The 64720-nt window shown below is 47.6% G+C and overlaps 1 protein-coding gene and 1 pseudogene across 4 annotated transcripts; one reads left to right on the top strand and one right to left on the bottom strand.

Annotated features, from left to right (window-relative positions):
- The first annotated feature begins 19921 nt into the window (after positions 1-19921).
- On the top strand, positions 19922-36553 carry LOC115658733 (inactive serine/threonine-protein kinase VRK3-like). 4 transcript variants are annotated; one of them, XR_004002372.1, is made up of 14 exons: positions 19922-20016; positions 22283-22425; positions 22898-23041; positions 23466-23612; positions 24666-24718; positions 27070-27136; positions 27970-28054; positions 28816-28918; positions 29534-29626; positions 30025-30157; positions 31097-31217; positions 31576-31634; positions 32277-33036; positions 33741-34127. XR_004002372.1 is itself a non-coding variant. In XM_030578127.1 (14 exons), exons 2-13 carry the CDS (start codon positions 22284-22286, stop codon positions 32423-32425), a joined length of 1296 nt encoding a protein of 431 aa, XP_030433987.1. In that variant the 5' UTR covers positions 19922-20016; position 22283; the 3' UTR covers positions 35779-36553. The 4 variants fall into 4 exon arrangements, 3 of the variants coding, with proteins under 3 accessions (XP_030433987.1, XP_030433985.1, XP_030433986.1); XM_030578127.1 differs by lacking the exon at positions 33741-34127 and adding an exon at positions 35779-36553 and having other exon boundaries at positions 32277-32425; XM_030578125.1 differs by having other exon boundaries at positions 32277-32425.
- Positions 36554-37014: 461 nt separating this feature from the next.
- LOC115659121 lies at positions 37015-52809 on the bottom strand (annotated as a pseudogene).
- Between the last annotated feature and the right edge of the window lie 11911 nt (positions 52810-64720).

The raw sequence follows: 64720 nt of genomic DNA, 5'->3' as shown, positions 1-64720 counted from the left end.
CCCATCAAACTCCCAAGGTCCAGTCCCTGACAGCCAGCATGCACCATGTAAAACCTAGGAAGGCTTAGAAGGATGGGAGAGGGAACTTTTCTTTGCTTGTTCCAGAGTCCTGGTCAGGAATCTGGAAGAGGAATCTGGCATTAGAAGTATAACACCTGATTTCATAAGCAAAGATACTTTAAAGATTCTAGAGCATGTCAGTTAATAGGAAATAACCTTACTCATCAAAGTCAGGGAGCTCCTCCCCTCTGACTCATTTCCCTCCCTGATTAGCATCTGAAATGGAGAGAAGATCAAATGGAGAAGTTAGGTTATACTCTCATCACAGGAGATGGGGGTGGTGGGATGGGAGTATTTCTAAGTAGGTTTTATATCTGGGCTTCTCGTACTGATTTCCTGGCTTTCATACTAACACTCACCCTCCCTTCCCCCCAGTGCTGCAGTTGATCACTGGGAATTGCTTTGTTAGGGGAGGATGGTACTGTGAGGTCAGGCAGCCTCCTTTCATTATGACAATCATTTTAATAAGCTTCCATCCACTTTTTTTCTTAAGAACACAGACATGCGAACACACACACAACATACCAGCTATTCTACACTGCTCTTCCCTCCTACTAGCCTCCTGCAACACCCACTGCTGCCTCTCCTTCTGAAAGAGGAATAGAGGAAACAAGACATTACTTGGGACTGAGGGATTAGCACAAAGCCACTTATCTGTGTCACTTCCCAGGGAACAAGGGATTCAGAGATACACAAACCCAGTGAGGATCAGCACAGGGCATTGCTCTTTGAGTTTCACCACCCAGGAACTAGATAATCAGAGATATACAGACCCAGCTGGGGATTTGCAAGGGACAGCCCCATTCCCCTTGGAGTGTTACCACGCAAGAACAAAGTGATCAGATTGAACAAAGCCAGCAAGGAATCTGCAGGGCACATTCTAAGTTTTGTACTATCTTCTATCAACTGGTGCTGGTGTACTGCTGTAGCACTTATAATAACTGGAGATATACCTATCTCCTAGAACTGGAAGGGACCTTGAAAGGTCATTGAGTCCAGTCCCCTGCCTTCACTAGCAGGACCAAGTACTGATTTTTGTCCCAGATCCCTGGGTGGCCCCTCAAGGATTGAGCTCACAACTCTGGGTTTAGCAGGCCAATGCTCAAACCACTGAGCTATTCCTCCCCCTATCTTGGTGAAGATGCTCCTGTCACATAGGTACTCCACTTCCCTGAGAGGCGGCAGCTATATCAATGGGAGAAGCCCCAGGGGTTGGGTCAGTATAACTACGTTGCACAGAGGTGTGGTTTTATGTAGTTATACTGACATAAGTTGGTAGTTCCACCCAAGCCTTGGGCCTGCTCTATACTACAGAGTTGGGTCAATGCAAGGCAGCGCACATCGGCCTTTGTAAGAGTCTAAACAAAAATTTCACTTCTGCTGCTGTAACTGCCTTGCTACACCAACTTAATAATTCCACCTCCATGAGAGTCAATGTTGATGTAGTTAGGTTGATGCAGTGTCAGTGTAGACACTGCTTTGTTTACGTCGACTGTTACTGGCTTTCAGAAGATGTCCCACAATACCACACACTGACAGTACAATCTGTACAAGTGTTCCTGGCAAGGATGTGCACTGCTGACACAAGGAGCAAAGTGTAGACACGCACAAGCTATATAATTACTGCAGCGGCTGTATGCTAACATAAGTTAGGTCGACTTAATTTTGTAGTGTAGATATGCCCTTAGTTAGATAGGAGCATTATCTCCCAGGACACAAGATCCAGAGACACACAGAGTCAGCAGAGATCTGCAAAGGACATTTCTGTTTCCTTAGAACATGGGCGCAAGCAAAAAGTGGTAGGGAGTAACTATCTCTTTGGATTCACCTTAAGGAGGATGGGTCTCCAATTTCCATCTCTGCTCTGGAACCACTTCTGGAAACTATTATAAAGTCAGGGCTTCTATCTCAGAACAACCTCTCTACTAATTACTAGACGAATGCTGGTATTACTTGCTTCTAGTTTAAAAGAGGGAAAATGGCATCTGTGTGTGCCTTAAAATGGGAAAGAAGTTGTACTGTTGGAGATGTGTGTTTGCAAGAGTGTCATACTCACAAGTGACTGCCAGCTGAATTGCTGAGTCTTAGGAGAAAGCAGCACACATTAGAATATGCCACCTGTGCTTTGAGTATCACAGACATGACTTCAGGCTCTGAGGTGCAAGTGAAGGAGGGAATATTTTTCATGCACCTTTTGGCTTGTGGATGGAGGAATTAGGTTTTTTTAAGGTAGGGTGCAGGAGAGACTCTAGATTACTCATATCTCTGTACAGCCTGCTCTCATGTGCACTGTCTCCTGCAAGGTGGCATATCTTCCGACCTTCTTGCTTTCAGCAGGATTGTTCTGCATGAGGAAACCTCTCGCCTACTCTTTTTAATTCCCGTATGGCCTTTCCTTCAGCACCTGTCCCCATGCACTTGCTGTTCTCTCTCCCTCAGTCTATAGCAGAGCACTAACCACAGGGATGGGCTAGGTAATGTGACAGATCAGTTCACTTTCAGCTTCTATGATTCCATGACTACAGAATGAAATGTATTTGACTTTCATAAGTTTCACCCTGCAGCTGTGTGCGGCATAGCCCACAGCCCTTGAGAAGATGCAGACCCCAGAGGAGGGCTCTCCAGAGCACCCATAATGAACCTGCTCCAGGAGCAGATAATGGTTAGCAGAGCACTCACTATGTGTGTGAAAGTGATATCCTCTCTGGGCAGTGAACAGGGTAAGCAGCTTCTCTTCTTAGTGGGAGGGGGTGAGGTTTGTTCCTCTCTCATATTAGGAAGTTTCTGGGGCTTGGGCACTCCAAGGACCTGGGAAACCCCTAATACTGCCCTGCAGTGCCCACGCTGCATGTGAGCCCAGCTCCTGGGGTGGACGTTTCCAGCCCAGAATTAAACATGCTAACAAGTCAGCTACACAACAGTGCAACATTTAAAGGGATCACTAATATAAGGGGCAAACTAATATAGTTCAGTCACCCCTGGCTGCAGGCAAAGGGGCTTGCTCTGCACAGCTCTGAGCTCTGACCTCTACCTTAGCGGAGTGGAGCCTGCTGTCCAGTGAATGCTTGCTGCAAGTGTGGAAAAGGGATTGGGTGATCCCATTTGATTTCATCCTAAGGAGAGAAGCGCCTTGCTGAGCAAGACATTTACATTACCTCCTGGATGAAGGGGGCAGCTCCCAGTTCGTCCATCTTCTCTTCTCCATTATCATCGGAAATGGAGAGCAGATACAATGGTTAAGGGCAGGCATTACTATGCAGTGTCATCACAAGAGATAATTGCACTGGGGTTGGGAGGCGTTTTTGGAAGTGCTCCATTCCTCATTTCTTTTCGGCACTCTCTGCTTACATCCTAGTTGTCTACTCTTCTGAGCTTGTAGGGACAGCCTGGATTTTGCATCTCCAGTGACTGAGTGGGACTGAGCACTGGGCACTGATTTTAAATACCTTTAACTATAATGATCATTGCAGTAAATATTAATTTGCTTTATTTATATTCAGCTATTCTGCGCAGGTTCTCTCTCCTCCTGCTCTCCTCTTGAAGCTCCCATTGCAGCTTGTCAGCCTCATGCTGCCTCGCTGTCTAAGAAACAAACACAAATTCATCCAAATATAAGAAAATATAACTGTGAAGTCAGCCATGATCACATAGAGCATCTTGCTTCCCCCAGGTGATCGGAGAGGTACAATCCCAGCAGGCAATGTTTGTCTTCCATAAGAACTCCCCCTTGATCCCAGAGCCGCAGTGGTTAACATCTCTCTGGTGACTCTAATCCTGTTTCACTAGGGAATCTCACCTTGCAGCAGGGGATCTCCTGGAAAATTTACTGAAAGTATTTGTGGGAAGGGACTAAAGGGGCCTGACCTGTGACTTCCAGTTCCACTGCCATTTCTAGAAGCTGGCACTTCTTATAAGAAAGACCTGGGGAAATACCAGGAGGTGAGGGGCAGAAACCCCTGCAATGGCCCCCCTTGTGGAGAATCATCCCATTGGGGTGGAGAAGTAGGGTTTCCAGCAGTTCAGCCTCCAAAGTCCAGGGTCCCTTAAGATCTCAGCAGTTCCTGGAGCATCTGCAGAATGCCAGGGTCCCCAGCAGCTCTCCCTGACCAGCCCCCAGGGCTTCCCCATATGCGGCTCCCCCTGAGAACCTCTTTAAAGCAGAAATTCCCCAGCATGGGGCTATATAAGAAGTAATGGAGCCTCAGGTCATATTAACCTTCTGCTGGGTTTTCCATGAGGCTTGGGGGTGGGGAGGGTGTAATGTTACATTCCATATTCTTCATAGAAATGTTATTATATGAATATGGTATAATTAATATGTGTTTTATGCAAGAAGGGTCTTGTGAGATATCATCATTGCAAAGGTTATGATTTGCTGAATATGAATATCCTATTTGTAGGCATGTATCATTTCTGTTTCTATGTACAGAGAGACTTTGGCAAACCAGTAAAGTGCCTGCAACCACTATGGCTTATTGTTAAAGGCAGTCTAGTCAGCAAGCTGTAAATTGGCCATTCAGCAGTCTGGAGGAGCTAAGAAAGGCAGAGAGCTATGTTGACGAGGCTTTCCGGGACACTGTAGAATTGTCCCACCTCCGCTCAGACAGCCCCTGCGCTGTTGAGGAGGAAGAAAGGCCCAGGGAAGCAGAGCAGTCAATGGGAGAAGAGGGAAACCTTCCCTTAGTTGGGACCCTCCTTCCAGATGGTGCTGGGGTTGCCTCTCGCACTGAGGTTACCTCTCCAGGGGAGGGAACTCCAGTTTCTAGGAAAAGGCAGGTGTTAGTAATGGGAGATTCGATCATTAGAAACATAGATAGCTGGGTTTGTGATGACCAGGAGAACCGTATGGTGACTTGCCTGCCTGGTGCGAAGGTTGTGGATCTCTTGAGGCATCTAGACAGACTTATGTGTAGTGCTGGGAAAGAGCCGGCGGTTGTGGTACATGTAGGTACCAATGACATAGGGAAGAGTAGGAAAGATGTCCTGGAAGCCAAATTTACGCTGCTAGGGAAGAGACTGAAATCCAGGACCTCTATGGTGGCATTCTCAGAAATGCTCCCAGTTCCACGCACAGGGCCAGGTAGGCAGACAGAACTTCAGAGTCTCAATGCGTGGATGAGACGATGGTGTAGAGAGGAGGGGTTTACATTCATTAGGAACTGGGGAAACTTCTGGGATGGGGGGAGCCTATACAGGAGAGATGGGCTCCACCTAAACCAAAGTGGAACCAGACTGCTGGCACTAAACATTAAAAAGGTTGTAGAGCAGTTTTTAAAGTAGGAGATGGGGGAAAGTCGACTGCTGCAGAGGAGCATGTGGATAGGACACAGACTTCTCTTAGGGAAGAGTCTGATGATAGAGAATCTCCAGGTTACAGTCAGGAGCAGAGGACAGAAGAGGATAATGTAAGGGCCAGATCAGATGATAAACAGTCACATAAAAAAGAATCTGGCACATCAGAAAAGGGCAGACAAATAAACAGGGACAAGTTTTTAAAGTGCTTGTACACAAATGCTAGAAGTCTAAATAATAAGATGGGTGAACTAGAGTGCCTTGTGATAAAGGAGGATAGTGATATAATAGGCATCACAGAAACCTGGTGGACTGAGGGCAATCAATGGGACACAATCATTCCAGGGTACAAAATATATTGGAAGGACAGAACAGGTCATGCAGGGGGAGGAGTGGCACTATATGTGAAAGAAAATGTAGATTCAAATGAAGTAAAAATCTTAAGCGAATCCACATGTTCCATAGAATCTCTATGGATAGGAATGTTATGCTCTAATAAAAATATAACATTAGGAATATATTATCGATCACCTGACCAGGACAGTAATAGTGATGATGAAATGCTAAGGGAAATTAGAGAGGCTATCAAAATTAAGAACCCAATAATAACGGGGGATATCAATTATCCCCATATTGACTGGGAACATTTCACTTCAGGACGAAATGCAGAGATAAAATTTCTCTATACTTTAAATGACTGCTTCATGGAGCAGCTGGTACAGGAACCCACAAGGGGAGAGGCAACTCTAGATTTAATCCTGAGTGGAGCACAGGTGCTGGTCTAAGAGGTAACTGTAGCAGGACCGCTTGGAAATAGTGACCATAATACAATAGCATTCAACATCCCTGTGGTGGGAAGAACACCTCAACAGCCCAACATTGTGGCATTTAATTTCAAAAGGGAGAACTATACAAAAATGAGGGGGTTAGTTAAACAAAAGTTAAAAGGTACAGTGACCAAAGTTAAATCCCTGCAAGTTGCATGGGCCCTTTTTAAAGACACCATAATAGAGGCCCAACTTCAATGTATACCCTAAATTAAGAAGCACAGTAAAAGAACTAAAAAAGAGCCACCGTGGCTTAACAACCATGTAAAAGAAGCAGTGAGAGAGAAAAAGACTTCCTTTAAAAAGTGGAAGTCAAATCCTAGTGAGGCAAATAGAAAGGAGCACAAACACTGCCAACTTAAGTGCAAGAGTGTAATAAGAAAAGCCAAAGAGGAGTTTGAAGAACGGCTAGCCAAAAACTCCAAAGGTAATAACAAAATGTTTTTTAAGTACATCAGAAGCAGGAAGCCTGCTAAACAACCAGTGGGGCCCCTTGATGATCGAGATACAAAAGGAGCACTTAAAGACGATAAAGTAATTGCGGAGAAACTAAATGGATTCTTTGCTTCAGTCTTCACGGCTGAGGATGTTAGGGAGATTCCCAAACCTGAGCTGGCTTTTGTAGGTGACAAATCTGAGGAACTGTCACAGATTGAAGTGTCACTAGAGGAGGTTTTGGAATTAATTGATAAACTCAACATTAACAAGTCACCGGGACCAGATGGCATTCACCCAAGAGTTCTGAAAGAACTCAGATGTGAAGTTGCGGAACTATTAACTAAGGTTTGTAACCTGTCCTTTAAATCAGCTTCGGTACCCAATGACTGAAAGTTAGCTAATGTAACGCCAATATTTAAAAAGGGCTCTAGAGGTGATCCCGGCAATTACAGACCAGTAAGTCTAACGTCGGTACCGGGCAAATTAGTCGAAACAATAGTTAAAAATAAAATTGTCAGACACATAGAAAAACATAAACTGTTGAGCAATAGTCAACATGGTTTCTGTAAAGGGAAATCGTGTCTTACTAATTTATTAGAGTTCTTTGAAGGGGTCAACAAACATGTGGACAAGGGGGATCCAGTGGACATAGTGTACTTAGGTTTCCAGAAAGCCTTTGACAAGGTCCCTCACCAAAGGCTCTTACGTAAATTAAGCTGTCATGGGATAAAAGGGAAGGTCCTTTCATGGACTGAGAACTGGTTAAAAGACAGGGAACAAAGGATAGGAATTAATGGTAAATTCTCAGAATGGAGAGGGATAACTAGTGGTGTTCCCCAAGGGTCAGTGCTAGGACCAATCCTATTCAATTTATTCATAAATGATCTGGAGAAAGGGGTAAACAGTGAGGTGGCAAAGTTTGCAGATGATACTAAACTACTCAAGATAGTTAAGACCAAAGCAGATTGTGAAGAACTTCAAAAAGATCTCACAAAACTAAGTGATTGGGCAACAAAATGGCAAATGAAATTTAATGTGGATAAATGTAAAGTAATGCACACGGGGAAAAAATAACCCCAACTATACATACAATATGATGGGGGCTAATTTAGAAACAACCAGTCAGGAAAAAGATCTTGGAGTCATCATGGATAGTTCTCTGAAGATATCCACGCATTGTGCAGAGGCAGTCAAAAAAGCAAACAGGATGTTAGGAATCATTAAAAAGGGGACAGAGAATAAGACTGAGAATATATTATTGCCCTTTTATAAATCCATGGTACGCCCACATCTCGAATATTGTGTACAGATGTGGCCTCCTCACCTCAAAAAAGATATTCTAGCACTAGAAAAGGTTCAGAAAAGGGCAACTAAAATGATTAGGGGTTTGGAGAGGGTCCCATACGAGGAAAGATTAAAGAGGCTAGGACTCTTCAGCTTGGAAAAGAGGAGACTAAGGGGGGATATGATAGAGATATATAAAATCATGGGTGATGTGGAGAAAGTGGATAAGGAAAAGTTATTTACTTATTCCCATAATAGAAGAACTAGGGGTCACCAAATGAAATTAATAGGCAGCAGGTTTAAAACAAATAAAAGGAAGTTCTTCTTCACGCAGTGCACAGTCAACTTGTGGAACTCCTTATCTGAGGAGGCTGTGAAGGCTAGGACTACAACAATGTTTAAAAGGGAACTGGATAAATTCATGGTGGCTAAGTCCATAAATGGCTATTAGCCAGGATGGGTAAAGAATGGTGTCCCTAGCCTCTGTTCGTCAGAGGATGGAGATGGATGGCAGGAGAGAGATCACTTGATCATTGCCTGTTAGGTTCACTCCCTCTGGGGCACCTGGCATTGGCCACTGTTGGCAGACAGATATTGGGCTAGATGGACCTCTGGTCTGACCCGGTACGGCCGTTCTTATGTTCAGCTTGACCAAGGTGTGGGGGGAGTTTTGGGGTGCCACAGAAAGGGCAGCTTGACCCCGCATCTGTCCTGATAAGAATTGTGTTGAAGTTGCTGATACATGCATTTTAAAAGAGCAGGATATGCCCCAGGAATGTCTATTGGGGTCTCAAGGCTGCAAACTCTGGAAAAACCCACACCAGGTTAATCAAAAGGAGCCTCTTGCTTGCACATTGGAACTGCTTACTTAACAAGGTTTCTTTAAGTAAAGTATAACTTTAAGTGAAAGCACTCTTGTGTTGTCCTGTTTGTGCCAGCCATCTATCGGTCGGACGACCGTGTCTCCCCTGATTTATTTCCTGACACCACCTCACACAGAGTAAAAGTTACCAAGAGCTCTGGGTTAAAGGAACCCTGGGTAACATCTGAAGTTAGGAATATTGACAATGCGTTCGACAAAAACAAAAGCGTTTGCACCTGGGAAATGCCAACCAGACAGAATGCAATCAATCTGGATGAGCCATTAGGGAGAACAATAGGACTTTTGAAGATGCTAATCTCCCACCTTCCTGAGAAGCTTCCTGGGATGCTATAGACAACCTTTGGCTCATGGCTGCTTTGACAGGTCATGTGATTTTCAGGGTCATGTGATTAAGTCACCAGGTGCTGGATTCCATGATAGAATACCAGTATTTTTCCACAGAGGGTGGGGGAGGGAACCACACTGGCAAATGAAGGGCTGGAAAAGGTGTCTGGCCTGTGAAAAAAATGCCTAAAACAACATTTAGGGTGAGAAATTACTACTTGTAGCCAGTTTCTTTAGTGCATTAAGCTTACTTTGCATGTTTGTTTTATTTGCTCAGTAATCTGCTTTGATCTGTTTGCTATCCTTTAGAATCACTTAAAATCTATCCTTTGTAGTTAATGAGTTTGTTTTTGTGTTCTCTAAAACCAGTTGGTGGAATTCATAACTGGGGGGCAAAAAGCTGTGCAGATCTTCCTCTACATCGAAGGAGGAAGCAAATTTCAGTGAGCTTACGCTGTATCTCTGTGCAGCACAAGACGATACAATTTTGGGTTTGCACTCCAGAGGGGGTGGGCACTTGAGTGCTGGGCAATTCCCTAGCTGAGTCTTCCCAGGCAGAGCTGATCTCAGTGTCTGTCTGTCTCTGCAGCTGGGTGTGTCCCTACCTGTGTGTAATAGAGGAGGCTTGAGGGCCTGGCTCAGCAGGGCAGTATAAGGGAGCCCAGACTGGTGGAACAGGCGGGCTCAGTGATACCCGCTACATCAGGTGGCACCCTTGGGCGGGGGGGGGGAACCCATCGGAGAAGGAAATTATGGGCAGCCCCACAATGCAGCCCCTAGCCTGTCCTCCATAACTGCATAACCCCAGCCTCCCAGAGGGGCTGTGTGGAGCCTGGGGCAGGGAGGGTGGTGCTGATCACACGGGTAATAATCCACTATCAGACAGTCTGTCCCAGAGACTGTGGTGCAGATACAGGCAAGAAAAAAAAATAAAAAATCTTGTTTATATTGGGTTACAGAGCTCTGCACCCACAGTGATTCCGATCATCTTACTCTGAGACCCCACACAACTCATTTCACACAGGCCATCAAACCAGCTATGAGATGGTAATGATGTCCAGTCACTACCAGCCTGGTCTGGATTTGAATTGGCAACCCAGTGATAAAAGGCTCCTGAGCCCATTGCTAGTTCCATGATGGTTCCAGTCCCTGTGCCAGTTAGTACCTTAAAAGGAAAGAAATACTCTTCAAGACCAAAGATTTGTGTAAGGGCACAGATTTATTTCATTCATTGCAATTAACATTCTAGCAGCATTAGGAGTTTTTTGGAGATCTGCACTTCCAGATCTTAGCCAGCATCTGAAACTGACAAGTGAGTGTTCATACACTTGTAGGATTGCTGTCATTCTGCAAGGGTAGAGGAGACTGAGGGAGTCGTAACTGTTTGCTAGAAGCTGGGAATGGGCCACAAGGAATGGATCACTTGATGATTACCTGTTCTGTTCATTACCTCTGGGACATCTGGCTTTGGCCACTGTCACAACAGGAGACAGGATACTGGGTTAGATGGACCTTTGGTCTGACCCCATATGGCCAATCTTATGTTCTCTTATGACATTGAGGAGATCCCTGGAGGGCACAGATGAGTCCAGTGTAACTGATCTTTCCATCTGCACTGCCTCTGATTGTGCCTAACAGGCTGGGCCTCAAAACATGATCCCTTCTAAATGACTGAGGTCCAATGCTGCACTCATTGAGGTCAGTGACAAATTCCCCTTTATTTCAATGGGAGCTGGCCCCAGCCTTAAATAAATACTCAGCCAAGTAAGTTCCCCAAGACTTGTTCTGAGATGGTGAAGCAAACCACCTCTTAAAGAGGTCTCTCCCCGGAAAACACCCATCACAGACACACTCCCATGGCTAACCTCAGCAGCAGAGACACAACCTCCTTGAGTTTCCACTTTACCTGCCCGTGCAAAGGAATATTCTCTCTCAGCGACAAACTGAAACCTTTAAAATCATATACAGTACCACAGTCCTCAGATCCCTCAGGGTGAAACAAGTTCCTCCCCAAAGTGAAACAAGATTACAACACAGCAGCTTGTCAATCCTATTCCAAGGTCGCCATTCCCAAGTTACCCACCCAGGAGTCATGAACCCCTCAGTCATTGTTCCTTTAGCCCCTGTTCCAGGGCCCCCTCTCCATGCCCATCTACCTGAGTCTTCTCCTGCTGCCCTAAGTCAACTCTCTTCACATCTTCTCACCCTACCTCTGCTCAGGGGAACCTCCCTCCAGAAACAACTCCTGGCTTCTGGGACAAGCTTACACTGATCAGGAAGAACCAGCAGTTCTTCCTCTCATTCCGTAGGGGCCACTGCAGAAGCCTGTCTGCAATTCAGCAGGGTTCCCCAGCTCTAGCCAGTCCTCCCTATAGCCTTCCTCAGAACTCAGCATCCACAGCTCACAGTAACTACCTCCTTCAGATCTTTCCTTCAGGCAACTCTCTGCTGCTCCCTCTGCCTCTCCCATTCTCAGACAGCTCTGCTCTGCCCCATTCTGCCTCTCACGCCTTTAGGTCTTCCTCTTTCTACAGCCCAACGGCCTTCTCTTAAGTGCTAGTGGGTGGCAGATGACCAGTCACACGTGCACTGGACCCCACTCCCTCTTAAAGGGGCCAGTCACCCTGTGACAGAGCTGTAACAGGAAAGATTAAAAGGGAAAATAGTTTTACTCACCTGCCACATCTGTCTTCTGTGCATCCTGAACAAACACAGGGCCCTGATAAGCACCACAGAAAGAATTCACAAAAAATAGCCTCTTAGTTTCATTTTATCAATTTGAAAAAATGTGATGTAAGCTGACAGCTGCTGGGTTGACACCCTGCAGAGGAAACCCTCTGTTCAGCCACAGAACAAGGACAGCTGCACTGTGCAAGTTTCCTCAATGCTGCCTCACCAACGGACTTCAATTCTGACTGGAAAGATCCCCTCCAAGAGGGGAGGGGTCACTTCAGAGTCCTGCACTTAAGACAGAATAATACCATGGACTGCTACAAACTGGGGACCGACTGGCTAAGCAGCAGTTCTGCAGAAAAGGACCTGGGGATTACAGTGAATGAGAAACTGAATATGAGTCCGCAGTGTGCCTTTGTTGCCAAGAAGGCGAACGGCATATTGGGCTGCATTAGTAGGAGCATTGCCAGCAGATCGAGGGAAGTGATTATTCCCTTCTATTCAGCACTGGTAAGGCCACATCCGGAGTATTGCGTCCAGTTTTGGGCCCCCCACTACAGAAAGGATATGGACAAATTGGAGAGAGTCCAACAAAAGGCAATGAAAATGAGCAGGGGGCTGGGGCACATGACTTACGAGGAGAGGCTGAGGGAACTGGGCTTGTTTACTCTGCAGAAGAGAAGAGTGAGAGGGGATTTGACAGCAGCCTTCAACTACCTGAAGTGGGGTTCCAATGAGGATGGAGCTCGGCTGTTCTCAGTGGTGGCAGATGACAGAACAAGGAGCAATGGTCTCAAGTTGCAGTGCGGGAGGTCTAGGTTGGATATTAGGAAACACTATTTCACTAGGAGGGTGCTGAAGCACTGGAATGGGTTACCTAGGGAGACGATGGAATCTCCATTCTTAGAGGTTTTTAAGGCCCGGCTTGACAAAGTCCTGGCTGGGATGATTTAGTTGGTGCTGGTCCTGCTTTGAGCAGGGGGTTGGACTAGATGACCTCCTGAGGTTTCTTCCAACCCCAATATTCTATGATTCAATTTCCATGGCCCAGTCAGGCCTTGACCTCACTGTTGAGCTGGCCAACAAGGGGGCTGTTTATTGCTCACCATGACAATGGGAAGAGCTATGCAGAGGGGGACATTTATGAATCTCAGGGTTGTGGCAGGCAGGTTGAGGACTTTACCTGGGGGAGCTGAACACTCTCGCAGCGATCTCCATTGCCTTTTTCCTTGTTAAAAGAGGAGATGTGAAACTTGTGTAATAGTAGTAATGTGCATGGTTAGTTTTTGGCACCAGTGTCCGAAGGGCAAAAATAGAGAAATTGCTATGAAACAGGGCAATTCATCCTGGTTAGTCCAATAGCAGGCACCTCGCAGAAACCAAGCATCACCCTTCAACATACTACAGGCAATTGGCAAAATGAGATGCTATGGTTGTCTCTATGCTGCACTCACAGACACCAAGAACTTCACAGTGACAGCTGGGAGAGAATCCAGGTTTTCCTGCTCTGAAAGCACTGGCCTCTCCCACATGTGCTAAAGCAGCCTGGGGTCAGCAATGGGTGCCACTGGCTTTGCTGCAAGTGAGGCAAGGCCAAACCAGAATCAGGACCGGGTCAGCTGCACTTTTTGGAGTGCAGACAAGCTTTGTGAGCCAGTCAGTATCTGGTGGACCTGGTTACAGGTGATGCATCCCATTGATCAATGTGTTTCCATCTCCTGTAAACACCTGTGAGTCTGGATTTCTGTTTGAGAGCTGGGGTGGGGGGAGGCTCTGACAGATACCATCTATTTCACTGACGGTCATGTCTGTGGTGCATTTCCTTCCTTTGTACAGCTGTCTCTGCTCCTTTGCAAAGTGAGAAACAGCACACATAGACCCTGTGGGCAGGAGTCCAGGACCAACAGCATCCAATGAAGGGCAGCAGGGCCTAGGTGTCCCACCCAACCTTGCGACATAGCCAAGAGAAATAGAGGTGTTTCCCAAAGCCAAAATCGGATCTGAATCCTAGGCCTGGAAAACCCAAAGTTGGAGAGAAACGAAGATGATGGCCCTGATCTAGTGAGGTTCTTAAGGACGACTTTTGCCGTCAATGTTCAAGTTAGGCACATGCTTAACACACACATATTCTGGAGTGAGGAAATGCCTCTATTTCTGGTGGACATGTCCCAGGAAGTGGGGGCGGGCACCAGGACCCTGGTTCTCTTCATTTGGGGATTGTTGATCCTGGGCTTCTACCCACAGAATTCTTGGGTTTGACTTTCAAGGGGTAAATGATTTTCCATCTAGGTTTTCAAATAGCTCCCTGGCATCAGTGCTGCATTTTTCTCCTTCCAGCTACCACTGCGGATGAGGTTTGTGCTTCTCTTCCCAGCATGTACACCTGAGAGCTGTTCCTGCTGGTCCTCCTCACTTACCCACTTGTAATGGGGCTAGTAGTGAAAGTTCGGACAATAAGTTGAAGGTTAAAATCTCGCTCAGGTACCACAGTCATGAGTACAGTATATGTGCTTAGGTAAACAGATGTTTGTTATTATTTAGTCAGGACCTTCTGCATTTGTCCCCTTCAATGCCAAGTCTAACAGCTTCTTTAACCTGAAACCTGGTGCTCATTGGACCTTGTCCTTGAATCTCTGGCTGAATGTTCTTTACTCTTCTTACCCTTTGTGATCCCATCCCCTCTGCCACGCGTGCTGGGAACCCCATGCCCTGGTGACTCTTCCCCTTCTTACGGTATTGTGTAAAGACCAAGTGATGCTTTGGCCAACAGCGACTGTGATCGTCCCCTGAACAGGTCCATGACCTTGCTGATTCCCCTACTTCAGCCCACAAGAATCACCTGTGGTGGTTTTGCTGCACAGGCTCATGGTGCATGGAGTGCTCTGCCTAGGATCAGGTCATTCCAGGAATCACTCCTGCGGTCTGAGTGTGTGATACCCACATACGGGTTACTTTGGAAAAGCCAGTCCTGAGATGTTGCTAGGCAACTGTTTCCTGTCCTGATCAGTGACAGTTTTTATCAACTGGCATGGATGAAAGCTGAGATCTGATTGGCAGAGACTGAGCGATCGTGTGATTATTTTACAAGGAAAGCACATAGGCATTATAAAGCAGCTTCACCCACTAGATCCCTACGCTGCAGCCCAACTGGCTGCTAGTGTGCAGTTTTAAATATTCACATTAAGAACATCCCCGTGACTCACCAAGCAGAGCAAAGCGTCTGTTTCAGACATTCCGGTAATGGAGGGAGGGGTAATACCGATCACAGAAACAAGCCCAGATCCCAGGCTGTGTTGCGGACCCTTTACATTGCCAGAAACCAGCCAGATTTTCTCCCAGGGAAATAGCCCTGGTGTAAGAGCCTTTGGGACTAACAGGTGGGCCAGTGCTACCTGCCAACATGCCACCTCTCTGGGCACATCCCGGCACTGGAGGTCATGTGTCAAGGAAGGAGTGAGGTGTGGCCAGTTTGCTCTGCAGGCTGCTGTTTAAGGCTGTTGGATGGTCCCACAAGGCCCATTGTAGCCGGAGAGTGAGTGATGAGAATCTATCTGTGGTAGTGCTGAATGGCACAAGGGTAAAGATCAGGCAGGAAAGAGCCACTTCACAGCAGTGTCTGTTATTGCACAAAACTAATCCAAGAGTCATTTTAGAAAACTGACAGTGCAGCCCAGCCATGTGGTTCTGAAAAGAGACCCCCCAGCTCCTGGAGAAAATACCAGTCAAAGCTAAGTGCCAGGACTAGGTAGGAAATCTAACACTGTTGGTATCAAGAGGCAAAGAGGACAAATTGAGAAGCTCAGTTTAGACTCATTAGGGATTAACTGGGCCACTGACTCAGTAGAGCAGGAATAGTCATTTATTTTTTGTCAAGGTCCAAATTTCTTGGTTACAGTATAGTCAAGATCCAGACTGCAGAGAAAATAATAATGATGGTAAGTAAATAAAAAGATGTCAGGGTCCGTTCAAAAGCATCTGGTAGTCCAGATTTGGCCAGTGGTCCACCTATTGACTACCTCTGTATGTTGAGGAACTCAAATATGCCACTGTTCAAATCAGGGTGGAGTTTGGTTAAAGGGATTGATTAAAACCATGTGGCCAATTCTTCACTGCCCTGCATCTTGTGGACTCATTTCTACCTGTCAAATTATTAATTGTAATTAATTAATGTTAATATATTTATTTGTATTATCATAGCACCTCCGAGTCCTAATCATGGACCAGGCCCCCATTATGCTAAGTGCTGTACAAACACAAAATAAAAAGCTGGTCCCTGCTCCAAGGAGCTTTCAATCTAAGGCATAAGACAAGAGACAGCAGTTGGATACAGACTGGCCCATTGTTCCTTGTGACTTGGGTTGGTCTATGATCAGCTGTGGTCTCTGCACAACAGCAGCCTGTCGTCAAGTTTTGTGCAGGTTTCGGGGCAAAGGAGAGTTCTAAGGAGGGTTTTGATGGAGGATAATGAGTTAGTTTTGCAGATGTTTAGGGGAGTTTTTCCCAAGTGTGAGGCGCAATCTGGGAAAAAGCACAAAGGTGTTTGTCTGCAAATTTAACAAGTAGCAGATGAGATTAACCAGAGATAAGGTGCAGAGGGAGAAGGAGAAGGAAAAGGGACCAACAAAGCCCTGTGGAACCCACATAGAAAGCTGGAGAGGGGATGAGACAGAGCCTCCAAAGAACATGCTGAAGGAACAAGGAGGGGACAGAGCCGTGGAAGACACAGGAGGACAAAATTTCAAGAAGGAAAGCATGGCCATCTGTGTTGAAGGCAGCTGGCAGGTCAAGGAGGATGAGGATGGAATGCTGGTTCTGAGCTTCCACTATGAAGAGGTGTCAGTGGAGCACTGGGGGCAGAGCCAGATTGGAGAAGATCAAGAACAGAACTGGAGGAAAAGGACTTCAGACAGTGGTTATAAAGAGTGCATTCAATAAGCTTAGAGATGAAAGGAAGAAGCAGCGGTAGTTAGAGAGGCAAGTGGAGTTAGGGTTGCCAATTTTGGTTGGCTGTATTCCTGGAGGTTTCATCACATGACATAATCTTTCATTAAAGATTAATCTTTAATTCCTGGAGACTCCAAGACTGCCCTGGAAGGTTGGCAAACCTAAGTGGAGTCCAGGATTTTGTTTGGTTACTTTTAAGATGGGCAAGACTTAAGTAAGCATGCTTGTACTGCAAGAAGAGAGAGCCAGATGAGAGTGAGAGGTTAAGGAGAAAAGTAGAAGGAATGAGTGGGTATGGGAGATCAAGAGATGAGATGAGGTCATTGAGATAAGTGGAGGGTCTAGTGCAGGAAAGCAGATGAGAAACTTCTGTCTATGAGAAGGAGGAGAGAGTTGAAGGAAGGGAAAAGGAAGGCAAGCTGAGTGGTAGGGGAAGGTCATCTAAATGTATTAAGTGTTCTGGGAAGAAATGAATGAGCTTCTGTGCAGAGAGCAGTGCAGGCAGGAGGAGGGGAGGGGAGGGATTGTATGAGCCAAAGTGGAAGTAAGATGGTCCCACTGGTGTAAGTGGAGACTTCTGATTTGGTAGCATTTTACACAGGTGTAAGTGACAACACAAGATGCACGATGGTGGAGAGTCAGGGTGAAGCAAGCCAGTAACTTATGCAGAGGGAGATCGTGTGAATCAGCAACTCAAAGAACCATTACATAAACAGGTGTCTTCCCTTAGTGCACAAAGTGTGACCCTCACCTACTGTGCATATATCTAAAATGGAGAATGAATTTGTGTCTAAGGTGGCAATTAATCTTTGCTTAGACACAGATCAATGCTCCAAGTCTAAAACACAAGATTTATTTTCAGTAAACAGGCAGGAGAAAAGAAGGTCACCAAATTAGCACTGAGACAAAGCTAACCAGCAGGCAGTGCTAGAGAGTAAATCTTTGTCACTAACAGATTATCCTGTGATGTTGCTTGTTCACCTGCAATTTTTCTATGTACCATGGATTAGATATTTTATGGACTCAAATGGGTTCTAAGTTATATGGAGGTCAGTGGCTCTATGAAGACAGTGGGCATGAATCTGCTCTCCGTTTCGGAGGAGTTACATTGGTGTAAATCAGAGAAGAATAAGGCCCCATGTATTTGCAGAATAGCAGTGCTGACGAATAGCGTAGTTGTCTTAAACAGCATTTATCTCTTGATCTGTTGTCTCTTGTTATATACTAAGATTGTAAGATACCTGGGGCAGAGCTTGTCTTCATTACACATGCACCCACCACCCTGAATAATGGCAGCCTGTCTCTTACTGGGGTCTCTAGGAAGTACTACAACACAAGCTATTATTATTGTTTTTTGGAATCTAAAAGGGCACAAAAAAGAACTTGAACAACGTGCAATGTAAAACCTGGACAATAATAAAACTCTTGGCTCAATGAGTTCCTAAAGGACTTTTACAAGCCAATCTAAGAGGACGTAGCATCAAAATTACTGAATGTATAAATAAATTTATAAATAAACTCTAGAATGCTTCCAGATAACATGTATAATGCTACAATACTAACATTAAACCTTGCAGAGACAAACTGAACTGTGGCAATTCATAGATTAATAGAGTGTAAGGCCAGACTGGACCATTAGATCATCTAAATCTGATCTCCTGTGTATCATAGGCTGTTAAATACCAGGCAGTTACCCCTGTATGGAACCCAATAACCTGTGTTTCACTACAGTAGAACTTTCAGGAAGGCAGCCAGGCTTGATTTGAGGACCTCAAAGAATAGACAATCCACCACTTCCCTGGTTGTTTGTTCCAATGGTTAATCCCCCTCACTACTAGACACAAGTGCCTTATATCTAATTTTAAATTGGGCTGGCTTTCGCTTCTAGCCACTGGATCTTGTTGTGCCTTTCTACCTACTATTTTCTTGCTGTGGAGATATTTACATGCCACAATCAAGTCACTTCTCATTTCATCTTCTTTTTGATAAACTAAACAGATTAGGCTCTTTAAAAATCTCACTGCAGGGCAATTTCTTCAGCCCTCCAATAATTTTTGCTTCTTCTTTCTGCACTCTCTCAAATTGATGGTGGGATGGAAATTGTTGAAATCCTGGTGGAATTCCTCAAGGGCTTCTTTTCCATGGGTCCAGATGATGATGTCACCGATGTAGCGCAAGTAGAGTAGGGGACAAGAGCTAAGGAAGCATTGTTCTAAATCAGCCATAAAAATGTTGGCATACTGTAGGGCCATGAGGGTACCCATAGCAGTGTCACTGGCTTTACCCGTGTCTCTGCTTTACCTGTGCATTTTAACTGCATGTGTACATCTACATGAAGAACTCTATTTATTTTTCTACAGGTGTGAGATCTGCAAGTACCTACACATACTGATTTTTTTCTGATGGCTACCCAGTGCATCACATTTGGAAAAAAATTTGGATAAATCTAGCAAGAGCATAAACCAAAGGTCAAATCAATGAGGTGCCAGTGTGAAACAGAAACTGGCCCAAAGTACGTAATGTGATTATTTCCAGACAGAATATTCCTACCTGCCAAACATCCACTTGGAATCTAACGTTGAAGTAGTGTAGATATTTCTAGTTTTTGTCAGTAATTATTTACTCGGCCTCTTCTAACTGTCCAACCATTCTGCAGACAGAACATCAGAGCTAAGTAAAGACACTTCCTGAAATGACGTAGGAGAGGAAGAATAGAGAAGTGACTCTCCTCCGTGGGTTTCCTATGTGTGAAACAAGCTGCAGCACTGCCAGCTCCAAGCCCTACAAACCGGGAAGCAAGTCTCCAAACTCACGAGACTTGCTTACAAATCAGGGCAGTTGGGGTCTTGTCACTTGCCCTCCGGTGCCTGACCCTTGAGGTACACGCGGGTCACGTCCCCCCTTCCCCACGAACAGGAGGCGCAGAAGCTCCAGCTTGCAGGGCAAAGGCGTGAGACCCCCCCGCCCCCGCAGCCAGGCCGCCCGCGCTGGAGCTGAGCCCGGGACGCCGCTGGGGTCAGAGGTGCAGGCAGAGGCGGCGGGTGGGAGCGGGCGGTCCCGGGGGAGGAGGGGCGGGGCGGGGCGGGGCGGGGCAGCGGCGGCCATGGGGAGACGCGGCCGAGGCGGCAGGAGGTTGCCGTTGCTGGCAGAGCGGGCGGGTGCCGGGCGCCGAGCGATCCCCGCGGCCCGCCCCAGCCCGGCTGCAGCGGCCCCGCGCGGTGTGTCCAGGCCGCGGCGGCCCCGGCCCAGGGGACAGACGAGCTGCGCGGCCCAGAAGCGGGCAGCGCACGGGTAGGGCCCCAGACCCGCTCCTAGGCCGCGGGGCCGGGCAGATGCCTGGGGCGGGACGGGGAAGCCTGGGGAATGGGGGGCCAGGCAGCTGTTTGGGGCTGGGGTGGGATGAGGGCACAAAGGGGAATGGGGGGTCTTGGCAGCTGTTTGGGGCTGGGGTGGGATGAGGGCACAAAGGGGAATGGGGGGTCTTGGCAGCTGTTTGGGGCTGGGGTGGGATGAGGGCACAAAGGAGAATGGGGGGCCAGGCAGCTGTTTGGGGCTGGGGTGGGATGAGGGCACAAAGGGGAATGGGGGCCAGGCAGCTGTTTGGGGCTGGGGTGGGATGAGTGCACAAAGGGGGGTGGGGGATCTTGGCAGCTGTTTGGGGCTGGGGTGGGATGAGGGCACAAAGGGGAATGGGGGGCCAGGCAGCTGTTTGGGGCTGGGGTGGGATGAGGGCACAAAGGGGAATGGGGGCCAGGCAGCTGTTTGGGGCTGGGGTGGGATGAGGGCACAAAGGAGAATGGGGGGCCAGGCAGCTGTTTGGGGCTGGGGTGGGATGAGGGCACAAAGGGGAATGGGGGGCCAGGCAGCTGTTTGGGGCTGGGGTGGGATGAGGGCACAAAGGGGAATGGGGGGCCAGGCAGCTGTTTGGGGCTGGGGTGGGATGAGGGCACAAAGGGGAATGGGGGCCAGGCAGCTGTTTGGGGCTGGGGTGGGATGAGTGCACAAAGGGGGATGGGGGGTCTTGGCAGCTGTTTGGGGCTGGGGTGGGATGAGGGCACCAAGGGGAATGGGAGCCAGGCAGCTGTTTGGGGCTGGGGTGGGATGGGGGAACGAGGGGCCAGGCAGCTGTTTGGGGCTGGGTGGGATGAGGGCACCAAGAGGAATGGGGGGTCTGGACAGGTGCTTGGGAATGGGGTGGGATGGGTAGGTGTCTGATGGGGGTGTGGGACAGGCGGCACCCCGGGGTGATGGGAGCTATCCAGGGTTCTGGTATGTCAGGGTCTTGGGGCTACAGAGCTAGGTAGGAGCCCAGGGTGGTGGAAGTGCTGGGCAGCGGCACCAGAGAGCAGTTCAGTGACAGGGACCGGGTAGCAGGTGGCTCTGGGTGACAGGAGATGCAGAGCTAGACCCATGTTGGGTGGGGGCTACAGGGTAATCTGGTGCTGGACAGGGTCTCCAGGGCAGGAGTGCCTCCAGGTGATGGGGGCTGTGGGACTGGGCAGGAACCCGGGGGGGCTGCCTAGGTAATGGGACTGCAGTGTTTATGGCACTGCTTTGGGTTTATCTGTAGACCCAGCCCTGGCAGATGAAAGGCCCAGTGTAAGACTTGGTTTTGCAGCCCTGTTGTCACTTGAGGGTGTTGGCATGGACCTAACCTCTTCACCATCCTCTGCTACTCCCTGCTCCGTGCAAGTGCTGCTGTAATCCTGGCAATTCATCATGGGACCCAGGGTCTAGCTGTGACTTCTCCATAAATACCATACTGGGAGCCCTGCCCGTTCCCAGTGCCCTCCTGTTCCCCAGCATTCACACACACCAAGGGATGTCCCTGCAGTAGGAAAAGAAATATTCAGTTAGCAAATGATCTGCTACCTTTGGGAGCTTTAGTGACCATTTATGCATTGCCCAGATGGACAGGAGAGGGGCAGAAAGGCAGAGTGCATACTAGGTCCTCGCAAACACAGCTGTATTGGGACTCCTGCCCCAGATGGTGCAGAAACTGTCTTACTGTTGAGGTTGATAAAGGCAGATGCTTTCCCACTGCTAGTTTGGAGACTCCACTTGCAGCATTATCTAGGGGCTGGAATGAGAACTCCTGGGTTCATAGACTATCAGAGTTGGAAGAGACCTCAGGTGGTCATCTAGCCCAACCCCCTGCTCAAAGCAGGGCTAATCCCCAGACAGATTTTTGCCCCAGATTTGTCAATGCCCCCCTCAAGGATTGAACTCACAACACTGGGTTTAGCAGGCCAATGCTCAAACCACTGAGCTATACCTCCCTGTCCCACTGATTCACTGTGTGGTCTTTAAATAATTTCATCTCAGTGTGCCTTATTTTCCTGATCTTTGCAGCTTAGTTAATTACACGTTTGCTCTTACAATAATATGCATGCTGAGAGCCTCTGATGGTGGGTGAATGGACGTCTCCTCTTAGTAAACCCCTTTCTCCAGAGACGCAGCCACCAAAACACCAGAAAAAACTTCGAAAAGTTGACTTCTCACTTCAGCTCTGACACCTTTCCCTCTCTACCCTACTTTGCCTTGGTTTGTTTTTCAGAATGATCAACTTTTGCCCCCAATGTGGCCAGAAAGTAGAGACAGCATTTCATTTCTGCCCTGTCTGTGGGAATAAGCTGCCTAAAGAAGATGATGAGGAACCAATGCAACTCACTCCAGATGTATCTTTGTCCTCTCTGAAAGGTAGGTAAGATTGGGTTAACCAGCAGCCTCATTGGATAGAGATTCCAGATTAGCCAAAGCCCCCTGATTACAAGCAGTGGTGGAGCATTGACATATCAAGTACACGTCCATCTGAATAGAACCTCTTATTGCCTGCTTTAGGCAAAATTGTTGCCTTTGATGGCAGTGCTGTAGAGGGGAGTGAATGCAGTCTGACCTGAGGAGTAGAGTCCCAGGACTCCTGGGTTCTGAACCAGCTCTGCCACAGGCTCTGTATGTGACTGTCTCTGTGCCTCAGTTTCTCCATCTGTAAAATGGGGCTAACAGCACCGACCTGGTCTGTGGTGTGGGAGGGGTGTGGGTGTGAGGTGTTTCACCATAAAGGGCTTTGAGCCCTGTGAATGGAAGGTGTTGTAAGTGCAGAGTGTTATGATTGACAGTCATTGGAATAAAGTGGACGCCATTGTGCGGGTTTGTTTCTTTAATCGTTCAGCCCTGAGGCAGAATGAGCCAGTTCCAGAAACAAGAAAGACAGTGGAGTGGATATCTTCTGAGAAAATACCAGCTTCCACTTCGACTGAAGAGGAGGTTTGGAGCCCACAGGCTGCTTCCCCAAGTACCAAGGTGACATCCAAGGGTGAGAGCAGGGATGTTCCTCAGCACTGCTGTGCTCATGTAGGAGTGGGGCAGATAGATACTTCATGACACTTAGGGTATGGCTGGTGCACTACAGAAGTGGCTTGTTCAGCCCTTGTGTCATCCTGCCATCCTGTCCCTTCCCTTCCCTACCTCCTGGCTGAGGTACAGGGTATGGATGGGTTACAAGAGATGTTTGATTGTCCACTGCTGGAAGGAGAATATGTGAAACCCATGGCCTCACTAACGGAGCAGGGTGAAGTGTCTAGGATTGAGAGATGGGGAGCTGTATCAGGCGGGGGTGGTATTATCACAATGTCTCTGGTTGGAATCTGAGCTGCGGTGTGCTGGAGAGCAGCCGGACTCACTCTTTCTATAGTGTCCTGTTATCTGATTAGAGCTCTGCTTTTGTCTCTTCTCCAAAGCAAAGTTCAGTCCCCGATCTCCCCGGCGGCTCAAATCCACCTCCGTGACACCTCTCCCAGAAGGCAAGATTCTGACCGACCAGAATAGCAAGCAGTGGAAACTGGGGAAGCTTCTGAACCAGAGCGTGTGTGGGCTGATGTACGAAGGTGCTGTGCAATCTCATTCTGGGATGCAGTCTGAGGGAGGATGATGATGATGGGGTGTGGGGAGTAGAGGAAGAGTATCCCTCCCTTCCTCTCTTCTTGTGGTATGCTGAAAGCTCAGCCTACTGGGGAGGTTCCCTCGGGGGATGTGGAGAGAAGGGAACTGCTTTTTGAAAGAGATAATTGAAGCCTCTTGCTGACACTTCCCAGTTTGCAGACAGAGCTAATCACAGGTGAATTTGCATATTAGGTAAATAAGGGATTTAACTGCCCTTCTTCATCCTGATCCTGCCTCCTCTGACTCTTTCTGCTTAGCAGACTCCCTGATTGCCATGTACAGTTCAGCAAGAATCCTTTGCTCTGTCTGCAGCAGGTCTTCCAAAGAGATGCCTTCTGCAAAGGATGCTGGAAATGTATCCAAAGTTCTACCCAACATATGTCTGTGGGTTAGACTATTAAATCTTCTCTCCATTTTAGAGCATCCCTCTTCCACCCCATGTCACACACAAGTGGAAACAACAAGTTCTGAGCCTTGGAGGAGGCCATAACTGTTCCATACTCTGCGTATGTGGAAAGGGACAGCACTGAAGGGTTGAAAGCCATTGATCCATCTCCTGTCCATAAGAGAGGATAATATGCACCCTCGGCAGCTCTCTCATTGGCTTGGGATCTTACACAGTTGTCTATATTTGTGTTTTGTCAGAGGCCCATGGCACATCTCTCTCCTGGTACTGATGAATCATTTTATTTACATACCACGTTTAAAGAGCAGAGTCCCTTGATACTACACCCATGCCTAGATGCTCCAGTGCCTGTTGCTTTAGCAATGTCTGGAGAGAGTTGAGACAAAGGTCCTATAACTCTGAAGCAAGGTGGGAATTGTCATGCAGCCACTTGCAAAGAGGCCTCTACAGATGGTATTTTCACAGTCTCAAGGTGAGGGAGGCAGAGGATAACTGAGAATCAAGCCACTCTTGCGCTAGTTTCTGAGCAACTAGCATTGCAAGTACTTCTATCCCATGCACCTGTAACCTCATTTGTTCCATCCTTCCACAGCACAATCAGCGTCTGGAGCCTGCCCTCAAAAGCAAAGATACTTTCTCAAACTTGTGAGTTCTGGTCTGTTCTGTGTATGGGGCCCTTTGGTCTGACCTACCAGCACTGCTGGTATCATGGCAAAAGGAGTGGTAGAATGCAGAAGCTCAGATGATTGTAATGGTTCCTTCTAGTCTTATTCTCCATAAGAGTTCACAGTGTTAATTAGCATCATCGTCTTTGTTGTTGCAGGTGAAGTTAGTCAGAGAAATGTGGAAATAAACCGCATGGGTTAAAGACCCAGTACAACTCCCATGGGCATCTTGCTTAGACTTCAATGGAAGCTGGATCAGGAGGCCCTTAATAAACAGTAGTGAGCAAAGCTATAAGGAAAACAGATCTAAGGATTTAAAGAAGCCACCCCAAAGGGGCTGCACTTTAGATTACAAAGCTAAATTCTACCCTCCGTTACACCTCTGCAGTCCTGTTGATTTCCTGGTTGTAAATGAGGGTAGACTTTGTCCCCTTTGTTTATAAATTTAGTATGTCATAGGATCTTCTTTAAGCCTGTTTTTTAAAGGTTAACAACAACAAAATTCTAGAAAGTGTTATTTAAAACCCTGGTGTGTGTGTGTTTTGTGTTGTTTTTTGTCCCCAGAACTACTGAACACTCTTTAGTTTGGAAAGTGACTGTAGATCTAACATTGCGCTCTTCTGAGCTGTCACCTCTCTTTGATGCCAGAATGAGTTTATAAAGTCAAATGCTGATTGATTTATATTTGTTAACCCTGTGTCAGCTCCCCTGGCATTTGCCAGTCCAGCCAGGCTTTCCAGAACTGGCATCATTCCCAATCATAAATAATCTGCAATTGAAATTTCGCTGACTGTTCTTGACAATGCATGAGCCAGACTGGTATCCAGGTCACTGTCCTGTGTCTGCCTTGGCTCTTCTGCTTAATGAGATTTAGAAATTGTCACTGGCAAAACCCAGGGATGATTTTAGGAAGAATGTGCCCACTTTTATAGTCATTGGAATAGTGTCTCTGGAACTGTGCCAGGGAAGAACCAGTTAAAAGGTGCAGAGGAAAACATTACTGGGGAGCCTTTTCCAACAAAGGATTAACCAGAAATGTTTAACACCACAAAGATTGCCAGGAAATCTTAATCTGTGTGTGCGTTGACAGTACTGTAGAGCAGTCCCATCCCAGGCCAGCACCACCCACCCCATCTGCCCTGACACTGCATTGTTTCTATGGCCCAAATCCCTCCCTTTGCAGTGGCAAAGGATTATGGGATATGGTAGGACACTGTTTTTTTTCATGAACGCAAGGTCTCAGTGGTGGGTGTTGAGGGTTTAGAAAGCGGATAGGTTCTGTACATGTTCCACCAGCCAAAATACTCTAGGTCAGGAAGTACTGAAAGAATTCTGCAGTTTGTTAATCTGCACCACCTGCCAGCTGCCAATTTACAGCACTACTGGCCCCATTGGGTGGGGCTAATGATATCAAACTGGGCCAGTGGATCTGAAATTGTCATCTCTCCCACTCCGTGATGTCTCTCCTAAGCTAGCATGTGGCATTCTGCAGCTTCTGGATAATACATTCAAGCCATTAGGGAACTGCAGTTACAAAAGAGCAATACCAAATGTGTGTGGACAGACACATGCTAGTGTGTAAGAAGGCGTTCTGGGAACCCCAGAGGGTTTGGAGCTCAGTACAGCACCCAGACATTTGGATGCAGCTTCTCAGGGGCAGGAAGTGGCATAAGAACAAGCTTTGTTTCCAGATTTCTGGTACTTCTTGGCAAGCTGAACTACAGAGGGAGTGGCCTTTAGGGGTTCAGTGCAGCCCGTTATTAGAATTCCCATGTTATCTGATATGGCCATGCACCTGCTGTGGACAAATAGTTTCACCTTCAAGGCTGTCACCTGGCTCATTCCACCAGCCCTGAATGGCCTGAGGTAACTCATAAAACCAAACTTCAGTAAGCTCCTCCGTTGGAAGGCTCCTACCCCAGAAAGAGCTGCAGGATCACACAGTTCTGACCAGTTTAGAGGGCTGTCTTCATTCTCTGGGGCACTTAGGTACCTGCACAGAGTACTGAGCAGTAGCACTTGAGCTGTCTGTCCTGAGACCTTCCCGTGCTTGGGTTAGCTGTGCTGTATTGATAGTGGGAGGTGGTGTGGTTCAGTAGATGGGGCAGGAGACCATGTTTTGTTCTTAGCTCTGCCACTGACCTGCTGGGTGACTCCCCCTCTCCTTAGACCCCTCAGTGCAGCAATGTGAGATCCATAGGTGAGAAGGGCTAGGGCAGGATTCTTACGCTCGCATGCTCCCTAGTAAGTGGACATGGTGGTGATACTGATGCAGCACATTACTGAATGTAAAACAGTGCAGCTTCATCTCTTTCTCCTCCCAACCCTCAGGACGCCAAAGATGGCAGGATCTACAATGAGCAGATCTTCCTGCAGCGAGCAGCAAAGAAAATCACAGGTAAGTGCCATTCCTGGATGGTTGGGTTCCCAACCTGCAGGTCCTCCCTGTGCATCTGTTAGGAGACACTCCAAAGTCTAGACTCAGGTGACTCAGATCATTGGCTGACCTATGCCTCAAAGAGTGTTGAGTGCTAACCAGAGTGTTTAGAAATGACTGTCCCAGGAGCAGGAAACCTCAGGGTGTCTGGGAAGCACCTTCTCATTCCCAGCTGCGCTCAGCGGGGTTCCCCTGCTGAAGAGTTGTCTCTGTCACTGACAGCTATTTAACTCTGCACCCTGACCCCTCTGGGGTTGACGAGCCCATCCCATGGCTGTGCCATTAACCCTGGTTGTGCAGACTGCTCTCTGTCCAGCTAGCTAAGCCAGGGCATGAAGTCTGGGGCCTGGGCAGCAGAAGGAGTAGGGATCCAGGTCAAACCTGACCCTTTGTGATTCCAACCACCCTTATATGTGGGACATAGGTCTCCATGCCATTCCCCTTCTCAGAGTACTTTGGGCTGTAGCATCCCACACTCTCCCCTTTCCCTGGCCTGGATCTGGCATCCCCACACCTCTCTCTCCCTCCCCTCATCCAACCCTTCCTGTAACTCTTGCTGCCTGCCACTGATTCCCACAGAGCTTTTAGTATCACATCTGGTTGCCTGCTACGCTGGCTTTTATGGGGGCGGCTCAGGTGACAGGATGAGCCTTGAACTCTCGATTGCCCAGCGCAGAGGGTCTGTATTTGCGGGGGAAGGAAAGGCGCTGGGTGGGTGCCCTCACTGTTTGCAGAGTTCCTTAGCCAGCAGCATGGGAAATCTGTGCCCATCTGTTCTGTTGTCTCCCTCCTAGTGGATAAGTGGAAGAGGATGCACTCGGTGCCCTTGCTGGGGATTCCAAATTGCATTGGCTTTGGACTCCATGAGAGTAACTACAGGTAAGGCAGGTCTGCGAGCTGCCAGATAGGGACAGCTGGGGAGTTCCCTCCTGCCCAGGAATCCACTATTCTCTTTATCTCCTCGCTCCCCACTGCCAGGCTCTTGCTGCAGCCTCTCACTTCTCCCTCACAATACCACCCTTTTCTGTCTCCCCTCAGCTACTGACCCATTGTCTATGCATTGGCCGTCTCTCATCTGATTACTGTAACCCCGGCTTCCTGGGTCTCCTTGTCTCTCCTCCCAGTTAATCTCTCCAGACTGTAGCAGATAAAGTCCTCTTGTCCTCCTGCAGTGCTGACCTGCATCAGAGTGCTACCCTGCTGCTGTCTGCTTCCTGCCATTCTCTCTCCCAGCCTCTTCCTTCATCCCCTTCTTCCACTCTTGCTTTTGGATCTTCTTTCCTGTTGCTCGGAACACTCTCCCGCTCCCTGTGCACATAGTGACTTCTCTCTCTTCCACCTCCTCTTCCCAGGAATCCTCCTTCCTGCTGTCCCTTCTCCCTCGCCTGGCATCTTGACTGTCTTTGCCTGTGGGCTCTGTGTGGAGGGGAACGTGGTAATCTGTCAATAGTACTTCAGAGGGAATGCTGACTTGCCAGCATCTCTCCCTTTCCCCAAGGGAAGCTGTGCCTTTGTTAAACTAGAGAGAAAGGGAAACCAATTCAGGTTAAGACTGGTAGCTGAGCACCCAAATAAGCTTTGAGACCTTCCCATGACAGGTGCTGACCAAGTGCAACGTGCTCTTCTCTCCTCTCTCACAGGTTTCTGGTGTTCCCTGAGTTAGGGCGAACTGTTCAGTCAATCCTGGGCGATGGCACAAACCTACTGACGGAGAAACCGGTTTTCCAGATCGCCATCAGGGTGGTATGTGGCAGGCCAATGCTTCTGGGAGTTGTTCAGAGCTGGATTCTCTCTGGCCTTTGCAAGGATGCTAGTTCCAGTGCAGGCCAGGGTTGGGACCAGTGCGTCATGGGTGATTCATGTGCAGCTGCTGCTTAGTGCATGGCCTGCAGAGGAATGTTAGGGAAACATCATCACTTACTTTCTAAACACATGCACAAAAGTGCTAAGTGAAACTGGTCAAACTTACTAGAGTAACTTCCTGAGGGCCAGACTTTCTGAAGCACTGAGCACCCACAAATCCCACTGAAGTCAATGGGAAAGAGCAACTTTTGCTAAGCACCTTTGAAGATCAGGTACAGCAGCCTGAGCAGGGCTCCAGTCTCTGATCTCTGAATAGTGTAACATTGTACTAGGGCATGGGGCTGGCTGGGGCTGTTGGTGATGAACTTGTGGGTCTGTTAATGTTCTACCCCAAGGAAATTGGGAGACAGAGTGAATGGGGCCCCCCTGAATTTCTCAAGTGCCTCCCAACATGGAAGAGCAGAGTGGAAGAGGCTGTGCAGTTAGCCTGCTCCTTAGTCTCCCAGCTGCCAAGAGGGCTGTGTGAGGGTCTGATATCTCTTGTTCTGCCCCTAGCTAGACTCTCTGGAATACATCCATGGAAACGAGTATGTGCATGGGGACGTCACAGCAGAGAACATCTATGTGAACCCAGACGACCTCGCAGAGGTAGGAAATGAGAACTGCAGGAGCAGAAAGAGTAGCAGGAGAAGTGGGGCAATGCCCTAGCCAGAGCATTCTCTTATGGAGGGGAGGGTTGATTCCTGGCTGCACCCTGTGTCAGTGCAGCCCCATAGCAGGTGCTGTGTGTGGGATTGCAAGGATTACTGTATCCCATGTGTTCACCTCCCAGGGAAAGGATTTTGGGCTCCCTTCAGTCTTTGCATCTTAAGGGGTGGTGTAGGGAGAAGGGGTGGAATCTTGGAGGAGGGAGGATCACAAAACCTGGAAAGGGGACACTGGGAGGTGAGGGGCTCCCTGGTTCTCCCAGAGCAGCAGCGCTCTCCTCCTTCCCCTTGCGCGGTCGCCCAGGAAGATATTTCACAGTCTCTTTCTCTCTCTTCTAGGTCACCCTGGCGGGTTACTGCTTTGCATTCCGATACTGCCCGGGAGGAAAGCACGTGGCTCAGTGTCAAGGCAGCAGGACTCCTCACGAGGGCACCATTGAGTTCATCAGCCTGGATGGGCACAGGGGAGCTGGTGAGACCACAGTCCCTGATGGGTTGACGAGGCTGTGACAGCTCTCCTCCCTGACCATCCCTGCTTGTCCGGGACTCCCTCCGCCTGTCTCCTTCCCCCTCACTATTCTTCCATTAGTTGTTAGTAACAGCTTCCTCTCTGGTCAACCTGCTGCTTCCTCCTCCTTCTACAGTCGCCGCATGACTCAGGCAGGAGCGTGACATTGTGGGAGAATGTTTCCATCCCATGCAAGGTTGTGGTAACCCGGCCATGGAGGGGAGTGGAAATTCAAGACAGTGGGTGCTGGTTTAATGGGTATCTGTAAAGCTTGGTAGAGTGCATTCCTTGCTGATACAGGCCAATGTAGAGGGCGGGGGGGGGGGGGGGGTTTCCCAGTCTGGGTCCAGTTGTGGTCTCATGGCCATCTCCATGAGATGCTTGTGGAGATGAAGTGCTCAACCTGCTCATTAGAGAGGAGGACATTGGAGTTTCTGACCTGGACCACACAGCAGTGAGAAGGAACTGGAGACATGGTTGGCCAGTTCGCCCCACCCTTTAGCACCTCAGGCAGAAGCATAAGGCGAGTCAGGGCGCATGTGTGGACCAACAGACACTACTTCAGATTCTGTGACTCCAGGTGTGTGCTGTGTATGTGTAATACAGTTGGGACCATCACTCAAAGAAGAGCTGAGGCACAAATTGGTGAAGAGGCCCTCTCAAAGTTGCCGTGAATTGGTGGCTGAGCTGGAAAGAGAACCCAGGAATCCTGACAAACTACTAGGCCACTCTACTAGGAAATGTTTCCTGCTGTTCAACCTTATGCTTTCCAGAGCTCAGTTCTATACTGTCCCCCTGGGGGGAGGGACCCCCTTGAACCAGGCCTTTTTGTATATTACTCCCAAACTCTGCTTTTCTCACTGTGTTTCCTGAGCTGCTGGCTTTTTCTCACTCTGCCATCAGGACCATCTCGCCGGAGTGACCTACAGTCTCTGGGCTACTGCATGGTGAAGTGGCTGTGTGGCTTCCTGCCCTGGACTGATGACCTGGCTGATGTGCACAAGGTCATGGAGCAGAAAGAGAGGTGAGCCCTGGGGTTGGGGACCCTGCCTACCATTCTGGGGAGCCCTGGGAGGAAAGCAGTGAGGGAAGGGGATTCAGAACTAATGGGGGACTCAATAGCCTTGGTGCAGATCTTGGAGTGTCTGAAATCTGTGACTGTAAGTGCTGCTTCCCATGGAAGTAGCTGGCCAAACTCCTCTTGACTGCAGTGGGAGTAGGACCCACCCTGAAATCACTGTGTGGGCAAAACGGCCTGGAGGGTGTGAGCTGAGCTGGTCATCTTGAACCGCTTTCACCAGTCCTCATCGCTGGGGGCAGTTTGTTCAGGTGCTCAGTCCCTTTCTTGTTTAATGGCGTTGTGCGTGTGCTAAATGCTGCAGGTACCAAATGGATGTGGTCGGGCTTCTGCGACAGTGCTTCGGCCGAAAACCGATTCCAGGTATGGACTTGTACTGAGTGTGGCTGCGGGATCTAGTGGGTCGCTGTGTGTGAGGGCTGATTGTTCACTGAAGCTAGAAACTGGGCTGTGTCCCTCATGCAGTCTCAGCTGACGGGCTGTGTCTGACCATAGTCATTCTAAACCCTTTGCTGCAGTGCCAGTCTGCTCGTGAACTAGTAGCCTTGACTGTGAGAGCTGTCCAGGGAGCTCCAGAAAGATCCCTGATATCTGTGTGGGGTGACATAGCCAGCTCTCAGGCTCCCCCATGGATCCAGTTTTTCTCCTTGCTCTGCTGGAATGAGGATGACCTGTATGCCCCTGCATCAGCATCCATGCAGCATGAGGTGGTGATTCTGAGCCTTGCTACAGTGGGATGCTGGCTAGGGGTTAAAGCAAGTGAGCGGGAACAGGGAGACCTTGGTTCTAGTCCTGGTTCTGCTGCTGACTCAATGGATGACCTTGGGCAAGGTGCTTCCCTCTCTGGACTTGAGTTCCTCTGTCAGTGCAGAGGAGGGGTCTGGTGGGAAAAGCCCCTGTGGAAGTGTTGTTTAGCATCTGGCTTAGCAATGCAGGGAGTGAGTGCTGGGGCTGCTGCTCTGGAGAACCACAGCCATTCCTGTGAGTGTCTGTACCACTTTGCAGATGCTCTGCACAACTACCTGCAGCAAGCAATGGCCTTGGCCTTTGAAGAGGAGCCAGACTACGAGGCACTGCGAAAGCTCTTGGGGAAACCGCTGGAGATGAAGAGAGCTTCAGCTTATGACTCAGTGGACCTCAAGGTGGTGCCTTAGGTAAGGCGTTTCCTAGGGGGGTAGCAGGTTGGGGGACGCACAGTCATGCCCCCACCGCAGGAATAATGGAATATGGTACTTCAGCTGGCAGTGGTGACCATGGCCTTGTTATCTGATCTTCCCTCCGCACATGAGTCTAACATGGTAAGCAGGGAGGAGGCTTCTCTCTGCGCTGGGTGTGAAGATCTAGAAGGAGGGCTGAAGGGACTCTGACTGCTCCAGTGGGGCTTGTGTTAACCCTTAGAGCACCAAGGATGCTCATTTTCCGTTCCTCAGCCTTCCCTCCCACCTCTTTGTGATCAGTTTCCTTCCCATCTCCAGTTGTGTTGAGAATGGGCGCTGGGTCTTGTGGAGAACATGCATGTGGGTTCAAGGAAAATTTTTGGCAGCAGGGAATAGTGCTTCCTGTCAGGAAGAGTGATGTCCCACCCTGCTTCCTCACAGCTGGGGAGCCTCACATGCTGGCCTCCGGTCTCTCTCCCTAACACTGTTCTCATTTATCGTCATCAGGCAACTCAGCAGTTCTGAAATGGTTAAGATGTCCTGAGGGTCACTTCTCAGTACAAGGGGAGCTGGTTGGCTGGCTTGCTGTTCCCAAAGGCTGGAGCAAGGTCAGAATTTGTGGCACTGTTCTTTGATGCCAAATGTGCCTAACCTGGCCAAATTGGCTTTGCCTCTCTCTGCGTCCCTGCAGCTCGCAGACAGACTGTTGAGTAAGAGCCCTTTCTGGGTAAGGGGCAGGAGGAATGAAGATGTGCACAGCCTTTAGGAGAGAGAGCTGCCCAGCCTCACACCACGCTCGTCCTTCGAAGCAGGCTCCTAGAGCTCCACTTTCTCAGGGACGCTGACTGAGCAGTGAACACTCGCTCTGTTCCCTCCTTGGAGGCGAGGTGTAGCCCTAGTTTTGCTGAGTTCTGACAACTTGCCACCTTCAGGGGCTCCCATGGCTAGTCTAAGCGCATATCAGCAGGCCCAGCCCTGCTTCTGCCCTTAGGTCTCTCTGTGGTGTCCATCACCTTGGGATCTAAGGTGGGTAGAGGATGTGTTCCTGCTAGATCAGGCAGCACACGGCTGGTCAAGTCCACTAAATCTGCTGGCTAAAATGTCTCTCCCATCTTGGAGGCTGTAATATTTGTTGGTAGCCATCAAGGTATTGAACCAAATTCAGCCCTAGCACAATCTAACCAATTCACATAGAGACTGGGCCCTTGTCTCAGCTTAGAGTCAGCCCTAAGTAAATTGGCTCCAGGTGGCACTGCCAACGGCACTGGCACATGCGCCATCCTGATTTATGTTCTTCTTTGTGGCTTTTCAGATCTCAAGAAACTGACAAACTGTGAGAGGTTTAACCTATTGGAAGGGCCCTGCTCTGGGGCAGCCAGCTCCTGCTGTCCTTCATTACACACCTGTTCTAGACTTCCTTGGGAGTTTATAGGGATTGTTTTTAGGGCTTTTACAGTGATTTTTAGAAAGCTGACTTCTGAGCCAGTGCTGTAGCTTAATGAGCTCCAGCTAATGTGAAGACTAAACTCCTGCTTGGCAGATGGCTGCCCCAACCACTGTTTGCAACTACCTAGCAACTGGGAGCGTTGCCATACTGACACGCTGAGCCCGGTGAAGGGAAAAGAAATCAGGGGTTTAAAATGTTTGTATCCTGCCTAATAAACACTGTTTGTTTTGTAATAAACGCTTTGTGGATGGATCCCAAGGCTCTGTTTTCTATGTTGATCCAGGGCATGTAGGCTCTTTATTTAAATAACCCTACTTGGCATGTACAACCTTTTCATCAGACCTCAAGCACTTTACCAGGGATGGCATGCGTCCAGACAAGGAAGTGGAGGCACACAGGTGAAGTAACTTGGCTAAGCTCACAGGCAGTAACTCAGTGGCAGAGCTGGAAAGAGAACTCCTGTCTCCTCATACTCAAACCACTAGACCAGGTTGTCTTCCCTGAAAACTAATTGGAAGGAAATTGTAGTAGCCGGTTATGATACAAAGCACCAAGTGTGTGAGTCATGAAATTTCCCTGCTGTTCAATAAGCTGAGTAAAGATTCCTGCAGCAAGGGCCTGAGGGCCTGCAGCAGAGTGGCCCTGTTAATAAAACCTTCCTCAACCTCTGCTCAAGCCAACATTCCTCCAAGGCTGGATTGCTACTGCCTTGTGGAAGATGGAGCCAGGCACCAGCTGTGACCCAGTAGGGAAGCTTGCTAGGATTGGCCTTTGCTACCTTATTTTTCTAGAGAGATTTAATTTGTTACATTGTTACAGGGGAGCAAACGGTCAGGAGCCACACAAGAGGAAACATGGGCAAGTAAGAAAGAGCAGAGGCCTGAAAAGTTTCTGGATTTGCCTGACTAGCTGTGTGACCTTGAACAAATCAGTTAGCCTTGCTAGGGTTCATCTACACCCCTTCGAGATGATCTGGAAGCTATGTTTTTCATGCAGTTTGAGATTTATCTTTAAGCTGTTACCCTTACTCAGAAACAACGCAGGCTGGCTCTCCATGAGGTCAGATATATGCCATTTTCATGTGAGAGTCACTGACATAATGCTCCTTTGAGCCATAAACTGCAAATTATTTTGTATAATTCTAGTCTGTATTTTCCCTGCTAGGAATTCCTTATGTGAACTCACTACCAACTGATGCAGCTATAAGCCCTACAAGCATGAGCCAGGGTCATTGTCTCCAGTGAATGCTACTTTCAAAAGCAGTCCCCTGCCCTGAAGACTTAAGTAGAACTAATACATATAGTGTAGTGCTACTGCCTCCATGAGATCTGGGGTCAAAAGCTTTTCCTCACTCCCTAGAGAGGAAGGAGCCAAAGGCATTTAACAGGGCCACAAGAAAGCCACCGGTGTAGAAGTGTGTGCAGGTCACATCTCCCACCATCCCTTAAGCTATCAGTAAAAAAAACAAAGTTGTGGCCTTTCTGCTTGTAAGTGTAACTCAGGGGTTCTCAAACTGGGGGTAAGGAACCCTCAGGGGGTCACAAGCTGTCAGCCTCTATACCAAACCATGCTTTGTCTCCAGCATTTATAATGGCGTTAAATATATTGAAAAGTGTTTTTATAAGGGGGATTGCACTCAGTGGCTTGCAATGTGAAAGGGGTCAGCGGTACAGAAGTTTGAGAACCACTGGTGTAACTGCTGCAAGGCTGGGTGCAGCTGGACACAACAAATGCCCTTAAAAGGCCATCCTAGTTTAGTACCTGTCAGAATCCCCACTTCTGGCTTCAGTTGATTCACTGCTTCCCATTATGATCAGAATTGCTAACACAAAGTGCCTAGGCTTTGATGTTCTGCAGGGATAGAGCCACATGCTAAAATCTACTTGTTTTCCCATTTGTCTAGGTGGTTGGAAGAGCCTTAGAACACCTGGCTACTGACTTTTGGCCCAGATCCATAAAAGTATTTAAACATGTGACTGCCATGGAGGTGGTGGGCTTCTGGGGGGGTGTAAAGCTAGGTTTTTACATCCTGAGTCAGTGTAATCACCTGCTTTGTCAACCTGTGCCAGATCAATAATTTCCAACGCGTAGCATTTTTTTTCTTTAGTGGGTTACTATAGAGGAAGTATAAGAGTCAGGAGTTGTAGCAGATGTTCATGGGGCTTATAGATGACTAGCTGTTACACAAGGAGAGTGCTGTTATTTACAGTTGCAGACTAGAAACTGAACCAGTTCCACTGCACCTTGACAGATAAGGGAAAGTACCTTAGGAACCCTGCTTCTCTGTGGTCCAGCTTTATGATCCACCTGCCAAACAATCAGGCTAGTTCTAGGAGAGCAGCTCAAGCTCTGGAAGAAGCCAGGCTTTGTAAGTTATGAGCCTCCTGCAGATGCAGTATTCTCAAATCCAGCTTGTGAAAGTGATGACAGCATCCTGCTTGATAAGCTGCTGCTTTTCAACCTGTAAATGCTCAAGCTGGTAGCTATAACCAACAGCCTTATCTAGTAACTTGGAACAGGTGACAAGACTTGAGGCTCCTGCCAGTGACATTGTAACACCCTGAGTAAGTCACTCACCTTTCTGTGGCTTAAGGCATGTCACTGTTCAACAACTTTCTCCCTTCACAACCCCTTTACAATCAGCTCCTTTATCAGACACAAGCACTGCCTGTTTTTTTTAAAAACAGAGACAAGCATAAAAAAAGATTGTTTTTATACAAAAGTTGCTACACTGTATGTGAACAGTCATTGTCTCTGCTCCAATTTCTAAACAAAGGGAAGTAAACAGCACAGTTCCAGTGTTATCAGATTCTGAGCATGACAAACAGCTGCCAAAAAGTCTTGTACATGGTATATTCTCACCACCTGTTCAAGAGGGTCAGCCCCTCTTGTAACAACCTAAGTCAATGGGTAAAGTAGCCTCTAGTCCCTCAGCTTCTTAGGGTTTTTGCTTTCTTGTACAGCTTCCACACACTACATAAAGGAATCCTTTATTCAGTATTGTGGGAAAGACACCAGCTCTTCCTTGCTGACTGGGATGCCGTGGAGAGGTGTCTAAGATAATAGCAAATAGGGCTTCATGGAGAAGGGTTGTTACATTGCCGCCTCTGTTCTAGTGTTCAAAGTAAATTCAAACATGAAAGTAGAATCAGGGTCTATTAGAGGCCATTTTGGAAGAATAGCAAGGAAGACAAACTGCAATATGGACAGAACACAACAATGACACTGGGACTGAGTTCTTGCAGACTGCACCAGTGCTGTAACTAAAGGCACAAGGCAGTGAAGTGGTAAGGCACAGATGGGGATGTTCTTCACTTGAGCAAAACACATGGAGCTAGAGGGAGGACCTGACTGACAGCTGTATAAATGAGTGAGCTGACTGGAGCTACAGCAGTGCAGGACTAATGGAAGGAGAATAAGGCCCAGAGCCTGCCCCAGAGAAGGGATGTTTAAAAGCTCCAATCTGTTAAAGTAAGTATCCCCATTTACCACTAACACCCTTTGCTTGGCTCCAGAATATACCCTAGAGCAGTGTAGTTAATGTCCAGAGAGCGTAAGTGGGGGTAACACCTGGCCTTAGCTTCAGGCACAAATAATCTGATAAGGGAGTCTTCAGCCAGCACTAATAAAACAAAACAGGAGACGCTGCAGTGTTAACAGTGCTCCACCACATGGCTGGCTACAGGCAGGTTCCTTCAAGAGCTTTTCCTGGATTATGACAGTGTATGGGGAAGAATAGGTCATAGCAGCTGAGTTTTATTTTTTCCCCTTCTTCCTCTGCAGAGGAATCAGCTACCCCCTGGGCAATGCATTGCAGGGTAAAATCAAGATGGCTTTGAGTAGCACACAAGGGTTCTAGGTTTTCTTTACATGTGCTCGAGACCAGAGGGGGTTCTTAATTTGTATAGGATCAGATTATGGGGAACTTCTTAAAAAGCAGCTACCAAGAAACAAGGTGGCTCAGCACTAAGCCATAGAAGCATGAAATGGAGCTTGCAGAGCATGATTGGCATGGGCCATCTTTTACTGGGGGGGGAGGGGGGCCCTGCTACTGACACTGACAATTACTTGTTACCTTCTTTGCAAGAGTACACCAAAATACTGTTTCTAGGAGCCCTCAGAAATGAAAGTAAACAGCACCAAAATCAGAGGCTCAAGAAGCCCAAGTTCATCCTCTCTTCTTCACTATGCTCAGCCACGTTTTTTCCGTTTGACTTGCCTTCTCTCACACTTGCCCTCACTGGACTTAGGGCAGACAGACTGTAAATGTGATTTCAAGTAGTGAGGCAGGTATGGCCCTTTGTTCACGGCACTGCCCAGAGACAATGCTGAGGTAGTTTTGATCGGTGCTCCAAAGCTGCCATCTACAGAGGAAGTAGGACTGGCACTGTGGACAGAGGAATAGCCTGAGGTGGCTTCTAGTGTGGGTTCTTTTGACAGTGATCAGCAAGCCGTTGTTTTCAGCATCTGGCTGCTCCGCCTTTCTCACTGGTACATCCTGTCCAGGCCATTCCACCGCTAGGCTATCTTCATCACTGGAATCCTGACAGCAATGCTCTGCTGGATCCATATAGACAACAGTTACATCCAAGACTCCACTGGGAGCAGTCACTAAGGAAGATATAGAAGAGTGATTTGGATCTACCTGAGCAGCAATGTAGTCAGAGCACAGTCAAGCCAGGAACTCAAGGAGCTCTAATCCTGGGCGATTATTTCCTCTGTGGCTTTAGAGAAAGTCAACACACAAGCGCTGATTTCTCCCTTGTGTAAAGTGGGGTGACTCCTCCTCATTCCACTGGTATGTTTAATAGTTTGTTTGTACAGGGGACATGGTATAAAAAGACGTTAAGTCACAGCACTAATAACAGGTGAGGCTGCAGTGTTGACAGTGCTCCAACCACAGGCTGCTGCAGCCAGATTCCTTCAATAGCTTTTCCTGGATTATGACAGCACAAAACCCCTTAATATGCACCAGGAGAACTCTCCTTCACTCAGCAAGTGATTCAATTGCCCAGTGCTATCTGGTAGCAGTACTAACCTCACAGCAGCATTACTAAGAATTGTCTGGGCTATCTGCCATTTTCCTGCATTCCGAGTCTGCAGCTATTGAGCAAGAGCTTCCAAGTCTTGTAGCCAGACATTTTGCAGCATTGCAAATGGACAAGGAGATTTTTGGCATCTATCGTCAGGAAACATTTTGCTGCTACAGGGCCGTGGTGTAAGATAATCACCATGGTACAGCAGAAAAAGGGACCTTCCTTCAGTGACTGCTGGCGCTCTGAAGAGTTTTGCACTTTTCCTGACTTTGTTAAACTGCAGATGGGAAAACTTGGTTTTCTCCCTATTGTAATCAAAGAAGAAAAATACACTACATACCAGCTCCCTCTCTCTCCCCTTCACTTTCCTGATCTCCTTCATAACCCGAGCAGGAGTCCAAGCTCCAGTCCAGGAAGTTATCCAGAAGCTCTCCTCCTGCGTGGATATTCAGCTGTGGGTGTAGTCACAAAGCTGGCCCCTGTCTATCCTGAATGCTGTCTTCCCTTCTCCTGTTGCAGAGAAACTCAGAGGGTTACTCACTCAGCATATACATGGAGGAAGTCACCTGAGATCAGAAAACAGGTTAGTCTCTGCCCATTTGCCTCAATCAACTCTTCCAGCAAATGCTAAAGATACAACTGGTGATTTGGTTTGGGTCAGCGAGTCCCACCGTGGCATGAAAACCCAAACTTTCCCTTCCACCATCCAGAGGAAGAGGCTAAGCAGAGTTAAGTTGACTAGGGCAAGGACTGATTGAGTCAATAGAGAATAGTAGCTCAGAGCAGGGAAGTTGGTTAAAATCCCACTCAGTGATTTGCACACAAAATGTTTTGGGGAGGCAAAAGACCCCCATCAGATGCCCATGATGAACGTCATACTGAATTATCAGGGTCCAGTGCTGCAAACAAGGAGAGAGTACACAGAACAGAGTTAGTTTTACTTGCCTTTTAGTTCTCTTTCCGGAGGGGAGAGCTAAGGAAAGTCTGAATTTCCTCAGCACTTGTGTGTAAGGAACTGGGCTCAGGGTCCTCCTGTTTCAAGCCTCCTAACAGCGAACAGAGCTGGCTGTAACTCATCACCTAAACAAGACAAACCACATTAGTGCCCTACCGACAACCAATGCCCGATACTTAAGATCAATATGTCTTGAACGGTTCCTTGGCATTTACAGCCTAACTGTGCAACTTCTATCCCCACAAAGTGAGTGACACTAACACCACTGCATTTCTTGCACTCTCTTCACTTCCCCCTTTGGAATTTTTAATGTGAACTGCCTGTTACTTTTCAGAGTACCGGATAGCCTACTACGCTGGTCGCTCTGCTAAGGTGCCTGCCACCACAGAATGGAGAGCAGAACAGTAAGGCTACTTCCCACCCTTTGCCTTGCAATTTCTTCATAACGCTCATCTTCAATCGTTGTTTCACAGCAGTCCAGACCCACCTGCCTATATCCTTGGGACATCATCATGGAAACTAGGAAGAAATAAAATCACAGCACAGGTCGTACAAGAGCACATTGGAAAGGACAAAGTTCATAGAACTTGCTGACCTAAAAAACATTCCTCCCTTCTTTTATGGCCTGGAGATGTTTCCCTTCAGTTCTGGGTGTGACAACCTACTGCACCTCATCAGCAGGGAAGCTGACTACATGACTGGTAGCTGGGCTTCTGAGACAGCGTAAAGGACCATCCCCCCCTTCCTCTCCTTGCCACTTGGTCAGGTTTATAGCGGGGAGTGGGATCTGGGTCTTGAGACAACCTTCAGAGATGAGCTTCCAGCCCCAGCTGGGGATCTTCCTGAATTTGCAGACAAGCAAGTCCCAGCCTTGTGAATTAGGGGAGACTTGGCAGGCTGAGACTGCTGGTAATGAGATGCATACCCCCTAGAGCCAAGAGTCACTATTCAGAGAATATTGGGGCTGGTACTGAATTGGAGCAACAACAATAGTTCTCTCAACCTCTCCCGTGTTGTGGGGAGTGAGGCATATTCTCTCCAATGTCACCTCCTGAGTTCTGAGACAGTAACTAATTAGCAAAACTTCATTAAGATTCATGCTGCGGATCTGTAACAGCTGGATGCCAAACACTCCCCCCACACCGCTTAGAATAGTCAGAAAGGGGTCTGAAGGTATACCATTGTTGGTGTAGGCTCAGCACACAGGGTATTAGATCTTCAAGGCAGAATCACAGTACATTCAGACAGCTGGCTGTTCCAAGGATGCGCTGGAGAAGGGAATAAATACATTAGCACCCAAAAATTCTGTACTGCAGAAAAAGCAGATCCTACATAAAATCATGCCAGCAGATAATCCATCCAAAATTCAGATCAATTTTCAGGCTCCAACAACAGCTGCAGGTGCCAGAACTAGAGATTCCTAGCTGTGTAATCCAGTCCGTAGTATTGCTAGTAAAATTCCTTGGGCATTTCTTAAACCCAGGTCTCGTGCTAATGCGGTGTCGAACTCAAGCAATTACTGGGGAAAAGCGCCAAGCCCACTCCATCCTTGTGTGAAGTGTTTGTTATCTTTAACATGACTGAGGTAAGCTGGCACAAGTAGATACCTTGGTGCTAAAGCAGAAAGATTACTATCCAGAGGGACAGCATGAACGAACGTGCTACATTGCAGAACCTGCAGGTCCAGTTATGAAATAATGATTAGCAGCAGCCTGTTTCTTACCTTGCCTGTGCAGTATCTTAGCCAGTAGTAGTGCTGCAGCAGCCAGATTGGCAGGAGAATACACACAGAGACCTGTGTTCAATAGTGATAGTTCACAGATAAAGCTGTACAGGTGAAGCGTTCTTCTCTCCAGGGGAATTATAGTCAGTAGCACTTCTTTGTAATCCACAATAGTAGGAATCTAATGCATATGGGAGAACACAGAGTTTGGTGCCCATTGCGTCAAGAGTTTTGCCAAACACAGAATGGCACTGTTGCCAGGTGACCATCTCTTTTCAGGGAGGCTCATTACAAAAGATGGCTTCTTATTACAACTGGTAGTATCGAGAGGTTTCCCAGACAATAGGCAGGAATACATGAAATCTCTGGACTTGGTTGCAAGGGGTTAAATTTAACTTTGTACAGTGCAATCGCATCAAGTACTTGCGCGACAGATTACATAAAACAATCCTCAAACATCTCACTCAAATTAAGAACCCAATCACCTGTCACAGCAGCAAAGGATACTGGTTCAGAAACCAGAAACACCCAAAGCACATGCTTAGTCTACAGAGAAGCAGAAGGATCTGCATCTCACCACTGAGTATAGCAACTCTCCATGACTTAGCAAAGGACCCAAGGTGGTAAGCATCCACCCCCTGGTTTTACAAACTTACCCTTATCTTGCCTTCCAGGGCAGAGATGATCTCCCCATCACCGGACTAGATCTTCATATTTGGATGTGTTGTCTGTTAGCCACACAGCTTCCCGTATTGTCAAGATCTCTTTGCTGATGAAGCTGCAATATTAAAGATGGTTAGCACTCAGGCCCAAGGCAGAGCCACATGCACTCAGTTTGGTTGCATGCAGATATCCATGGATATCCTATGCTATGGAGACATCTGCACAGGCAATGAGAAGGGGAAGTTAGTACAGCTTAGGAGATACCAGGTAGAGTCATATTGAGAGTGTCAGGTGTTCCCACAAGACGATGCCCTGTCAATGCCACCTTTAACCTGGGCCTGCATCTTTATCATATCACTGACTCGAAGGCCTAGATCCTGCAGCAGTTTTCACAGTGTAATTCCCACAGAAAGGCTGCAGACCATAACCAGACCTATTCCTGTCCTGGAATTTAGTCTCCTGTTGGCAGCATCCTGTTTAAAACCCTGGAGCCTTGAATAGCAGAAGTGGTGAATTAGTCCCACATAAACACACTAGGTCAGGAACACAATACGTCTGTGCCACAAAGACTTGTTATAAAACCGTATGACACAGACAAAGGTACAGAAATCTGCTTTTTTCTGAGTTGCTTATGGCAGATGGCTGAGCTGCTTCCTAGTAGGATGTTCTTAGGCTAGTGATCTACTCTACACACGAAGACAGCACTTCATGTATGAGAGCGTCCAGCCCCTCCAGCACATTTATATAAGTGTTCAGGGGTGGCAGCATCACCACTTTGTACCTCATTTGAAAATATTAAGGGCAACATTCACAGAGCAGGTCTCTGTGTAAAGGGACAAGGAAGGCCAGTTTCTAGCTCTATTATTATTGCGTGGAGAAAGCAGAACATAATAGCTAAATGCTGAGTTTGTATAACCACTGCCACTGACCCACATCAGTCATCAAAAACTCACCGTGACAAATGACCATGCACGCGATTCCCAAAGCTGGAGCCGAGCCCGGGAATACAGGTCTCAGCTTCAAGTACCGATCCACCACCCCACTGTCATAATGAAGACAAAGGCTGGAAAAATCTTTCATGGGGGGCCAACTGCTACCAGCGCAGTCAATCAGGATGTACCTAGATACGAGAGAAAAGTCAAATGATCCCCTAGGTAAGGAGCCATCCAGACCTGTGCTAAGTGACAGCTATAACACCAGAGATTCTCCACACATATCAAGTCTTCTATCCTGTTAAAAGGTACTAGCTAACAAAACATTTAACATCAAAACAAGACTTCAGTGAAATTTCCTGTTGCATCTAGGTAATAGGGCAGATACTTGAGTCAAACTGTGGGCTGATGGATCATGGTAGGTGTTTTTTAGGCAGACTGGCAAATTAATAAGATTGCAAGTAAGAGATCTTAAAAGTATGCATCACTTTCATTCTGATCTATCCAGGGACACTGTGCAATTAGTGACGTTCACAAAGTACAAACTTTCTGCATTGCACTTCACTGCTTGTGTGCCAGAACTAACTATGATAACTCTTCAAAGAACTTAGGTCACATCTCACCCACCAGACAGAATACAACAAGCACAAGGAAACAGCAGCCTTTCCTGCCATGTCATAGACACAATTCTTTGTCAAAGACCTGGCTGCTGAGTTTGTCTTTACCTCATTGTTTCGTTCATTCCCTTCTGCACAGTGAAGATGCTTGCTTTCTGACAGAAAGGGAAGTCTGGAAGAGCTGAGACACCATCTCATTGGAGGCTTTTGCTCTAATCCTAGCTGGTTTCCATTCCCACAAGATTTGGCTAAAGATATCACAGCAGGCAGACAAGAGGGGGAAATGTAAATATTAAGTGAGCTATTTTCCATGTGGACAGAGAAACAAATTTGAGTTCTCCCAGGATTTCAGTTTCATGTTCAATTTTCACATTCAAATACAGTGAAACCTATCTTATGGACTCACTCCAGAGACATTAAGAACAGTTATTTTTCAAACTGACAGAACTATGATACACAATACATGTGCAGGATTTTGGGACATTGCTTACTAAAGATGAGCCCTTGCTCAGGGTTCTTTGGTGCAGTGCAGTATTTTCAGAAGAGTTTACTTTGCAGAGTACATTTAAGTGTTTCTGAGAAGAGTTTTAGCTGCTGTTCCTAATTGGCCAGCCACTGGATCCACGTTTAAGAACATTCCCATGTCTTTCTATGCATATGGACAGGGGCATGCAAAAAACAATGTCTGGTGTCACTAGTAGAAGCCTTACCTGGGCTTCCCAGCAACCCTTTGCTGCATAATCCCTTAGTTTCCTGAGGCTCTGAAGGTAGCTGCCGGTATCTGACATCTAGAGAAAAGGAATATGAACAGCATTAAGAAGGCATTGCCCCTTTTATCCAGGACAATAACCATTTGGTTCAATGTCTGTTAAGGCTGGAGTACTCCTACTATCCAAAGGCATCACTTCTCCTATCTTCTTCTGCTGTTTGTGGAAAATCCTCACACAACAGTCAGTCTCTTTCTCTTAAGGATGATCCTGGGTTGAAGGAATTGGACAGGACTAAAGAGATCAGAGTTCATTCTCAGTTGCGCCAGTGACTTCCAGTGTGACTTTGGGCAAGTCACTTAGCCTCTCTGTGTTTATTTTTCCAATCTGTAAAATGGGGATACTATTTCCTCTGTCACCATTTATCCATCTTGTCTCTTTAGACTGCAAGCTGTTTGCTGCTGGATGTATACAGCACTCAACACAACAGAGCTATATTTTGATTGGGGACTCTTGGTGCCACTGTAATAGAGGTAAAAAGATCATTTAAGAGCCAAATGTACTCACAGCAGCTCTTCTGTTACTTTCCCAGAGAGGTAGGAGCTATTTAGGCAACCCGCTTCGAAGACCTCTTCAAACATTTCAAGGGCTTCTTTCCTTTTTTCTGTGTCATCCTGAAAATAAAAGGTCAATGTTATATATGTGCATACCCAGTCAGATGGGCACACAAATCCCAGAGATGCCAATTGGTACAGAACATCCTCAGATGAAAACTACAGTACAGAATCACCCATTACCATCGGGAGCATCCTTCAAATGTTCAAGATGGTTTCTCTGGACCACTGGCACTGTCCTTTGGAGACCCCTGGCTTAGGAGTTACTTTGCAGCTTTCTTCAGGTAGTCGAAAAGCAATTTAGGCTTCCTGGTGGCCAGCATTTCCCTTTTTTTGGATATCCCAGTGTGACAGGTCCCAAAGGATGTTACCTGGCTTTCCATACTGCAAGCACAACAAGCAGGCCTAGTAGCTAAACCATACTTTCAACTCATTTTTTTAAAAAACATGGAGGCAGATTCTCAGCTGATGTAAACTGGCACAGTTCCATTGAAGTCAGAGCTGCACAAGTTTACTCCAGCAGAAAACATGGCCCAGGATTTGATCCACACTGACGCTTAATTAGATTTCAAATTGACACATTCCCTTTAAACAGAAAAGGCCATCACAGACTTTCACACAGGGGTAAACCAAGAACAATTGGTTTGATCTCACATAAGATAATAACGCAACTCATCTATCATTTGAAAAGTCACGGGAAATTTGCATTGTAAAATTGTACCTTCAGAATTCCCAAAGCCATTAGTGGGAAATGAACACTACTCACCTCAAAGAGACTTAAAACCTTAGCCAAGCAGTGGAGAATAGAGCCTTTCTGGGCCTAAAAAAGAGTTTTAAAACTGCACATTATTAAAGAGAACCAAAAAATGAGAGACACTTTCAAAATAGTCCCAGGTTAGAGCTTTGTTTGCCCTTGGCCTTTCATGGAGCACTCATCTCCTCCCCCCCTCAATATTTCATCACCTTTGAGATAGAAATTAATCTGGCAGAACAAACACAGTACAATCCTTTGACAGCTACCAAGCAGTGTCTCTCCTACATATAGTTTTTCTCTGTATTAACTTTAATTTTTAAACAAAGGTTGAAGAGCTATAAATCAATGGCATGAGAACAAGATACTCCTTGGAGAAACTGAAATGTAATTGTGCAAATTGCTTGGTGGATCATAGAATATCAGAGTGGAAAGGACCTCAGGAGGTCATCTAGTCCAACCCCCTGCTCAAAGCCAGACCAATCCCAGACAGATTTTTGCCCCAGATTCCTACATGATCCCCTCAAGGACTGAACTCACAACCCTGGGTTTAGCAGACCAATGCTCAAACCACTGAGCTATCCCTCCCACCTGGATGTGCTGCCCTGTCCTAAAGCCATTGACAGAAAGAGCATCACTTACTTTCTGTAACTGACACTCTGCTATTGAGGCTCTCATAGACTACAGCTTTACAACAGCTCCCGCTCACGGACCACGGGGGACGAATAAAGAGCCAGATAAAGGGGGCTGCACAGACATTCAGACGCTCCGTCAGGCTGAAGAAATGAGATGCCTTTAACCCATTCACTTCTGCACGACCCTCATCGGAGATGGATACTGAAATAAGTGAAACGGATGCTTTAAAGAGGGAACAAAAGCTAATGAATAATATCTGCCTGGAATTTAATAAGGCCACAGCACAACAGTTAGCAGGATGTTTCAAAGAAATGGTAACAGGTTGCAGAAGAAGGTGGGAATAGTGCCTCTGCTTGATTCAGTGTGAAGCTTTTGACAGGCAAAATGACAACCAAATTTGACTACAGGCTTCCAAAGCCTAACTTCAAGGACCTGCTAACTGTGTGATTTAGACACATCCACATTTCAGCTAGGAGTGGAATCCATTAGCGAGACCTTGCCACATTCTCAGAAGTGAGGAGGGAAAAAACAGTCTGTTTTTTGTGTTTAACAATCTTATTACACAGGCAGAAAAAAATCCAAACATCCATAAAATACTAGGGATATAGATTGGCACATGGCCAATAAAAGAATCCAAGCTTATTGATCAGGCTTCACTATAAAAATCTCTTTGTTCTTTTAAATAGAACTATACCCTCGACCATCATTTCCCATCTTCTCCACAGCACATGCTTTCACACTTACAGCCTTCGTTGTACAGGTATGCTATGCCAGCTTCACAGCAGCTTCAAAGTTACCCCTTTCAGCAGCCCTAAATAAGAGTACAAAAGGTAACTCAGATTTAATCTGTGGGCATCTGAATCATCTGAAGATTCCCAGTGCAGCAGGAGACCTTGCTTCCATGTTCATTTCTACTAGATGGACACAGCTCCAGAATGCACCTGAAGAATTCAGAACTTGCACCTCTGAAGCACACAGGATGGTTACACAGGCACTAGACAGATTCAGTTCTTATGTTTTGCCTTTGCCAACACCCATACCATCTTTTTCAGATAGAGTGTCTTTATTCTTTCAAAGTACAGTTGTTTGCAACTTTAGGTTTTTAAACTCATTTGAAATAGGGTGCCCAGATGTCCTGATTTTATAGGGACAGTCTTGATTTTTCGATCTCTCTCTTATATAGGCTCCTGTTACCCACAGCTCTGTCCCGATTTTTCGCATTTGCTGTCTGGTCACCCTATTTTGAAATATGGAAAGAGTCCAAATATTAGTCTTAAAAAATACTTTAAAAACACAATTGTGCAGCCTTCGGTCCACATTTCTGGCTTATACATTTATACTGAAACATAAATATCTGGGGAGAGAAGCAGTAGCAATACATTCCATCAGGGGACTGTAAAGCACTTGGTAGACACAGCATCCATTTACACTCCAAATATAACTATGGCCTCCTGTTTCCACTTAACAAGACAGTTCCAATCTGAAATGTGCTCCTCATCACATTAAGGGGGAGATTTTCAAAGGCAGTTAGTTGTCCAACTCTCACGGAAAGTTAATAGGAAATGGGTACCTAGCTTTTCCTCTGCACCTTTGAATATCCCCCCTAATGCATAGACCGTGCCTAGATTCGTATACATTACCTTTCAAACATCTTCAGATTGTTTGGAGAAGGCCATACTTCTTGAAAATTTGCACAGTGCCCAAACACTAGCGTGATTATCTACAAGGTATTTAAGATGCGAGTGCACCTAGGGGGAAAAATACAGAAGTATATACTACAACATATAGGGATCCACCAAAAAATCGCTCTTGTGGTCTACTGTTTATAGCCATATTAACATGGCACCTGAGATTTTTGTACACTATTGTTCCACTTTATTTACAATCATTAATTAGATTAGAGAAAAATCAATTTTGGAAAATAAGATAAGCATCCTTAACTGAACCAAACTGTTTAGTCAGAATGATTTGTCAGGATAGCTCCCTCTGGAAAATTTAAACAAAACACTCAAATACTGCTGCTAATCCTCAATCTTGAGAGGTTTAGCAACAAAACGGCTACCACGATGGCAGAGATCTGACGGAAAACTGAAAGAATACATACAATAGTTAGATTTGCTCTGCCATGAGGATCCAGCCTTCCCCGTGTCCAGTCATGCCATTGGGAGCCAGGGGCATCACACTGACAGGTAAACCCCATCCGTTACAGGAGTGAAGTGGGTTAGCAGACTCACAGCTCGGATGGAGAGGATATCCTCAGCAGGAAGGCCTTCAGAACATGAAACAGAACATCTTCAGGGAGACTCAGTAACGTCAGGACTCGAGGGCCGTTTCTTACCCTTCGTTTTGAAGGGAAAGAAAAACACCTGGAACATCTACAGTGGATTACTAGAAAAAACAAAAAGCCCAGACATCTCAGTTAGTGAAAGAGCACTATCAAATTGAAATTTCAGGACAAAGACACAGCTGTAAAGAATACAGGTCCACATATTAACGTGAAAATGATTGGTGTTACTGAGCCTGCTCTACTGCAGGACAAGTTATGTTGTTTCTTCAATGAATGGAAAGTAAAAAGAATTGTAGGCTTTGATACGATAGCAATTCATTGCACAGTCATGTATAAAATGGGATCACTAACCAACTAAAGTAAAAATAGTTAAATTGACAGGGTCAGAAGAGATCACTCCATATCGATTACCATTCATGCAGTATTTCATGTGCTGGAATAACATCAGTGATGTAGCCAGTTGCCTTAATTTTTTTCCTGTCAATATTTTCCTATCCCTTTCCATAGCCTCCTGTCACTGCTCCTTGAATACCATCTTCAGAGATTCAAGTCCTTCCTTCATGCATTGGTTCCTTGTGATATTTAGACTAGTGTCTGTTCTAGATATATTCTGTTCCCTTACTTGCTCCCTCCTAAGGAGGGACAGGAAAGTGCACCCTGCACCTGCTAGCCAAAGGACTAAGTTAACTAGAGGCAGAGACAAAAGCGAATGATAGAGACAGAGGGCTCACTAGAGAAAATTCAGGGGCAATACTCTAGTGAGAAGCCCAGTAGTGCTCCCACTTGCTGGGAAGGGCAAGGTGTTCGGATTTCTATTGAGATGCTGGCCCTGGATTCTGCTCAGGAATTGCATCTTTTGCATCAGTCTGAATAGCAGGTGTCAGAAATTTGAAACACCTTGACCTGCTAGAAGGGAAAAGGATTTCTCTCACCTTAAGCCCTGAACTACATGACAGGGATCCCTCACCAGCACACAGCTTTCCTTTCTGGATTTTCCTCCCCAGCAAACAGCCCCAGCACCTGCCCTGGCTGCTGCTCAGAGCTTTGCTAAGCAACAGCCGAGTGAAAAACGACATGAATCTTGTCAATTCACTGCTGCCCACTCTGAAGAGCAGCAGGGACCAGAGACTTGCCAGTTTCATTCTGCTGCTACTTGATAGGGCTCTGACCAGCAGACAAAGCAAGTGATGGAGCAGTCTGTTTGCTCTGCACTGTGTCACATTTGGTAAGTTATCTTTGCTGCCATAAAGACTAGAAAAAACACACATATCCCCCCACTTTTCTGCAAATTGATGGATTAGGGCTGTTCTTCTTGCCATGGAACATTTCCTGCTTGGCGATGTCAGGTGTATTTTTCAAATCCAGTTGTAGGTCTTTTTATATAATGATAGTTTAGCTGGGAAGTCTAATTTAGCTGGGTTTTCTTCTAGATCAGTCATGAAAATATGGGTTCCACTAAGGACCCCAGTGATATTCCACTTGCAGGAATTAATGATTTTCCTTGTCTTCTGTTCTATAGTTAATTTCCAATCCATGGTATTAAAAAAATGTTTTAAAATAAATGTAAATTTACAGAATAATAAAGTCAGGGAGATAATATAATAAATGTACCAAACCACAAACAAATCATACGTGAAATTAAATAAAGAAAACAAGCCAAGCAGCTGCAGGGACTTGATCATTTTTAATTATAGGGCCACGGGCAACAGCTAAGCTAAGACAGTCCCCACAACTGGTTATTTCCCAGTGCAAGTGTATAGGTATCTGTGTAGGCAAAAAAGCAACAGGCCACCTAGAATACCCTTTTATGCCAAATGAATATGCATCCTTTGGAGTTTCCAGGATCAACAATGAAATGAGCTACTATTCTAACTCAATGCCCCATTCTCCCCTGATAGCCCTTGGCTTACCTATTAGTTACCTTTGACTAAAAGACTATATCCATGTAATTAAGGGCAATTTTGACATGCACAAATCACCAGACTATTATTCTTATAGGTGTTCCTTTACCCCCTACCTCCAATTTCAGCAAGAGAACTACTGCAATGTAAGAGGCATTGCATCTCTAGACTGGCATGCCAATTAAGCCTGTATTCAGAACTGAAACTGACTGAACAGCCCAGGAAATTGAGCAAGACTAGATGGCGGACAGTACAGCTTTAGTAGCCCAGAATTTATATTAGGATGGCTATACTTTAAAATGACGCCATATACTACAAACATATCTACATTGTGTACATAAGCTACAGTTCTCTTATTTTAAATTCAGGTACTGATTAAGTAACTGATGCATTCCAAAGTACATTCGGCAAGCAAAGATAGTGTATTTTAGAAGCAGGTCTGCTAGTGCTACATACCGCATAGAACCAGAACATATTAAACTTGGGCGAAGTATTCAAATTCTTTCCCATTAATGCAGAAAGTGTAATTTAAAAAATCATTTATAGTTTTGCCAAAAACCCATTTATAGTTTTTGCCAAAAAAAATTCATTAGGTGATCTTAAATAGGCAGAATGCCAAGCAATTTACTATGAACAGACCATAAAAAAGCAAGTTTTGTCTGCTCTGAACATGAGTCATTATAGTACTTTGTAGAAGTAGGGGAGCTTGCCCCCATGCCGGCTTAGGCCATACATGCTCTCTTTTCCCTCCATAAATGTGCCAGTTAGCTGCTATCCCCAACCCAGAGAAAGCCATAATAAATTAGCAATGAATACTGCAGTTTGTAAAGCATTTTGGTATCCTGCATGATAAAAGGAAACTCCAGAAATGTAAGCTATTATTACATTAAACAACTAGACTGATATTTGGACATGAAAGAGTTGAGGGGTTGCTTAGATGTCATATTTCAAGTTTAGATTTTACTGTCATGGCAAAAAAATCAAACCTTGATAAAAGGAGACTTCTATTTAATGTAGTAAACTGCAATCTTGCAGCTTGATTTCTAGTCCTGTGACCAGCCTGAAATATCCAAAATCTTCATTTTGAATTAATTTTTCAAGTATTTTTATTAAAATCTCTCCTTTTGATGAGGGAATTTTGTAGAGTGTAATTTCAATAATTTACATTTCATTCATTCAAACACCCTGCCTTTCTGAAGCAAAAATCTCATCTGCCACCTGAAAAGTCTGCAGCCTCTCTCTATTTAATAATTATAACCTTACTTTATAATTTATGTTAAGGCTCTGCCTCGATGAGAAACCCGAATGGCCAAGATAAGACTGGTAGCTCTTTCTAATGTCCTGGGTGCCCAACAGGAGCCCCGAGTGAGTCCCCTCCCCCTGCAGGCAGGTCCTGGTCCCTATAGGCTCGGTTGATTTTTAAATCCACCCGCCTAAACAGTGGGGCTCTCTCTTTGGAATTTAAAAATAAATCTAAAACACAACCCTCTGAACACAGGGGGAGAATAAAAAAGGAAAATTAGTAGGTGGGCCACTGCCCAGATACCGTCTGAGGAAAATGGAAGGGGAGGTTTCAGGGGCTGAAGACCATCTGATGTGGGGGGAGTTGATAGGATCCTGGCAGGGGTATTTCAAGTCATTTCACAGCCCTCATGTGTCAGGTCTGAACATTAGCATCTGAGGCTTAGAGGATCATCCAGCAAAGAGGGAGCATTACCCGTCCCAAGGAATCCCCACCAGAAGTCAGACAACCAAGCCGACAAAGTCCCCGCCGTGGCCTTAACCCTCCCCAAAGCCCACATGAGTATTGAGTTCTGCCAAAACAGGAGCTGGAGCCCCCTAACCACTGGCTGGCAACCCACCTCCTGTAGGACCCCACCGCAGAGGGACCCCCACTCCCCCTGCGGGGCCCTGCCCCCCCACCGCAGAGGGACCCCACTCCCCCTGCGTGGCCCCCATCCCCCTACACTCACCACAGAGGAACCCGCCACGCAGAGGGACCCCCCAACTCCCCCTAGAGGCCCCAACCTGCCCAGGGGCGTGGAAGACGCTCACCGCCCACTTTCATTCCTGCCCCTCCGCGCTGCGGTTCGAGTCCCCAGGGAGCCGAGCTGCCACAAACCACCACTGCGCCCGCGAGCCGGCCGGGTCCAAATGAGCCCAGGTCCCGGCCCAGGGCCAGGGGCGGAGAAAGAGGGGGAGGGGCGGGGCTACAACTGGCCCCGCCCCCATCCGTTGAGCCCCCGCTCTCCGGTATCAGTGCGGGTCAGGGAAAGAGCGAGCGGGAGGCTCCGCACAGGATCCGCCCCTTCGGGATAGGCCACGCCCGAGCTCGCCGGATATCCTCCTCTCCACTCGGCGCGCGGACCCTGACACCATAGAAGACCCCGCCCACCAGCCGCGCGCACTTTTTTTTCAAACCCAGCTGGAGCTGTCATTGGTCAGTCCGCTGACAGGGCGGGGCTATCGTGGCCGCGGCCCCGCCTTCCATCCTGTCATTGGCCCTCAGGATGCGAATTCGAATCAGGGGCGGTTTGTGGTTCGCTCTTGTAGCTCTCAGGGACACCGTCCGACCGGAACTTCTAAGTGGCTTGCCGCAGCAGTTACCCGTACGTTCGGGTGTGCAAGAGCTGCTCTCTGCTGTAACGTGCTCTCAGGAGCAGCCCAGCCGCACCCTCCCCGTGCAGCGTGTCGGTGGGGGCGGCCCGGCCCGGCCCGGCCCCTGCGGGGGGACAGGCGCGTTGGGAAAGGCAGAGAATGGGGCGAACCGAGCCTGCTGGGAAGCGCAGTCCCGGCTGGCAGCGGGCAAGGCCGCAGAAGCCCGGGGGGCAGGAAGCGAGGCTGTCCGCCCTCCCTGGAAGGGGAAGGGGCAGGAGCTCTGCTGGAAGATACTAGCGAGTCCCTTCCCCCAAGCAGGACGAGCTCGGGGTGGAGACAACGGTGTGATCCTTTTGCCAGGTGGAGCCGGCAGCAAAAGGGCCGGGCTCAATATCCAGGGCTCCCTGTTAACAGTGCAGCACAGAACTGGCCTGAGCCCTCACCCGGTAATCTGGGGAAATTAAACAGCCGTCTCTAAGAGGCAGTACTTCCTCCTGGCAAGCACTGGGTCTCAGTATAGCAGAGAAAACATTTAATAAGAAGAGGAAAGGAGCCTGGCATTAATTTTGGAAAATGCTACAACCAGCTGCCCATGGGCAATACTCCTGTCCCAGAGTCCACTGAATCATAGACTATCAGGATTGGAAGGGACCCTCATTGGGCGGTGTCCTTTGCCTCCCTTTCTCACCTTGTGATGTTTAAGTCTAACAAATGCCCCTTTAACATGCCACTCCCTCTCCCTCCACCACAACCTGACTCAGCTCTCCTTGGTCAGAAGAGACACAGAGTTGAGAGGTGTATTCACCTGAATTTATCTTCCACCCAAAAGTCTCCCCCCCCCAAAAAAAACCGTGTCTCCCAGCAGGTCTAGGCACTTACACCTGATTATCAGTGATTTCAGCTCCAGTGGTTGAATGGGGCCTGATCTGCTCTATCTTTAAACAGGGAAGAGGAACAGGTCAAGTCATACCTATAACTCTTAGGCTGTGTCTACAGTGCCACTTTCATCACTAAAACTTTTGTCATTCAGGGGTGTGAAAAAACACCCCCCCTGAGCAACAAAAGTTTTAGCATTGAAAAGCACCAGTATAGATGATGCTTTATTGCCAGGAGCCATGTTCCTGGGTGCTGAAGCGGACCACCCTCATTAGGGGTGGTGGTGGCTTTTTTAATCACCAGGAGAGCTCTCCCCAATGATAAAGCATGTCTGCATTGCCCATGTCCACAGCACTGCTACAGCCATGCTGTAACAATGAGTAAGTATCTACGCTACCCTCTTCCACCAGCTCTGGCATCCAAATCCTCTGCTTAGCCCGTTCAGTTGAGGGTGATCGCCTCAATCAGGATAGGGCAAGTACAGTTCTGTTCTGCTTTACTCATACAATAAGGATAACATTTTCATACCCCTGCATTCAATACTGAAGTGTTTTATAACCCAACACAAGCCAAAATTGATCATTTGGGCACACAGTTCTGTCTGCAGGATACCTAGATAGAGTAGGTGTGTTCATGTAAATACAGTCTGGTCCTGAAGCCTTTTCCCCCAGCTCGTCACTAGCTGTCAGGGGAGACTTCATTCAGACCAGGCTTACAGTGGGATGTGAAGGTCTTCAATGCCTTTGACTACTCGCTATCAAACTCCGCAGCTGTTGACATTCTGTTGCTAGTATTGATATGAGTTTGAAATGTTAGCACTGGGTTGTCTCTATTTCAGCTGTGCACAGGATGGTTTCATGTGCTGTTGTATGGGTTTTTTACACTGCTGATGTTGCTGCATCCACATTGCCTTTCACCAGTAATGCTAAAGAGAGAGCAGGACATATAGGTATAGAGAATAGGAGAGTTGTTTATTTGAGAGCCATAATAAGCTGGGGAAAACTAGAAAGTATAAAAAATTTTATATATGCCTTGAGGATGCCAATTAAATGTCAGATGTTTCAACAGCTAATTAAAGGCATGTGTACTCCATGACTTTCATTCTAGTATCCTACCCCATCCATATCACCATTCCCACTGGCAGCGATCATACCCCTTGACCCAACTATGTTGCCCCCTTCTCTGGAGGGGATCATGCCCCAGAACAGCTATTTCTGTGCAAGGACATGCTGATTTTTAAGCTTTGATATTGCAAGTGTTTTAGTTTAAAAAAATAAAATAAAAATAAGCCTAATGGTTAACACTATCCAGCAACATCTGGTGTTAAATTAAGAAATTTTTGATTTATAGAGATACAAAATAAACTCTGAAGCCACTTTCTTTTTCCTCTAATGTTTAAAAAAGACCATGTTTGATTCCGACACAGAGAATCACAGTCATAGAAAGCCTGTAATGGGTGAGGTGGTGTAAAACAATGACTTCAAAAAGGAATTAGTAAAATTAAAAAACCTTATGCTTTCATGAATTAATCTGATTGTTGGTGAAAAGTTCTAGATTGATAACCTTGACTGACAGGTCTCCAGAACAGGTTTCCCAGGTGAGCAGGTTTCTCATGCTATCTTTCCAATGTTTCTCACCCCTGACCCAGAAAGAACAGGTCTGGGATGATACAGGATCATTTGCCAAGACCAATTCTATCCTTGGCCTCTCTGCTCACATTTTGAACGAGAGGGTCAATTGTGGTGGTTCCTGGAATGGCGATGCCCATCTAGATTGAGACTTCTAAACTCACCAGGTTGCTGAAGAGCCATCAGTCATAATAAATGCTTTGCTCTTTTATATCACCCTCACCTGAGGAATTTATATAGCGTTACACATGTCACTAGTATCTCCATTTTACAGATGGGGAAAGTGAGACAAGCGAAGAAGGTGATTTGTCTTTGGTTTTACAGCAAGTCTGGCAGTGCTAGAACCAGAACACAGCTCCACTGACCTTGCCAGTCCATGCTTCAGGTCAGCAGGACTAGGGGTTTCCAAACTTGTACAAAATGAGCACATCTTAATGAAGAGTTTATCTTGTGGATACATTTCTGCCACATGTGATCATTTGATCCACCTCCCCTTCCTTTTCAGGAGTTGCATAACACCACTATGGCAAATACAGCAATCACATGAAAAAGTAATATTGGGAAAGGAGTGAATGTATTTTTAGCTTTTAATAAGAAGTATTGTGTCCTTTTTGGGAAGAAAAAAAAAGTTCATCACACTGTCTATATTTGTTCTCCATTTCAGTCCTCCTACAGCTGCTTGTTTCAGCTAAAAAACAGTTGAGCCAGGACATGTGACCAGCCAGTTTTCCGCAGGCCACTAGCAAGAGCAGGGCAGTGAAATGTGGGGCAAAGGACATGTTGGTTGCAGGAGGGTGTGTTGTGACAGAGAAATGTGTGTGTAGAAGGGACAGCAAGACTGGGGGAGGAAGCAGAGAGGGAGAATATGGAGGCCAGAAGTAAATGGGCAGGATAAGAGACACGATGCTATTACTGGTACCAATCTGATGCACAAAAACAGAGACGGTCTTGAAAGCAACGAAATCCAAAGGGTTGTTTGCTTACAAAGCCAAAATGCTGTTCTTTTTTGACCTGAGACCTATCACCTGGGGACATCTGAAAGAGTATGTACCTGTTGAATGAGTTTATGAGGCCCAATCCAAGCCCACTGAAGTCCATGGGAGTCTTCCATGGACTTCAGTGGTTTGGGCTCAGGCCCATGAAGAGCAGGTCTGGAAAAGCCACATTATTCAGAGCAAAAATCTGCTGGCTCTGGGCCTCCAGTCACTCTCCACCTGCCATCTCCCACAGATGAGTCTCTCCTGCTCCAGCCTCTGCTCCACTCCACCCTTCTCCACTGGGCCTTTCCCAGAGGTGCCTCTGTTGCTCCTGGACCATCCCCCCTTCCTGCACCGGCATCTCCACCCCTACTGGACCCATCTTCTGATTCTGAGTGGTCTTGCGAACCAGACCCCGCCTTTTCACCTACATGGTCCTACAGCCCGGACCCTTGGCGCCTATCATACTATCCAGTGTACGCTCCACCGGCCGACCCATGGTTCCACTATCTGTGGATGCCACTGGTGCCTGGGGCCCCATGCCTGTCCCTACTGGGCCACCTTGAACCCCTACCATGAGTGCAGGATGCCATCTCGCTTGCAGCACTGCCTGTCCCCAACATACACGGCCCTCCCCTCTATGAGGAACCTCTGGCCATCCCCTTTCCGGTGGCACCAACAGCACCTTTGCAACCTCTGGTTCATATGGCTGCCCTCTCATCTCCAGGCATTGCCATCATTCCTCCCAGCACCCTCCCTGTGCCGACTGCTTGCAGTACCAGGACTTACTTCAACTCATGGCCACAGCCCTCAATCTGCCTGTCAAAGACGTCCAGGACCCACATGATTAATTACTGGACATCCTACAACCCCTTGTACACTCATGTACCACCTTTGTATCCACAATGCTGTTCTACAACTGGCCCATACCATTTGGCACACTCCAGCCTCCACTGCCCCTACACCAAAGTGGGTGGAATGCTGATTCTTCATGCCCCCTAAGGGCATGGACTTTCTTTTCACACACCTGCCCCCCACTCACTGGTGGTCCAAGCTGCGACCAAGCAAGTCTGCCAACAACACCTGCAGTCCACGTCCGCCGGTGCAGGAAGGGTGGGACAGTCACTTGGTGGTGCAACCTATTCATGGTCTTTGTTGGTGTCCCTTTCACACTTCCCGCACCCCACCTTCCCCTCATGACGGATGCCTTGCTAGTCAAATGGGGTGCTCATCTGGCTGACTGCACGGCTCTGGTCGCTCAGGGAGGTGAGGATGCATATCAATGTCCTGGAGCTATGGGCTGCCCACCTGGTACTTCATGGGACCTTAAGACTTGTCCTCTCCGCCCTCACCAATCCACCTTTTGAGCCACTCGCAACCTGCTCCCTTGCCCATCTTTCCATGAAGGTGATCTTTTTGGTGACTGTCACTTCTGCAAGGTGAGTTAAACTGGCAGCCATGATGGTCGCTCTCCTTCATAGTCTCACAAGGACAAGGTCTCTCTCCATCTCCATCCTAAATTCCTGGTCAAGGTTGCCTCCCCATTTCACCTCAACCAGTGCATGCATCTCCCTACCTTCTATCCTAAGCTGCATGCTTCCCCTTAGGAAGGCGCTTTTCAAACCCTAGATGTCCACCAGGCATTGGCCTTTTACCTCCAGCGCACGCGTGATTTCCGGGCCTCTCCCCAGCTCTTTTTTGCCATTGTGGAGTGTTGCCGCAGCCACACCCTTTCATTGCAACAACTCTGTAAATGGATTTATCTTTGCATCACGGGCTGCTACACGCTCTCCTGTACACGCACACACATCTCCCCCAGGAGTCGTGGCTCACTCCGCACTGGCACATGCTGCTACATCCTCACCAGCTTCACTTTCTGTTCCAAAGCCTCGTCCTTGTTGAGCCCTCACTATGTTCTGCCACATGTCTGTGGAGATCATCTTGATAACTAAGCTGTGACGGAGTAGGCAGTATTAACTTGTAATGTTGCATGGGAGTTTTATTAGTTTACTGTCTGCATTGATACTAGATGGTGCTGAGATATAAGGGTGTGACTTCACTGAGGGATGATACTTGACGATTAGCACATAAAGGATGTCTGCTGCCCTTCGTAACCTGAGCCCAGGAGGGGGTTGGGTTCAGGTGACACCTGCCTGGGAAACTGGACAAAGGCTGGAGGAGGAGCCGGGGTGCGTGGCTGGGGGAGAGAGCTGGAGGGAGTTTCAATTTGGAGCTGGCTGGGGAGACAGGGGGAGTCCAGAACCTGGGTCTGGGCTCCTCATCCCCCAAGATGGACCTGACTGAGGGGTCCTGTTTTCAGTACCTACAAGCTCTGTTTTAGACTCGGTTCCTGTTGTCTAATAACCCTTCTACTTTACTGGCTGGCTGAGAGTCACGGTGAATCGCAGGATGTGAGTGGTACAGGGCCCTGACTCCCCTGTACTCCATAACACTACTCCCTACTCCGTCACATCTCTCCCCACTTCGAGACTGAACTGAGTAGGGTCACTCTAACCAGGGGTGGCTCCAGGCCCCAGCATGCCAAGCGCGTGCTTGGGGTGGCATGCCACTGGGGGTGCTTTGCTGGTCGCTGGGAGGGCGGCAGGCAGGGTGCCTTCGGTGGCATGCCTGCAGAGGGTCCGCTGGTCCCACAGCTTCGGTGGACCTCCCACAGGCGTGCCTGCGGAGGGTTGCCATAAACAGATAGCTAAGGGTTAATGTCTCTTCACCTGGAAAGGGTTAACAAACAACACCTGACCAGAGGACAATCAGGAAACAAGATACTTTCAAATCTGGGTAGAGGGAAGTTTGGGTGTGAGTCCTTTGTTCTTTTTCTGTTCTCTCTCTGGGCTCTGAGAGTGACCACACGAATCTCCAGGCTCTCTAATCTTCTGTTTCCAATTTGTAAGTACAACGGTAGAAAGACAGTATAAGCTTTTACATTGTTTTTCTGTATTTGCAAATGTTTAGTCTGCTGGAAATAGTTTAAATTGTATTTTTCTGGATAAGGCTGTTATCCATTTTCTATAAGCTAAAAGACCCTGTAATTGTTTACCATCTAAATTGCAGAGATAAACCTTTTACTTTTTTCTTTCTTTTTTTATTAAAAGCTGTGCTTTAAGACCTGTTTGATTTTTTCTCCTAGTTAAACACCAGGGAATTGGTGGGGAGAAGGGAAAGACAGCAGAGAGGGAAAGGTAAATTTCCTCTTTGTGTTAGATTCACGGAACTGAATCTGTATTGCCTCTGGGAGAAAGGGAGGAGAAACCTGATCCCTCTGTATTGTGTTTCAAGGAGTTGAAGCAGGATAAGCTCCTAGTGTACCCAGGGCGGGAAAGATCTGGGAGGAGGTAAAGAGTGGGGGAGGGAATGGTTTATTTCCCTTTGTTGTGAGACTCAAGGAATCTGGGTCTTGGGGGTCCCCAGGGAAGGGTTTGGGGAGACCAGAGTCTATCAGGCACTCTACATAAGTCCTGATTGGTGGCAGCCTATCAGATCTAAGCTGGTAATTAAGCTTAGGGGAATTCATACTAGTACCCATATTTGGACCTAAGGTCCAGATTTGGGAAGAATACTATGACAAGGGTCTGCTGGTCCTGTGACTCCACCGAAGCCATGGGACCAACGGACCCTCCGCAGGCATGCCTGCGTGAGGTCCACTGGAGCTGCGGGACCAGAGGACCCTCTGCAGGCACGCCTGTGGGAGGTCCACCGGAGCCACGGGACCAGCGAGCGGCAGAGCGCCCCCCATGGCATGACACCGTGCTTGGGGCAGTGAAATGTCTAGAGCTGTCCCTGACTCTAACCAGGACCTGGGGAAGTTCAGGGCCCCCTCACTGGACAATGCAACAGCTATCACATTGGCATTCCCCTCACATAGACCACCTCCATATTGTAATCCTGCAGGAACAGGCTCCACCTCAGGAGTGCTCTGTCGTGAAACTTTGGGTTCGTTCTGCCAAGACTTCCCCGGAACAACATGTCGCGTCCGATAGAACCCAGCTCCTACTTACCTATGGTCAACCTAGCTGGCCACTAAATTGATACGAACTCTGGACTGGTAACTATAACATCAACCGATGGGACAGTGTGTGGTGTGAATGATTGAATACATATGCTAATTATTGTCTCTTCAATAAATGCGGCGTGTTTCCTTTTCCCCTGATAAAGATCCCATGTACACCTCTACCCCAATATAACGCTGTCCTTGGGAGCCAAAAAACCTTACCACGTTATAGGTGAAACCGCATTCTATTGAACTTGCTTTGATCCGCCAGAGGGCGCAGTCCCACCCCGCCCTGGCCCAGAGCACTGCCTTACTGCATTATATCCAAAATTTGTTTTATATCGGGTCACGTTATATCAGGGTCGAGGTGTACTCCTTATAAGGCATAACACATCCACAGCAGGGACCTGTCTGTTAGCCCCTCAGGAGATGGAGTACGTGGGCAATGATCACTCCATACTGTTCCCCTGTCAGGGAATGAGGGCATCTAAGTGGCAACAAGGCCTTACATGACGCCTTGACAGGGCCAGCTCCAGGCACCAGCCGAGCAAGCTGGTGCTTGGGGTGGCAAATTCCAAGGGGCAACATTCCGCCCAATCTTTTTTTTTTTTTTTGCTTCGCCGCTTCGGGACGCCCCTGCAGGTTTTTTTCTTTTTGGTTCCCTGCTCCAGCCACCCTGTAGGGGGCAGCAGCTCAGAACACAGGAGCACCCTGCTGAGAGCAGTGCCAGGTTTGTAGCAAGTCTGGCAGGGCAGCCTGCGTCCTTCCCTGCCCGCTGACAGGAGCGGCGCGGGAGCCCTCCCGCTGCTCTGGCTGGCTGCCCTCAGATTTGTTTGTCCCCCCCCCCCACTGCTCCGGCTGGCCCACAGGTGTTTTTTTTTGCTTTGGGCGGCAAAAAAAGCCAGAGCCGGCCCTGCCCCTTGAGCTCTTAATTCTGAAGTCAGAAAGATCTGACTCCAGTGAGGACAAACTGTACTGACCAGAGCACTGATTATCAGTGTTCCATAGGACATATGATTGCTAATGTGAGCAAAAGCAAGTTTCCAGTTCACTTTGTTCAGGGGTGGGGAGGAGAGAAAGGATCACTGGGCCATCCAGTGCTGTCAGAGTTTTCCTATTAATGAGTGCCAATTGCAATGCTCCTTTTCTGGCAGATTTGCCTTAAGGACACACACATACACATAAACACACATACACACACCCCAACTAAACAGTGCTGTCAGAGTTTCCTATTAATGAGTGCCAATTGCAATGCTCCTTTTCTGGCAGATGTGCCTTAAGGACTCCCCCGCTAACTAAACAAAGCAGCTTGGAACACGCTTTTTATAAAAGGTATAGTCCTGATATATAAATGAAACTGAGGTTTATCCGATCTGTGAGTGCCTTTAGGGTTATCCATAAGCCTCGCTGGGCTAAGAACTCTGGGCTCTCTAGGACAGCTGTTGCTTGTCTGGCAGATAAAAGACTGCTGTTTGTCTGCACTGTGTAATTATTTCTCCAGTTAGGACTTGGTTGGTTCTATTCCAGGTTTTTTCCACCCACAGGGATTGTTGCTCTTTAATTACTTCATAGAAGATTAGGGTTGGAAGAGACCTCAGGAGGTCATCTAGTTCAATCCCCTGCTCAAAACAGGACCAACATCAACTAAATCATCCCAGCCAGGCTTTGTCAAGCTGGGCCTTAAAAACCTCTAAGGATGGAGATTTTACCATCTTCCTGGGTAACCCATTCCAGTGCTTCACCACCCAATAAGCCCAAGATGCTGCTCCTTAATAGTAGTATAGTAAAATAAAATAATAAGACCCAGCTCTTTTCTAGTGCTTTTCGTCACTAAACCTCAAAGTGTTTTACAAAGGTCAGTAACATTATTCCCATTTTACCGATAGGGAAATTGAGGTATAGAGCGGGGCAGTGACTTGCCCAATGTCACCCAGCAGGCCAGTGGTGCAGCCTGGAATCCTTCTCCTCTCGTTTCCATCCCAATGCCCCTTCCCCCTTACATGATTCCCAAGCAATTAATCACTCCAGGAATGTGCTCCCTTCCCGGAAGCCCACAGCTCACAGCTGACCCCACATGCCTCAAATGGCATGTGATGCAGAATGTGTCTGGTAGGACGGGGGCCCGTGGGCCCAGAGGACGTGGCCCTGCTGGTTTCTATCTGGCGGGGTGTCTCTGATGCAACATCAGCTGTGATGCCCCCCACAGTCAGTGCACGAATGGGGTTTCTCTCTGTGCAGCTCCAGAGGGTGCCCATCGCTTCGCTCCCTCTCCAGTCGGGATTCCCAGGTGAGGACTCTTGAATTGGAGGCACAATCCTGTCATCATCTGGGATAAAGAGACTGTCTGGGCACGAGCCATCCCCTAGGGGTGAGAGAAAGGGAATCTCAGGAATAGGAACTGCACACAGGTGTGTCACCGATAACCACTGCTCCCAGGGCATGAACCCCAGAGCTGAATGCACAACATCCATCTGGGAGAGGACAGCTAGGAAAGGAAAGGTGACAGAGTTTGGGCGGGGCTGCAGGAGTCTCTCTCTCGCTTTGGATCCCTAAGATTCTTTCTGACTCAGTCACTAGCCACTGGACTGGATGCAGGATTCTCCAGAGGACGTTCTCTGGCCTGGGTGATTGAGGAGGCCAGACTGGATGGGCATAAAGGTCCCTTCTGGCCTTAGGATTCTATGTTTATGTCTTGTTTTACGTCTCCAGAACTCTCTGGTACTCAGGGTGAATCCCCCCAGGCAGAAAGGGGCTGCTCAGAGCCATGGCAAACAGTGCACATATGCAGCAGAGACCTGCCTCTGCAGAGCTCACAAAAGGAGGCAGAGCTGGGGGCACTCACACCATTTCCCAGGGTGCCAACATTTCATTTCAATTGTCGGTGTGTTCGGAAGTGCTTTATCCCATCCCGCATGTGTGTAGATGCATCTCAGGATCTCTGGTTCCTCAAGGCGCTGGGCAGCTGGGACAAAGAGCCTCCTCTCCTCGCTCCAGGCAGGAGATGATGTCAGGCTTGTGAATGGGAATCCCTACTCAGGGAAAGTCAACAGGTAGGTCCCAGCCTGCCAGAAGTCTCAGCATTTATTGTTCCATTATTTTAACCCCAGAGCCACCCTTCCCGTGCCTAAAAGGACGTGGGATCCACACAGCTGGGGAAATACCAAGGAAGCCTTCTGGGAGGTGACGTGTCTGCGAGGAGAGTTGATGTGCCCCTGTTAAGACACCAGCACCTCTGTTAAATGCCAGTGGACCCTCTATCTCCAACTCAGAGGGCTAAAGCCATCCCTGCACTGCCACTACTGTCCTCCCCCCAACCTCCGGGGGCAAGTTATGACTAGGGGGCATAAGCTAAATGGAAGGATATGTGACTGTCCCATGGGTCTCCCCTGCTGACTGACACCCCAACCCCGCTAGCCACTGTCCCCGGCAGTTGGGGTGGCAGCAGACTGCTGCCCACCCAGGCCTTGCTGTGGGGTCAGAGGCCGAGTGAGCTGGAGTCTCTTCTCTCCCGCTCCCCCGCAGCCATGTCCAGGCAGGGAGAGGGCTGCCACTGCCTCCCAGCCAGTCTCTCTCAGGCAGATGCAGCTCTGTCCTGCTCCCTGCCTGGCTATCAGGGAGAGCAGCCAATTTAGCAAAGGTATGGGGGTGGTGGGGAAGAAGGCACAGGGAGAGAAAGTATAGCCCCTCTCCTTCTCACCCCTGACGGACCAATCAGGGGGCATTGACACCCCCAGTGACTTCCCACACATTGCCTCTGCAATGCGGCCGACACATGGCGCATATTTGGGTCAATGGATACGACTATGAAGAGTTCTGGCTCCAGCACATGGTGCACCTGAGCACCCATGTTTGGAATCCAGATAGGGACCCCACATCTTGAAGAACCTTGAGTTACAGTAAGTAACCTCCTCTTACAAGTTGGATGATCTCAATATAAT

This window comes from Gopherus evgoodei, chromosome 10 (genome assembly GCF_007399415.2).
Source record: "Gopherus evgoodei ecotype Sinaloan lineage chromosome 10, rGopEvg1_v1.p, whole genome shotgun sequence".
NCBI classification, from domain to species: Eukaryota; Metazoa; Chordata; order Testudines; family Testudinidae; genus Gopherus; species Gopherus evgoodei.
This window is presented reverse-complemented; position numbering and strand designations above follow the sequence as displayed.

Coding starts and splice junctions, on each gene's coding strand:
- LOC115658733 (XM_030578127.1), top strand. CDS start 22,284: ATGATCAACTTTTGCCCCCAATGTGGCCAGAAAGTAGAGACAGCATTT. Junction 30,158..31,096: donor GGATGGGCACAGGGGAGCTG/GTGAGACCACAG, acceptor CTCTGCCATCAG/GACCATCTCGCCGGAGTGAC. Junction 31,635..32,276: donor CGGCCGAAAACCGATTCCAG/GTATGGACTTGT, acceptor ACCACTTTGCAG/ATGCTCTGCACAACTACCTG.